Source organism: Scylla paramamosain, chromosome 35 (genome assembly GCF_035594125.1).
Source record: "Scylla paramamosain isolate STU-SP2022 chromosome 35, ASM3559412v1, whole genome shotgun sequence".
NCBI classification, from domain to species: domain Eukaryota; kingdom Metazoa; phylum Arthropoda; class Malacostraca; order Decapoda; family Portunidae; genus Scylla; species Scylla paramamosain.
Window position 1 is genome coordinate 2,634,445 of NC_087185.1, and position 71,444 is coordinate 2,705,888.

Sequence of the window (71,444 nt, forward strand, 5' to 3'; positions counted from 1 at the left end):
CTGGTGAGAGAGAGCCAAGTTAAGAGAGTGTCAGACTTTTCACCAAACATTCCACTATTTTCTAATTTCTGGATATTCTCTTTATAATATGCAATCTCTGCTTAATAAAATAAGCTCATTTTCTCTTTATAATCCTCCTGGAAGTAACACAAGAACATAAGAAAATAAGGGAAGCTGCAAGAAGCTGTTAGGCCTACACGTGGCAGCTCCTGTTAGTAACACGTCCTTGTAAAGTGAAATGAATAGTGTGGCTGTCCGTGTGGATGACAGCTGGGCCGCCTCACCTGCTGATCTCCTCCATGGCCACAGCATAGGCCAAATAGTCCATCCCGGTACCTCCATAGTCCTCAGGTGTCGCCAGGGCCATCAAGCCAAGCTCACCCATGGCTTTCACCTGCAACCCACATTCCTTGTTAGTTCACCTGCTAATGCACTGCTACCTAAATTGTAAGCAAGAAAATAATATGTGTAAGATCTACTGAAGAGATTCTGTTATGGTGGATAATTTGGAGTAATTCTTCAGTGTTTCAATCACATATTTTGAAAATAACTTTTCTTGATCACAGTTTGGCAAATAAGATACCAAGATTCCTCAGTTTGATATTTGATATTGAAATAGGTAAAATATGAAAACTCTTACTTTTCTTGACCATAGTTTGTCAAGTAAGATGGTATTTCTCTAGTTTGATATTCAAGAATATACATATGAAACACTAACTTTTCTTGATCAGTTTGGCATATAAAAGCACTTCAGTTAACCCTTTGACTGCCATTTGGTACACCTTTCCCTAATTACCAGTCACTCTGAGACATCTTTACTTGTTCTATAGCCACATCCAATCCTTCAACTGGTAAGAAATTTAAAAATATATTCTTTTTTCATCGTTGACTTTTTTGTAGAAGCTTATAAGACTTTACACATTGCTTCTGGAGCTGCTAATTGTGTCATATTACAGTGAAAGGGTCAACTAGGGAGAATACAGCAATGGAAACACATCAGGTACCGTCTCCTGTGGCACTCTGCCCTGCTTGTCAAACGCTGAGGCATGTGGCTGCAGCTCTGCCTCGGCAAAGTCCCTGCAGGTCTTTCGCAGCATCTCGTGTGTTTCCGGCAGCTCCACCAGACCCGAGACGTGGCGCACACTGCCCGGGGTGGTGGCTGACCCCTGTGGCAACACCCTCCATGCTGGGATAACCAAGGTAACCAGTATTCACAAAGATTAGACAAATCTATGGATAGGGATGATAGGTGGAAATAGGTAGATATGTTTACAGAAAATGCCATGTGTAGGCCTGATGGCTTCTTGCAGCTTCCCTTATGTTCTTATGCTCTCAGTCTTTCATCTCTTTCAGTGGTAAACTATGGAACTCCCTACTGCTCTTCACACACAAGCATGAAAACACATTCAAAGCAAACACAAATCATTGGATCTGTAATTTTCATGGAAGTCTAAGCTCAATACTGTGCTCAGAAAGTTTATAATGTTAAGATAAACTACAGCCACCTTTCCCTAACCTAACCTAATCTAGTCTAGCCTCTCCTTAATCTAACCTAATCTCACTGTCAATTATCATTAACTAACCTAACCTAACTAACTCACATCTAACCTTCTAAACACACTAATACATAATACTACTTAAAATCCACCAATTTCCTTCAGTTAAGTAACCGTAAGAGTGACGGTCACTTACACAACACTTCTATTAAGAGAACCAATTGATTAAAACACCTATTTCCTCCATGCACTTCATTACACTTCACCTGAATTTTAATTGGGTGAGTATCAACGCTACAGTACCTTTTGTTACGGAGGAAAGGCGGCATGAGGCCCGGGAGAAGCTGATCAGCTGACTGAGAGCCGCCATCTTGTCTGTTGTCCTGGTTATGATTGTAGTAATAGGCGGGTTATACCTTTGCAACGGATTCCCTTTCTTTCTTCGGTAGGTCTGTTTCTTTGATAGTGGTGATCTTGATCTTTATTTTGATGCTACAAGTGGCTCGGGATTACTTTTGGGCCAGGCCTTGTGATCGATAACTCCTGTAGAACAAACAAACAAGCAAAAAACGAACAGAATTCTTCAAATTAATTGTCCCTGCATGTAGCACACCACATTTTCTCCAGGTACTCCTTCACACCTTCAATCATCAATCACCCTTTCATTCGTCTCCCTACACAGTCCATTCCCTTCCTGTCCTCTCCACTCTTTCTTTCCTGCTATATCTTAACTTAGAATCATACTTCTCTCACACCTAACTCTGGAATTCATTGTTTTTCCACTCATTCAGTTCCTTGCAAACACCCTTAAACTTTCTCACGCCCCATCCTCTCACATTTATTCTACCTAGTTTCACACATGACCCTGCCTGCCTAATGCCTTTTTATCCTTGCTCCGGTGTTCTTCTATTCTTCATTCAGGCCAAAGCCACGCACACCACGGCCCTCGCACGCACCCACTCACGCAGCCGCTTGTACATCTTTTCGTTGCCAACCCCATTAAGATGCACTCCGTTTGGCAGGAAGTTCATACCCTCCCATATGGTAGCATCCAAGTCAATGAAGCTGATGGGGCCTTTTTTTTCCCTTCAGTCAGTCCAGCTTCATCCTCAGCACCTCTTCCTGGATCCTGCCGTTCGTCTGTCTTCTTGTCTTCTCGTACCGGTCTCTTTCTCTTGGTCGTTTGGTCAACCTCACCACTGCCATACTCACATTCTTTCCTTCAGTAGTTTTCACCGCCTCCATCACCTCCGTGTGTCTTCTGGGCCATTCATATATACGTCATACCCGCCACACTGATTATAAGTACTCCATTCTCAAAAGTTCCCAACACGGCTGATTGGGGACTCCTTCTGGATCTTCACTGCTAGTCTTCTCCCCTCTCCGTCTGCATGGCCTTGTCTTCCACGTCTTGCCGGGCGTGAACAACCTGTGTGTCCTTATCCTGTGTCTGTGTCCTTATCACCGTTAAAAGCCACTGTTGTTTTTGTTTCTTTGTTCACCATGTCCTCTCTGGTCCTCAGCCCCTCTTTCGCCACCTCCAGACACTCATCACACAAAAGCTTTTTTTTTTTTTTTTTTTTTTATATGGCTCAGTATCTTAGTGGTTTTGAGCCCTACACATATCACACTTCACACAACCACACCTGCTCGTCACACTCTCCTTGCACACCTTGCAGTCATCGACAGCCATCCTGATTCTTACTGTGGGAAATCTTTGAACAGCGTCTTGGAAAATGCAGGAGCGGCAGTGGCGTAGTAAGTCAAAAGCAACGCACCCTGACGTGGTCGGTGTAGTCACGTGGTGGTGGTGATGGTGGTGTTGTGCTTTCCGTCTTTCCATCGGTACCTCAAGATTGCTTCGTGGTGTCTGTTTTCTTGCTTGTTCTTTTGTTCTCTAACTCATGTGTTTTTGTAGTTCTGGCTTTCAGTTCCTTTTATTCTGTATGTGTTTTTTGTAGTCCTTGTTCTCTTTTGCTCCTGTTTCTTACTTTAGTTTCTTAATCTTGGTCTTCTTACCCTTATCAGTCACTGCTGCATCTTCACAATACACAAATAAGTCAATTGAAATCATACATACAGGAGACAATAATGCATAACAAAATATATGAGAGAATGAAGCCACGGGGAATACTTAGATAGTGTCTTGGTGATGTTGATTATTTGAAAGTGACATTAAATCGTTGATGGAAAGTTCCGTGGTGTGTGACGCGAAGGATGACGTGGTGTGTGTGTGATCAGGCATAAACACAGTCCCAGAGATACAGTAAGACACTTGTGCTATAATCACTCAGTCTACACCCCTACCTACATACAGACACTCATGTTCCACTCGTACCCCTTCACACTTTGTTTACCTACATACAGACAGACATGATGCTACCTGAGAAAATTACTATACAATTTACATCTTTACTGGTCACTGTTACGTTGCACTGTTACACTTGTCTGAGTTCCTTTGTTCTGGTTATTTTTTGTTTTATTCCTTATTAGTACAGCATCATTGTGAATCCATGTCCATGAAAACACCTTGGAAACCCCAGTAACTGATCTAAGTATGTTGAGAAGCTAAGATGAGACACTGTCACACTTGATATGCTGAGTTCTCATGAGTGTTTTGCTCGTTTCTAGGGTAAATTCATTCCTATTACCCTTGAAAATCCCCATTACCTTCCACCTGAGTATGTTGAGAAGCAGGTGATTAGATAAGGGAATGCTTGAAAATGCGATCTGAAGTGATATCTCTTACCATGAAAGCAACCTTTGAAACCCGTAGAAAAAAAAAAAGCAGGTGAGGAGACACGGGAATGCCTGAACATATGATGCGAGTGATGGCAGCAAGTTACGTGGCCAGGGTGGTGTAAGGCAGGGAACAATGAGGAGCAGTCAAAGCGTATCACATTTATTTAGACGAAGCTGACACGAGCGTTAGTGCGGTAACAACGAGACGCCAAGCACGCTGGCCGACTCTTGAAACCAAACACAACCAACGGAGCTTCAAACCTTTTAATAAATACCCCAAAAAAATCATATTATGCAACACCTATAAAATAAGATCATCTGTAAAACATATCACAACAATTCTTTCTTCCGTGAGAGAGAGAGACGAGAGTTCATACAACAGTGGTGAGGCGCAGAGCCATCTGGTGGTGCGTGGCTCTGAGGGAAGCAACAGGAGGTAATGAGAGATGAACGTCGCTTCCTGATCTTATGAGAGACTAAGAGAGGAAAGATACACAGACAGATGAAGAGAGAGGGGGACTTCAGATCTACAGGGTCTTCTTCATCATCCAATTTCCAAGCATCACAGTACTGGTCTTGTACAAAGGGATCTCATGGTGTGACTGAGCAGAGCGGACCTCCTGCAGGGTGTTGAGAGGCGCTGAGCGTGACACGTGCATGGCCAGGCGTCAGGCTTAGGCCGGTATTCAGAAACACTTTGTTCTCTCACCGCGACTATTTTACAAGGCCACATAAATGATTAGCCGGATTCTCAAGACTGTTTCTACTTTTAATAATACACAAATCTTCTGACCTGTCACTAAAACCGTAAAAACACCCTTAAAAACCCGTGTAGCTTCAACTAGAGCCTTTTGAAATAGTGGGGGTGTGACGTAGAAGTGTTTCAGAACATGGCCCTTAACGCTGCGGGTGCTTAAGGCCCAGGTAGCCGATCATCACATCGTAAGAGGACACCAGGTTGAAGTGGGGGACACTCTCGGGCCAGATGGAGCTCTCATGGGGGGGAACGCGGATGTCCTCAACTGGGAGGCGATAGGGGTGCTTCATCCACAGCGGGACACGCCTGGGCTCGTCATCGACTCGCAGCACCGCGTCCTGAAGGGAAGACCAGCACCGCGTTAGCCCTCCAGCCTCCCCCTACATGCTCGCCCGCCACGCTCCTCTCGCTATGCTCTCTACAGTCTAGAGCGCCGCACGTCAAGGGGATGTGACCTTGTGATCTCTGTAGGTTGGTGCGGCGTTGGGTTTCTGAAGGGAATAGGACCCCGTGTATTGGGTTGGTTTACCTCTATTCTGTCGCCCCCTTAATGTGTTGAAGGAAGGATGGTTGATGTGGCTAAGACTAGTGTGGTAGTACTGGTCGAGAGTTTCCTGTTCGCTGCCGGTGTCTGGAGTCGTCGGGCCATCAAGTTTAAAACGCGTAATAGTCGTCAAAGGAATAGATTTTCAAAGGTCGCACTCTCAGGAATTCCCGGATGAGTTTGACGTTGGTTCCCACGCCGAAGTGAGGGCGGGAGCGGTTCTCGTGAGGCGGAACCCACACGCAGTCCCAGTCCCAGTACCAAGGGTAGCGGTACCAGATGGAGTCGAGGGGCCTCCGCTGCCGACAGAACCAGACATTAGTCCTGGCCTGCCCCGCCCACAAAAATCAAAATAGTGAGCAAAAAAAGAAAAAATAAAGGAAAAATAAAGTTACCTGGTACGCATCTGTTTACTGCCTCCGGTTCGCCTGTCCGAAAACTTGCAAATAATGGAAGAAACGAAGCAGAGAGAAAGCAAAAGAAAAGTAGCTGATGCGCGTGTTTGAAATTAATTAATGTGACGTGCAGTGTGGTCAGCTTGAAGGCGCTTAGAGGCGTGGGGCACCAGCCTGTACCTGCACCTGCACCTGCACCTGTATCTGTACCTGTACCTGTGGCGGGAGCAACAAACAGAAGCTGAGCATTGACTGTAGTGAGTCATTCTGCTTCCTTGTTGAGCTGAGTCTGTTCCTGGTGTTAAGTCACTTGCAACATGAATCACGTTTTTCTCGAGGTGCCAGGTGAAGATGTGCCAGGTAAAGGTGTGCCAGGTAAAGGTGTGCCAGGTATGGTGCCAGCCTGCATCACGAGGGACCGTCAGGGGGAGTCACCTCCACCACCCATGCATCACTTCATCATCTTGTCACCAACAAATGGCATAAAACAATCTGGAATATATACGTTTTCTCTCTCTAATGAAGCGCTGGTGAGTCTTTTCTCATTCTCTGTTGTTTTTTTATGAGCTGGGTGGTGAGTGTCGTGACGGTCCCTCCGTGAGGCTCCTAGACGACCTGTGGAGAAGGAATGTCAAGGGTTTTATTTATTATTGATGAGGCAGTGACTTCCCGAAGTGATCGAAGGCCCGACGACTCTGCGGCGCTGCCTGCGTGTGCTGGTGTGGGGGTGTGGGGATGTGGGAGTGTGAGGGGTGTGGTGACGCCTAGCGGGGTTTGGCACACGGTGTGCTTACCAAGGATGAACAAGGGCACGGTACAAGGGACTCAGGGTTGGTTCTTATCACCGGCGGGAAGGGAACACGTGGCGGTACAAAGGCCTTGGTTCTCCAGTTTTTATTCGAGAGGAGCGACGGACGAGCGAGGCGTCGATGCCTTAGGCGTAATGTTCTTATGATCTAAACAACTTAACGTACTCGCACACGTGCAACACTTAACTGCCTTACCTGCCGGCCTTGTGAATGGCCGCCGCAACCATTAACCTTCCCGTGCTTACTAGTGAAGTATCTCTCAAGTAATCAGAAGGCAAATCGCCCCTCAGCCCCCGGGCACAGGGTCCCGCCAAGCAACAGAAGGCTCCCGCATCTCGTATCTTACCCCCGCCTCGTAACTGGACACGGGTCGGGTCCTCGTTATCCCTTCTGAAGATGAAGACTCGTCCTCGAACATCACCCTCGACTTAGTGGCCTTCCTGTATCTCACGGGGAGCAAGTCTCCGTCATCGTCAAACAAGAGGCTACGTGAAGGCGGGAGGCTGGAGGCCCGGGGCGAGCGGTAGACAGTGCCGTCCATCGCGTAGGTTTTCAGCCGCTGAAGGGGAGAGAGGCCGACACCCACTGAGAGGCTGCTTCGCTGTTAGTGGCTCGGGAAGAGTGAGGAGGAGGAGGAGAAGGAGCAGGAGGAAGAGGAGGAAGAGGAGGAGGAAGAGGAGGAGGAGGAGGAAGAAGAAGAGGAGGAGGAGGAGGAGGAGGAGGAGAAAGATGTACTGCAGAGCAGTGCAGTGCTGGCGATGGAAGAGAGGCGGAGCAGCAGATAAAGAAACGTGAGGCGGTGGTGGTGGTGGTGGTGGTGGGCTGCAGTGTGGAGGGGAGATGGACTGAAGTGTGGCTGTCAGTACCGCGTGTTGAGTGCCAGGCGGACCCATAGGGCGGGGTGTGGCGGTGCAACAGAGCGACGAGGACGGCGGGGAGTGACGGCAATGCTTGGATCTCATTGGACATACAGTATCTTGTTCTTACTAGCAATCAGCTGATGAGGACTTAGCATGAAATGAACGAGGCTCGCCTCACCCATCTTGACACTGTGAGGCTTGAGGAGATCAGCGTGCTGGTGGCGGCCTGAACTCTAGCCTCGACTTGCCTCCTGCATGTGCACCACTACAGACAAACCTCAGCCACATGCCACTGAGACAAAGAGGATCTACTCGTAGTGAACCAAGGCACATGCAGACTACTGCACTCGAAAGGGACACACGGGACACACTACAGGACACAGAACATAACGCCTCAGGGAAAGAGTGTCTTGTTCTTGATGCTTGTGTTTACTGACTTACTGATACACCGCGTGACGTGTTGGGGAAGGAGGTGGTCTGTTGCTCAAGCCTCGTGTACAGGGAGGAATGAAGGTATTATAAACTACAGGTGGATTTCTACAAGTGGTGTTAATTCCAAAACTACGTAATCAAAGAAACTCATGACTGAAATAATAATAATAATAATAATAATAATAATAATAATAATAATAATAATAATAATAATAATAATAATAGAATAAGGATACCAAACAAGGCACTAAGAAACCAATAAGTAACACTGTATTGCAAATTGTAAAGAAAAAGAAAGAAAAGTAAAGTCACATCTTTCATTCTAAGGGGAAAAAAAACACCTGACGGAAGCTGCTCATGCAAGAGGGAAAAAAGAGGAAAAGAAGAGAAAAAACATTAGAAACACTTAAGAATATTGACTCAAAACTCTGTCCATTGGGAAACATTGTAGTCTGTCTGTGTCTTCCCCCGCTCCCCCCACCTTTGTTTCCTTTCCTCATCTTAGTTCTTTTTTTTTTTCCCTTTAAGCTTCTGGCCATTTTTTTTCCCCAGGTCTATCTTGGTTTCTCTTTCTTTTTTTTTTCCCTTGTCTATTTCTAATTTGCGTTGCCCTTGATTCTTTGTTTCCCAGTTTCCTATGTGACTAATTGTTGTTCTTCGTCTTCTTTATTTATTCTAGTCTTTTAATATTTGTGGTCTTCCTGTTCCTCGTTTTTTTATTTATATATACTTTTTAGTGGGTGACTAATTCATTTTTATCAGTGACCAAATCGAGTTTTCTTCAGTTTATTTACTTGTTTAGATGTCTTTTCTAGTTATTTCTTTATTAATTAATTCATTCTTCAGTTTATTTGCTATTATTATTATTATTATTATTATTATTATTCTTGTTGTTATTTTATTCATTCATTTTGTATTCTTAAATTTTGTCTATGTCATCGTCTCTTCTGCCTAATACTGGATAAAAAACTAATTATATCATATTAACTACAATTACTATTAACTATTTCCTTTTACTATTTACTAACACTTCTTTATTCAATGTCCACATGCAAAACAGTTCACAGACTCAACATTTACGAACATTCGGCTATTAACTTTAACACTGTATACTATTTACTAAGATCATTCCTTATTTAACATATACATGCAGTGTTGGTCCTAGTCTCTCTCTCTCTCTCTCTCTCTCTCTCTCTCTCTCTCTCTCTGCTAACCTTATTTTCCCACACAATTTCTCTCCTCTTTTGCTTCTTTTCCCTTTTTTTTCTTCCCCATGTATGTTAAGCCTCTCCTCCTTACGCTCTCTCTCTCTCTCTCTCTCTCTCTCTCTCTCTCTCTCTCTCTCTCTCTCTCTCTCTCTCTCTCTCTCTCTCCTCTGCCAACCATATTTTCCAACATAACTTGCCTCTTTGTTTCTTTCCCTGTATATTTCTTTCCCTATGTGTATTAAACCCCTCCTCTTTAACCCCTGACTCTCTCTCTCTCTCTCTCTCTCTCTCTCTCTCTCTCTCTCTCTCTCTCTCTCTCTCTCTCTCTCTCTCTCTCTCTCTCTCTGTGCATGCCAGCCAGTGTTACCTCAGCCAAGGATTGGTGGCCGGGCTGCTCGCTTGGCGCCCTCTTCGCTTTCTCCGTCAACTGCACTTCCTTCTTCTTCTCAATGTAGTCCGTGAGCGGCTTGTAGTAATTGTTCATGTAGCGCGCGTTGTAGGCGTACTGCCTGTTCACGGGCTTCTGGTAGGCGTAGCGCGGCATGGCTGGGGGAGCTGGTCGTGGGCAGGGACGTCAGATATTTGCGGCGGGTCTGGGGAGGGAAGAAGGAGCTGTGATATAGAATGAGCTCGACCCGTATTCTGAAACAGTTCCGCGCCGGATCTTCACTACTTTCCAAAGGCTCTAGTTGAAGCTACACGGGTTTTTTAAGGGTGTTTTTTTTTTTTTTTTTTTGCGGTTAACACGATTATTGCATTAACAGAGGAAACATACTCACGGCGGGTCTGGGGAGAAGGGGAAGGCACTGTGATATAAAACTAGCTCTGGCCATATTCTGAAACATTTCCGCGCCGCATCTTCACTACTTTCCAAACACTCTAGTTGAAGCTACACGTGGGTTTTAAGGATATTTTTTTTTTACGGTTCTAGTGACAGATTAACACATTTTCTATATTATTATTATGAGAAACACCCTCAAGAACTGGCTAATCATATATGTGGCCTTTGAAAACTGTTGTGGTGAAAGAGCAAAGCGTTTCTTAATACTGGGCTGGTGAGGGTAAAGGAGAAATATACGTAGAAGACAGAACGTTGGTGCAGCAAAGGACTAGGTGATGAAGTAAAGGAAAAGTGCAATGAAGAGTAAAATGTTTAGAGGAGCAATTAGTTTTGAATCAATTTAAAGGGGATAAAAGGGGTTCTGAAGGAAAAAGACTGCTAGAGAAGGAATTTAGCTAAGTAAGAATAAGAAAATAATAAAAAGTTTTCACGTATCAGAAAAAGAACAAGATTGAGGGAAAACTGACACACGAAATGAGAGATTGTTGATACACACGTATAGAAATTGAGAACATCATAGAAAACGGGCTTACAGTAACAGGATACAGAAAATGAGGTGATGCCAACGAAACTGGGGAAGTAGCTCCTCCGTAAACACGAACCAAACAGAAAACGAAGAGGAAGAAAATAGAAAACGAAGGAAAAATCTAAAAAAAGGTAAGATTTACACTCCGTTCTCTTCCTGACTCTTCTTACACAAACAATAAAAAAAAAAACCGAGAGAAAAAGAAGAAAACACTATGAGAACTTTGGTGCATCGCTAAAATAAACCAGAGAGAGAGAGAGAGAGAGAGAGAGAGAGAGAGAGAGAGAGAGGGGCTGACAAAAGCTGACCAATACGGGCCTGGCTAACACTTCAAAACCTTCCTATGCAAAGAAAACGTAGGAAAAGAGAGAGAGAGAGAGAGAGAGAGAGAGAGAGAGAGAGAGAGAGAGAGAGAGAGAGAGAGAGAGAGAGAGAGAGAGAGAACTTGAGGTGAATATCAGCTAAAATTAAATCTGTGAGCGCGTATAGCAAGAGAGTGGGTGTCTTCCTCTCTCTCTCTCTCTCTCTCTCTCTCTCTCTCTCTCTTTCTCTCTCCCAGCCACGACAGACCCACGCGGCAGTTGGCACGGTGAAAACATTCCTCCGAGGCGCTACAGGGCCGTGTGAGGGTAACGGGTGATGGATGGACTGCCTGAACTCAACGTGGCGGCGCGGGAGGAGTACAACAACGAGGATGACGAGGAGGACGAGAAGACGAGGAGAATAAGGGTGGCAAGGACAAGGAGAATATGAGGGACGAGGACGAAGAGAAAAAGGAGAAATAAAGAAATGGGAAGTAAACGAAGATAAGGAGAAAGATGAGAGGAGGAAGAAAGAAGAGGAAAGCAAAGAGTAAAAAAAGACAGACAGGTAGACAGAAAGCCAATCTATCATTCAACCACCCAACCAATCAGCAGGACAGCCAGACAGCCAGACAGTCAACTAACCACTCAGCCAGCCAGCCAACCAGCCACTACTACAGACAGACATACCAACATACAGCTGAACAAACAGGAAGCTAACCAACCTAACAACCACCCACCCTCCCAACCATCCATCTAGCCAACCATCCAGCCAAACGGACAGACAGATCACCTATAGCATCAAAATTAAATCTTCACCCCAAGACCTCCTTTAATACACCCCCCCCCCCACCCATCCTGTGAGACCTAATACCTTGATAGCACCTTCTATCAGTGCCAATAATGAATGAGTGCCAAGTGGTGACCCCATTCCCGCTATCACTCCCTTGCCACCTGACACTGGAAGGGAGAGAGAGAGAGAGAGAGAGAGAGAGAGAGAGAGAGAGAGAGAGAGAGAGAGAGAGAGAGAGAGAGAGAGAGAGAGAGAGAGAGAGAGAGAGAGAGAGAGAGGGAAGGAGGAAAGAAAGAAGAGAGAAAGCTTTGATTGTATCGTTTTTCTTTTTTTCTTGTTTACTTGTCTTCATTTCGTTTTTCTTGTTTCCTTCGCCTTATTTCGTTTTTCTTGTTTTGTTTTATTCCATCTTTATTGAATTAAGGGTTACAACAAGATGAAGATACAATGATATTATTCAAAGAAGGTTTCAGATGAGACTTTTATTATCATCATTCATATTACTACTACTAATTCTCTTTACTAACACCTATGAGCTCCTGTCAGCACCAGTTTCCATCCTATCACCATCACTATCCTTGTTATTATGTCATCAATTCCTATCAACCCACATGGTCATCAGATTAGGTCACGTTAGGTTAGATTAGATGACCAAACTTGACCAAACTGATTTAAATTTCCCATTATCGGCATCATCTTTATAACGTCCAGTCATCACTGCTACCACCCATCACCGTCCTATCACCTCCCATTACTATAACTATCACTATCATCACCATGTCCTTCTCTATCAACTCCCTTTAACCCTACACTACGTATCACACCTTATCACTTGTCATCACCTCACCATCACTACCATATCCTTCATCACACGCATCACCATCACAAAACCACAAACCCACAATAAATAATGATAATGATAATAATACGACCTTTTAAAATCCACAGGTGATAATATAAATAACAGCAAGACCTTTCACAAACAAGAACCATTGGCACAGCTTTCCCTGACCTTCAAATAAACACTGGAAGGTCAACGAAGAAAACAGAATAGGAAGTCAATAATAATATCTTACAGAGGTTTATGTTTGGCCCTAATAAAGTATACGTGGCACAGTGCCTCTTAAAACTTCAGTGCCAACCAAGGCTGTAGGGAAGTGCCAAGGAGACAAGGACGTGAGGAGGCAGGTGGTATGTGCAAGGGAGGGTACGTGACGCTGGCAGGGTAGCAGTGGGTCTTAACTGGCAGGGGGAACAGGTGCAAGGAAGCTAGGGTTCATAATAGCTCAAGTCTTGATGTGCTGTTTAAAGGCTTGGCAGGGTGGCAAGGTTGGTTAGACAGTTCGCTGGCAGGGTAAGGAGGAGGGTAGTAGTTGGTGGCAGGGTGTTTCAGGGTGATAGAGTTAGTAGGGTAAGTTATTTGGCAGGGTGTTTTAGCAGTGGGCAGAGTAGGCAGGGTATGTTTCCTAGCAGGGGGCAGAGTAGGTGGCTGGCAGAGGGTAAGTCCCGGCAAGGTAGGAAAGAGACAAGAGGTCAGAACGAGGGTAAACTTTTGGCAGGGTAGCAAAGTAGAATGAATAAGTAACTGGCAGGGTGGAAATGAAGTAGGAAGCTGAAATACTCATAAGATACAACTCTTGGCAGGGTAGGAGCTGGAAGGGCGGCAGAGAGGGAAGACAGCTGGCAGGGTAAAGAAAGAAAAGAAAAAGAAAAAAAAAAGCAGGTGGTCGCAATAAGATGTAAAAAAAAAAGGTTCCGTGAGACATTTGGATTTTGCTGAACACGTGTCATATAAGGGGCGAGACATCTGAGGAGGCGAGATGCACCACAGTTGCCTTGGCCGCCACAACACTCCGGGTTAGGCAATGTTTACCCTGGTGGGGGCGGGGAGAGCCGGCCGCCAGCGCACAGGCCACCAAAACTGAACTGAGTGGTGATAATTAGGGTTTCTCATAGATTGTCTTCCTATTTTTCATATGGTCGTTTTGTTTCAGCAGGTTTTATTACAACAGAGAGGCAAACGAAATTTAAATAGAGTTTGATAATATTGATTTTTCACACTTTTTTTCCGATTTTCTGTCTTTTTTCCTGTTTTTATACATATTTTTATTACCAAACAAGATAAGCAACCAAAATTAAATTGATTAGATTATTATAATACAGAATTTTCACGCTTTTTTTTTCTTCCTTGTTATTAAACACACTTTTCAATATTCAATCTTGAACTATACAAAACAACAATTAAAACTTAACTAACAGTATTTGATTGATTTAGGCAATCTGCACTATTAATAATCTTTTTTTTATTAGTATATCTCATCACCACTTAATTAAGCAAACCCCCAAAGATTTATCACATGTCAGAGTTATAATTATACGTAAGCACTAATATGGCTGCCAACTCGTAAGTATTAATGGAGAGAGTTATGGCTTGGAAGAGTTAATGGAGAAGAAAACTTGAATTGAGTCATGGCGCTACAACAACATCATTTACCGCCAAAAAATTTAATGGCGGCCTAAATTTATCTGGTATGTATGCTCAAAGTAAGATTCAGCCGCCTACACCTGGATATTAAACCTTCAACTTCCAGCAGTGTCAAGATTGTGAGTTACTTCGTCTATTCGTCTTGCTCTTCTGTCACCATGAGTCTGCAATCACAACAAGTATATTTTATCACCATAAGTGTCATCATCATTATTATTACCTTCCTCATTATCACCTGACCTCATCACCATTATTATCCTCTTACCGTCACCATGAGTCTGTTGTCACCATTAGCATCTTAACAAGTATATTTCATCATCATCACTACAGTATCATCAACATTGTTATTATCTTCCCCATCATCACCTGACCTCATCACCATCATTACCCTCTTCCTTTCACTAAGAGTTTGTCATCACCATTATTACAAAAACAAGGATACTTCACCATCATCACTGCTATCACCATTACTGCCAAAACAAGTATCATCACCATTGCCACTACCATCCCCATCACCTGATCTCATACCCATCATTACTCTCACCATTACTGACATAACAGATATCATCACCACTGTTACGATCACCATCATGTGACCGTCTACCACCATCACTACCCTCTTTAACAAAATGATCCCCCTTCAGCACCTCCACGACCACCATCACGACCTCTCACCATCCCTATCACTATCATCAGAACTTAATACTATTACTACTATGTGCTACTATCATTGTCACCATCACCATTACTACTACTACTACTACTACTATTATCACCAGTAAGACACACACGACCACCACATGACTCCATCACATAATTCCACCACAATCACCACCACCACCACTACCAGTTCACTCAGAAAAAAATTATCCACATCTATCCACCAGCATCCACCATAAAAAAAAAACACCAGAATCCACTGAAATCCGGCAAAAATCTAGCAACATCCACAAGAATAAAAAAAAAATCCACAAATATCTAACGAAATCTGGCAGAAATCCACAAAAAATCCACCGAAATGAAGCAGATATCCACAAATATTCACCAGATCCAACAGCAATCCACAAAATCCACCAAGAATCCACTCCAGCACTTTTCCACCCTCACCACATCACACTTCACATCCCAGTAAATGACCTTGGCGCCGCTCCTCCGCTCCTCAACTCTCCCCTCACCTCTGCCTTGTCGCCGATGATACGCGTGTGAGTCGACGGGTTCCTGGCGACCAACTGCTTAGCTTCTCGTCTCGGTGTCTCCGCGGGGCACTCCGAGAGGGGGCGGGGCGGCTGCGGGGCGGATGGGTCGGGGTGGGAAGGGGGAAAGGAGACTTGGAGGGGACGCAAGGCCACAAAACGACCAGAATTTGTTGCCATCAGGCGTGAAGAAAAAAAAAAAATTAGGGAGGACAAAAGGAGCATGGAGGATAAACAAGGTGAACAGGAGGACAAATGATTAAATGAGGGAATGAAATGTGAGACGGCAAGGGTGAAAATGAGAGTAAAGAGAAGGATAATAGTGGTGAAATGAAAGAATAGACTAAAAAAAATACGAAAAAAATGTGAAAATGAGAGTGAGGAGGTGGAGAAAGATGATAAAATAAAGGAAAAACACTAGAAAATATATAAAAAAAACTGAAAATATTAATAAAAAGGCAAAATAAAGATAAACAAACGACGGGAGAGGACAAAGAGATAAAAAAAAAACATAAAAATAATGAAAGTGAGAAAGAGGACAAGTATTATACAAGAAAGAAATACTACCACTAGACTTCTTGACCCCCATTCACACTACACTATGCCTCGTCTCCACACGGCCTCACAACAGCCTCATTCTGAAACTACCTCACACTCACACTCACTCAAGACGAGAGGAACCGAAGCCAGCCTCTCATTCCGATACTGGGCGTCAAAATAAGCATTCAATCAACAAACCAATGAGAGGAAAGGGGAAAACTCAAGAAAACCATAACAAACTCTCGAGAAAAGTGCAAGTAATAACGCAACTGAGGAATGTCACGTCCACCAATCACAGGCTTTGTAGTCCAGCCGGCCAGCCAATCAGAGCATGGTGAGTCAACGCAGGAGGAAATAGCCACGCGAAGTAACTAGTTCAAACAGCATTCTAGCCGCCGCCGCGCCCCCACAGCTGACAGAGAGGCTAAAAGTGACGCTTTTTCGCACACGAGACTCCTGCATGCATTTCACACACCACCCAACAACCGGGAATGACAGAACAAATGCCGGGCGAGGTATACGATTTCAAGACATTGTAGAAACAGGTAGAGGCGAATCTTCGACGGGGAGCATTTACTGGGCTTTAAAGGGGCGTGGGGCAGCGGGAGACGATGCCAAGACGAACCATGTAGGCGTCTGCTCTGTACAACAAAAGGCCAGGAGACTTAAGGGGGCGGGAGGAGATTCGAAGCTTCTCCCCACATTAGTAAAAGTAACTACAGAAGAGGACTTGATACTCTGTAGAGAGGAATCCCACGTATATCAGGAATCAAATGCTGCTTTTTAACTATAACTTAGGAATAAAGAGGGAAAGGAAACTCACTTCTGTCTTGTTTGTAGGGAAGACTAAAGGGGCAGTAGCGAACGTAAATATAGATAAGAAAGGACTTGATGCTTTGTAGAGAGAAATTCCAGGTATATCACGAATGGAGTTGTGCTTTTTAACTATGAATTAGGAATAAAGACGGAAAGAAAGGCCAGTGCTCGTCTTGGTTGTGAGCAGATTAAAGAGGCGACAGGGAAAATTGCTATATACGAAAAAAAGCTTGATATTTATATATAGAAATTCCATGTACATCAAGAATCAAATGCAGCGTTTAACTGTAGCCTGCCCATTGAAGAAGGATGGAAAGTATATTTAGCATACGTCTAGCTTGCGGGAAGACTAAAGAGGCGGTAGAGATCGTAAATATTAATGAGAAAGGACTCGATACTGTGAGAAGAGAAACTGCACACGTCAAGAATCGAGTGCCACTTTTAACCATAACTTAGGAATAGACGAAAAGGAAACATAGCGAGAAGACTAAATAAATAAGAAAAAAAAATAACTTGATACTTTGAAGAGAGAGATATTCCCCACACATATTAATCGAATACTGCTTTGAGCTGGTTTATGAAGGCGGGAGGTAAACTTAGCATGTGTGTATTTGTCTGAAGGGAGGCAGAGAGTGGCTATAGATGAAGGACACGATGCCCTTCCCTCCAGACGCCGCAAGGACAGGAGGTGACAGCAGGTACAGACCACAAGCCCACAAGACAGCCTAGAGATGCAAGTGTGAATGTTTAAGAAGTATTGGTGATTACAATTGTTATTATATCACTATTAAACCTCTAAAATCCTCTGTTATTTAAATAGACTAACGACATCTCTATTAGTCATACCTTTAATTGCAATAGTCTATAAGTTTTGCAAGTCCTCAATATTTAAACACGCTCCAAAGTTATAAATGAGGTGTCGAAACTGAGTGACGAATCATTTAAAACTGCAGTCGTGTCAGCCAGATGTGTGCCGGGGAGGTGAGGCATTGTGCAGGGAGCGTCCGCGTGACAGGGATGACAGAGGCGTGACAGGGACATGTTGTGACGGTCCCCGGTGACGCTTGGCGGTAAATATAGGCACGCCACTTCCTCTTCCTTGGCACTGACGGGAAGGAAATGTGACGCAAGGATTCACTTTTATTTATACGTAGGCTTTGATAGTGACGGGGTGAACTATGAATATACCAAGGGGAAATATTGAAATTAGACACAAATTCAGTGAGAAAAGTACCAGAACACTCTAGATTGAAGTACGAGTCATTTATATCCTCTGTACTTTATATTCTCTTACACTATATATGCCCAGTAGATGCTCGTATTTATAAGGATAAAAATACAAGAAATTTATATTGGCTCATCAAATAATCTCTGATATAATTTGATGAAAGTAGAAAAGCACTGGGTCTTTAAAGGCTTGCCAATGAGATAAACAGATAAACACTATCTTTATAATGCAGGATATGAGAGGAGGGGCTTGAGATGTGTGTGTTTTGACTCCTCCTTTGAAATTTGTTTATATAAAAGAAAGGAGTCTTGATTGGACTGAGCGAGAAAGAAATACAAACACCTTCAAATATTTTCACGTGACGAAGATTGACAAGAGCCAACTAGACAGACGAAGAAAACGGACCAGTTGTCACTCAAATGGGAATAAAAATACGATTCTTCTTTTTTTATTTTCTCACTCTTGTTGTCATTGAAGAAACATGTGTGTGTGTGTGTGTGTGTGTGTGTGTGTGTGTGTGTGTGTGTGTGTGTGTGTGTGTGTGTGTGTGTGTGTGTGTGTGTGTGTGTGTGTGTGTGTGTGTGTGTGTGTGTGTGTGTGTGTGTGTGTGTGTGTGTGTGTGTAGGTGGGGCAGGTGAACCCCCCTCCCCCCCTGTTACTGAGTCAGCCCGGGCCATCACCAAGCCACCTGTGGGACATGTCAGAGAGATGAAAGCCCATCTCTCTCTCTCTCTCTCTCTCTCTCTCTCTCTCTCTCTCTCTCTCTCTCTCTCTCTCTCTCTCTCTCTCTCTCTCTCTCTCTCTCTCTCTCTACAGGTGACTAAATATGATTAACTCACCTATTTCTCACCTCAATTAACTACAAAACGATATCGAAGGTTAGAAAATTATAAAATAGCTTAATAACTATAATTTTATGAGAACTGAGGCAAAACTACGCTAATAAACTAAAGGAGGCGCCATTCACATCTCCTGGGGACCAAGTGAGTAAAGACAGTTGTTGGAAGAGCAGAGCCTACCCTCGTCATGGCTTATAAATGCAACTTCCCACATTCAGAAAAGAGGATGACGTTTACTTGAAGATATTTAACAAGGTCCGTGTTATTCTGAGAGCGCTACGAAGTGTTTATTTTGAGTATCTTGTTCACGTGAGGGTTTTCTTTCAAGGGATGTGGCTGTAAAAACATCCAGTGGGGTGTTTGTTGTGCTTAATGATGAGATACGACCAGGAAGGAATTTTTTTGTGTCAGAAACGTAGTAGGTGTTAGTAAGTACGCTCTTTCATGAATATTAAATTAAAGAAATATTTATAAGGATAGTGTTTTTATAGAAAGTGAATGGAAAATACTAATAAGGACATACTTTTATAGATAGATGAAAAATGTTAATAAGAACACTCAAAGACAGTAAATAAAAAAAAAAAAAATCAGCATCACTATGGAAAAAAAATGTACGATATAGGATTTTATGATACCTACTAAATCCCAAAGCAAGACACATGATTAAGCCACTAAATGACCAGAAAATAATGAATACCTTCAAACTAGTTACTCTCTTACACTGAAACCAGGTGTGTGATCACCGTAGAGTTACGAAAACTGACGCGCGGCCAACACAGCGCCCTCAACACACACCTTCCTTCTCGCACACACTTGCAGACCCAAATTTTACCCTTCACGTCCCGACTGTTTGTTTCAAGCTGCATATTTCTCTTTTTTCTATTCTCAGGAGCTCTAAATCCGACCAGCAAAACTTCCTACAGTCGCCGCCAATTTGGGAGATGTTCGTATGTAAACAATGTCTGTGAATTGGCCCCACGGCGTCTGTTTTACGTAATACTTGTTGGGAAAACATATCAACATCCTCACACTCGTCATAAAATTCACTGATGTCTTAAAAGTTGTGGGAGGTGAGAGGAAAACCGCATCTCAGCATCATCACAACTTTCATAAAACTCTGACGTGTTAAAACGAGTGGAAGGTAAGGGGGAAGCGTGGAAGGTAAGGGGGAAGCTGCATCAAGGGAGAGAAAGACGAGATCGAAATGCGCCATGATTTACTCGCAACTTTTATAAGATTAACTCATTAAAACTGGTGCGAGGTAAGAGGAAAACCGCACGTCAACACCACAGCCTTCATAAAATTCATTGATATATTAAAAGTGGTGATAAGTAAGAGGAAAAACTGCATTAAGGGACAGAAAGACAAGGTAGAAACACACCATGACCTGCTGATGAAATTAACTGATGAAAACTGGCGTAAAGTAAAAGAGAAACTCCACAAAGAGAAAGAAGAGGTAGGAATGCATCACGATCTTTTCACACCTACCGTAAAACTCACCATATTAAAATCAGTGGGCCGTAAAAGTAAAACTGCAATAGCCTACATAAAAGTACGTGTAGGAATGCACCTTGAGTTTCGTCCCCTTACCTCTGTTGATACCACTGAACACAGGAAGGCGCCACCAGAAACATAAATGTGTAATAACAAACCCACAGTCTGGTGTGCTGCTGGTGGCTACAGGAACCCAGTTAAGGGAACACACTTAACAAATACTAATACCTGACTGGCGTGGGAGTCTGTGTTGGCTTTCCTTGCCTAAAAAACGAGTGAAGATGGAAAAGGCAGGTGGTCCAAATAGAGACAGAAGGAAAAAGGTGTCCAAACAGATACAGTAGGAAAAAGTGTTAAACTAAAGACAGAGAAGGAAAAAAAGGTGCCAAACAGAGATAGAGGTGAAGAGAGGAGGATGTTCAAACAAATGCAAAGAAGGAAAAAGACATCCAAATAGACAAAGATAAAGGAAGTTGTCGAAAAAGAAGAAAAGAAGGAAAAGGTGTCTAAACAGAGGTAGAAGTAAAAAAAAAGTGTCAAACCAGAGAAAGATAAAAGTGTCTAGATAAAAACAGAGATAAAGGAAGATGTACAAAACAGAGAGGGAGAAGAAAAAATGTGTCTAAACAGAGATAGAGATAGGAAAACAAGTCCAAATAGAGATAGAAATAGAAAAAAAAGCATCAAAGCAAAAAAGAGAGAAAGATAAGTGTCTAAATAGAGATATATAAACCCAAAGAAAGTTATCAGTTAATGGATACAAAAAAAAAAACTTGAGAACCTTACTTAAATACTCAATAAGCCTAATTCTTAATCTAACTAAAAAAAAAAAATACCTGCAACCACTATACACATCCCGACACTTAAGACACAAAAGAAAACAACGACAACAGCAACCAAAAAAAAAGAAAAAAAACACTAAAGAAAACTCAAACTATAAGACCTAATGGAAAAAAAAATAAGAGAGAGAGAGAGAAAGAAAAACAGACGGTGAGGAGGAGAAAAGATAACACGTATAAGAAAAGGGGTGAAAAATGCGAGGCTGGAGGTGTTGGCAGAGGCGAGGCGGGGGAAGGAGAGCAATATATACACTGCTTTTGGCTCCTGAAGAGGCGAGAGTGGGAGGTGAGTCACGGCCCGGCGAGAATGGTCGAGCGGGAGGGGGCGAGAGGAGATGGGCGGGAGGAGGAGGAAGCGGGAGGAGACGGACGGGACGGGGCGGGCAGTAAGGCGGGAAGAGACGGGCGGGAGAAGGTGGGAGGAAGGTGAGAGGGGGCGGGAAGAGGAGGAGGAGGAGGAGGAGAAGGAGGGGATGGAGTGTGGATGGGAGGGACGTTCAGCTGACTTATTTGGGGTTGTGGTCTGGAAAATGCGCTCTCTCTCTCTCTCTCTCTCTCTCTCTCTCTCTCTCTCTCTCTGGAAACTTCACATATTCATATCACAATACTCACCTATGGACTAGTTTTCCTATTCACCATCACTACTACCACCATTATTATTACCTTCACCGTACTAATAAAAATTAAACTACATTCATGACTTGCCAACGTAAACTAAGTCAGTCGCCCCCTTAATTCCTGCCACGCTTACGTTTTCTTTGACTGCTTCTCATAACTCTTCCACAGATTTATGGGTTCTCCTTTGATATGGGAAGCAACCGTGAATGAGTTACCGCGCGCCTTATTGATCACACACCGTGGTACGCGTTGAGTCACGAGGGAAAGTTAATGAAATGTTATCAGAGGGAAACTTAGCGAATATTTTAACATGTATGCTTATTTTGTCCGGTATCTTTGTGTATTTAATAATTTTCTTCTATATTTTACGAGATGGGAGGGTAAACACTGATGGAATGCAATGTTATCAGAAGGAAACTTGGTAAAATTTTGATCTGTATGTTTACTTTGTCCGATATCGTTCTGTATTTCATCTTTTGTTTGATTATTTTACGCTTTTACGAGAAGGGAAGGTGCAAACTGGTGAAATGTTATCAGCACGACATTCACTGCAATTTTTAACATCAATGCTTGCTTCCTTCATCTTCCTTTTATCTTTATCCTTCTGTATTTCATCTTTTCCCTCTTTGCCTTCTTTACTTCACGAGATGGGAAGGTGAAAAGTGATGAAATGTTATTAGGAAGAACCTCAGTGAGTATTTCTCGCTATATTTATTTTGTATTATATCTGCTTACCTTATTCAATCTTCCTCTTCCTCTTGTTTAATTTACGGGAAATACAAAGACTGCCAAAGTGTTATTATAAGGAATATCAGTGAATATTTTTCTTCTATGCTTATTTTTCCCTATGTCTGGTTTTCCTACTTATCTTTCTTCTTTCTCTTCTTAATCTTCTTTCTTACACAGGTGCTTAGGCCATAACAGGCGTATCATGTCCATATCTTTTCTTATTGTGTGTTTTATCGCTCCAGGAAAAGCAATGGTGAATGTAAAGAGCAAAGAGAAAAGAAAGAGTAATTTTCTTGAATTAAATGAAAGCCACCAAATCCTGACACAGAGAGCTGACGAATTCAAAGCTTCTCTTCACAAAACTTGCAGCAAATCATGACACACCAAACTTGCTACACATCCTGCAACAAACACTGAAATATTGTAACTGAATCCGGGTTCTAGATTAACTTACGAAGCTCTGAAGACTTGAAATGTGAAGCGTTGACCAGGACGAGAAGATAACAATTGTACATTAACTTTAAGGAAAACCAAGAGGAAATGAGAGAAAATCAATAGTTAAACACAGGAATGAATGACGCAGTATAATATTAACTAATATGGCAACTAATAATTGAACAGGGTATCCGTAGTTCAAAATACACACAACACGACATTGTACTTTTATTTATTCTTTAAAATATACAATTAGTTAACAAGAGCAATGTTGCCAAGTCTGGTGACTGGCTCGAGTCGTCGGGGGGAACAATTTAGCTAGACTTACTAGAATTGCTTGAATATTGTGATGTACGGCACGAACAGTCTATGTGCTAGAGGCGCGGGGCGGGATGTGTGGGGGAGAACAAGACAAAAACCTCTATATTATGACGATACTGAAGCCTTAAAGTGTTAGTCCAATGATAGAGTTGATGACGTCACAGCAAGGTGAGATGTGATTGGATGATGCAAGGGATCGCTCGAGGACAGTATCCAATAGATCTACACGTTATTGATGACGTCACAGGAAGCTGCCTATGCGCGTCAAAACCGCTTACACGAGCACTGGTGGAAGGAGGAAGTCAGTCACAAAAATAAAAGTATTATGGGAAGCTTAAGCTATCTCAAAGTGTTCGAACGGGAGCGGGTGTCTGTAATTTTGGTCTGGGAAGGTTTCGTTGAGCCTCTTTCATCGTTTCTGCTCGGCGGGCGCGAGGCAGAGAATGGAACAGGAATCTCGCCACGCGGGAACCAATGGTGTGGGGGAGGGGGCGGATCACACCCGCCAGAGTCGATAGGGGTCAGTGGTGAGAGTTTACTTGGAGTAGCCGTAGGAAGAAGCGAATCTTGACCGGACGGAGCGGGTTCGGCGGGGCACGTCGGTGTTCCTGAGGGGGAAGGTGTCCAGCTCGCCCAGGCTGTGCTTCCTCATCTTGTCCAGCATCATGTTGATGTTGTTGGTGAGCTCCTCGGACTCCTTGGCGCGCCGCTCCACCGCCATCTTCCTCGCCGAGCTGAACTTGTCGTCACTGTCGCTCTTCAGACTGCTGCGCGAGGACAAGTTGAAGTCCGTGTCGTCACTCATGCTGACATGGCGCCGCCGGGCGCGTGGCTTCTCAGGGGCGGCGTCCTCCATGCTGAGCAGGCGCATGGGGCGCGGGGGGGCGCGGGGCGGCTTGGAGCTCTGGAATCTGCTGCTCTCCTGGTAGGAAGACTTGCGCACGTTGCTGCCTGTCTTGGGGTCGGTGAAGGACACGTTCTCCCTCTTGACGGACCTCTTGCCCGGGGCGTTCATCGCGTCGTTGTACACCACCTCCGTCCAGCTCTGGGAGCGCTTGCCGCCCGTGCCGCGGTCCAGCGTGTTTGCCTTGCGGAACTGCTTCTCCAGCTTCTTGATGTCCTCCCTGATGGCGTCGCTCAGCACGTTGGGGATCACCGTCTTGTCGTTGGCCGTGTTCTCCTTGCCCACCGAAGAGCGGAACCCGTAGTCTGAGTCCACGTACTTGCTGACGGGCGTCTTGAAGTCAAGACTGTCGGCAAGCGAGAACCTCCTCCTGGGCTGCGGCGGCGGCGCGAAGTCCTCGTCGTCATCGTCAAAGCTGAAGGAGAGTCGTCGGTTGCGGGGCGCCCTGTCACGGCCGCGGCCTGTCCTACCGAACAGTGGCTCGTCGTCAGGCTCGTTCCTGGAACCGCGACTGCCACTGGAGGAGCGCCTGGGGTGGGCCAGGGGCTGGTTGAGGGCAGCCTGGTGCTCCCCGTAGGGCAGGCCGTATTTGCCGTAGAAGGGGCGAGCCGCGAACCGCTCGGCGAAGGAAGCACACTCTGGCGGGTCAGACTTCTTGCACAAGTTGTCCCGCTCCTCGATGTAGGATGTCTGGGGGTTGTAGTAACTCTCGCCCACCTTGTAGTTATAGTCGTAGATGCGGTAAGGCAGCTTCCTCCTCCACTTCTCTTCCACACTGGCGGCTGTAACACAGGACAAGGCTAGGCGCGGCGCTCACACCTCACCCTCACACTCCCTCACACACACACAAATCAGTAGTGACACTATACTCCAGGCAAAGACTCAAAAATAGGATACTTTTCTTGACTTTAAGGTGCATCTCAAATCTGTACTGTTTGAAACTCACACAAATCAAGATAATCACCACCATTACAGTTAAAATGATCTAAGACTGAGAAAACTTTCAGCAAAAGAATCACACATGAAACAGATGAGACTTAAAAATAGTGAAATGAATCTGTGACTGAAGGTGAAAGATGATGAAAGATGAAAAGCAGTGACGGATGAAGAGAAAAAGGAGAAAGAGGTAGTAAGAGGCAGTGAAAGACAAACCACCACTAGGCAAACCTTAACCTACTCACCCATGCCAAAATATCCTTGATCCACAAAGGGGAAACATGACAGCTGAAGGAGTCAAATGGAAGAGACAGGTGCAAATGAAGGTGTCATGAGGGTGTCAGGTGTAAGGGGAAGATGAGGTGTGCTTATCCCTGACCTAAAAACTTGTCCTATTACTGGCCCTGTCATGTATAGAAGGCCAGTATTTGTAACCTGAGTGTGTGTGTGTGTGTGTGTGTGTGTGTATGTGGGTCGCTAGTTACAAGTTACAAGGAGGTCAAGCGGTCATGATAGAAAAGTTTGAGTGACCTGCTGGAGAGAGAGAGAGAGAGAGAGAGAGAGAGAGAGAGAGAGAGAGAGAGAGAGAGAGAGAGAGAGAGAGAGAGAGAGAGAGAGAGAGAGAGAGAGAGAGAGAGAGAGAGAGAGAGAGGGGGGGAAACTAAGGAATAAATAAAAGCATAGACAGAATAACAGAATCAATAAACAAGATAAAGGAAGGAATAAAATAAAAAAAAAAAAGTTAATTAGGAGAGGAAAAAAATCAAGATCACGAAGCAGAATGACAGATGATTAAAAGTTTCCTTGTCAAATATGTGAGTGTTTTATATAAGGGTGGCACTGGCATAGGCTCAAAAAAAGAAAGAACGAAAAATAAAAAGGCCTAATGAGGTGCCAGTCACTATAGAAAGGTTAAAAACGTAAATATTTGAATGTGTGAGTGTGCTTGAGTGTACATGTGTTTGTACGTTACTACCTCTCTCTCTCCCTCTCCCTCTCTCTTTCTCCTCATTTCTATGCACTTCCCATAATTAGTCTAGCCACGTGGCACTCTCCACCTGGGATACCAACAGTGCCTTCCTCATCTCCAGTCAGTGCCATTTATAAACACGACGATGATGGCTGGGAGGGAGCGAGGCGGCAGGGGCGTGGGGAAGATGATGGAGGATGAACAGGAGATGATGATGAGGGGAGAAGGAAAAAAAAGATGAAAGGGAATGTGGCCTAAGTGGAAAAAATGAAGCATGTGAAGCCAAGTATTTTTCTGATAAGGATGAAGGGAGGGAAATGAAGGAAAGGTGAATAATTTTCCATGTGTTTCTCTTTCTAAGGCTAGGATGAGTAATGATGATGATGATGATGATGATGATGATGATGAGTGGAAGATGAAAATATATGGGAGTGTGTGTGTGTGTGTGTGTGTGTGTGTGTGTGTGTGTGTGTGTGTTCTCTCTCTCTCTCTCTCTCTCTCTCTCTCTCTCTCTCTCTCTCTCTCTCTCTCTCTCTCTCTCTCTCTCTCTCTCTCTCTCTCTCTCTGTCTCAAGATGATTAGAATGATCCAGAGAGAAGAAAATAAAGGAAGAAGAGAGGAAGATGGGAGGAGAGAAAGGGGAGGTAGAGGAGGGGGGGAAGGGAGGCAGGAGAGGCGCCAACAGCCCACCTTATTAGGGAATGTTTGACAATGACCGAAATAGAGTGTGTAAAACCGCCCGGCCCTTGCACACACACACACATACACACACACACACACACACACACACACACACGTACACAGACATACTTACACACAGTAACATTTGCGTTCTTTGGCTTGAGTCTACATGTGTGTGTGTGTGTGTGTGTGTGTGTGTGTGTGTGTGTGTGTGTGTGTGTGTGTGTGTGTGTGTGTGACCGTATCGACCACTCCTTTGATGATCGGTGTTAACGTTCCCATCATCTCCTATCACTGATGATGCGAATGATCGTGACAGTGTGACGTGCCACTTAACACCTGCTGAAATGTGGCGGTGCTGGGGTGGTGGGAGGAGTGTGAGGGGTGAAGAGGTGAAGGGGTGAAGGGGTGAAGTGTACTAGCTGTGACCTACTGGAGGGCACGTCACCGGCAGGAGGCGAGGGAAGGGGCGACGGGGCGGGGTTGAAGGAACTTAAATGATTCGTCGGACTTTTGAGATGTGCAACGCGGAGAGTCCCAAGAGGCGCTGGGTGAGGGGCTTCTCTGGGATGTAGGGCACCTCCACTTCGTCCATCGGGGGATTGTAGGCCGGGCTGGACGGGGAAAAGTACTTCTCCTTCCTCGCCAGCTCGTACTCAGACCAAACGGTGGCGTTTCTTGAGTACACCCTGGGGGCTCCGGGGCGCTCGAAGTGCATACCCACAATGCACACGTTGGGAGATGCCATGGCTGCAACACACACACGCACGCACGCACACAGACACACACACACACACACACACACACATTCATGTTTCAGTTTCCTTCAGGTCTTTGCAGGGACTCTGTTGTCCTCGCGTTGCCCGCCTTGGGGAGGGTAAAAGGGGAGGGGTTTGGGAGGGGGTCTCATTCTCCTCGCCCACCGCCAGCATGGTTGAGATTCCTTACTTAAAAGTTCCCATAAACACCACTCACTTAAACAGTTAACATTTCCTCTTCGTAGTAAACACTTACAAGCGTCCGTCACTTATTACAAAAAGAGTTACTGCGTGTAAAAAAAGTGTCTTCACAAATAAATGTCAGCAGAAGTTATCACTGTTTTGGAATAGACGAAAGGTGGGAGTAGGGGGAGACGTTGGGGGAGAGAGTGGGGGCACAGAGGGGGTGGGGTTTGGCACTACAAGGAGGGGGGTACGAGGAGGGGAGACACTGAGAGGAAGTGACTTTCTCCTCATAATTGGCACTAAACTTTGAGAGGCGTCGACTGAGCCGCCTGCTCGTTCACAGGTTAACATTTCCCGCTGAAGAGTAAGCTTGGCCAGTCTGTTTTGTTCATCTTGCTGCTAATTCGGGAACGTGATCACAGGTGCTGCCAGACTCGCGGGTCAGATGAGCCTTTTTTTGCGTCTCCGGAGTGTCTGGCGCGTGGAGGCGACGTGAACTTGCTACTAAGGGGAGAGCGATGAAAATAGTCCAAGTATGTGAGGGTTCCGATATGATTTGACAGTTTTGCCTCAAGGTTCCTTTGTGGGGAGGCCCGTGCGTGCGCGGGCGTCCTGCGTGACCCATCCTGGCCGATGTTCCCTTGCCGCTGCACCTCATCAAAGTTTGGTGTCAATCATGTTCTGCAGTCAATCGTCAAGCTCCATTTTGCTGATTCTCTCGAGAATTTCCTGCGAGGACGGAAGCTTCTTCATCATGTCAGACACGTTGTCGTCGTCCAGCTCCTTGTCGTCCACCTTGCTGGAGGAGGCCAGGGACTTCTCCTTCGAGGCGGAGGCGGTGCTGGAGGACAGACTCGAGAACCTGTCTGTCTTTTTGTCAGTCGAGGACGAGAAGGAGTAGTCGTCCTTCTTGCGGTCAGTCTTGGGCAGGTCGAAGTCCACCGCCTTAGGCTTGTAGTCATCCGACTTCAGCTCGAATCGAGACTTGTAGTCGCTGCCGGAGTCCGCGCCACGCTCAGACCGCGGCTTGTATTCATAGGAATTCTGGTCTGCGCTACGCTCAGACTTGTATTTGTATTCATAAGAGTTCTGGTCACCTCCGCCCCTCTCAGACCTAGTCTTGTATTCATAAGTGTTCTGGTCACCTCCGCCCCGCTCAGACCTCGTCTTGTATTCATAAGTTTTCTGGTCACCGTCGCCTCCTCGGTTCAGCCTGGATCTGTACTCGTAAGTGCTGCTCTGTTCACCCGCCGCGGCCCGCTCAGACCTCGGCTTGTACTCCAGAGAGTTCTGGTCACCTGCCGCTCCTCGCTCAGACCTAAACTTGTACTCGCTCGTGCCCTGGTCACCACCACGCTTATAATCGCTCGTGCTGCTGCTCTCCGTCTTGTACCTGTAGCCTTCCGCACCGCCTCCCGCATTGCCGTTCATCTTGGCGGACCTGAAGCTGTATGAGGAGGCTTCCTCAGGACCACCTGAGGCCGCCACAGTTCGCGTGGTTCGCTCAGACATGTAGGAGTCCTTCTCGGCGCCATATCCTGCCGCGCCTCCCGCGCCGACACCTAGCGATCCGCTTCGCAGGGAGTTCAAGGCAGAGGACTCGGCACCCTCAGCGGGAAGGTTGAGCTCCTCCCGCAGCTTCCTGAGTTTCTGGTAGCGCTCCTCGATGCTGGCTGTGTCCCGCGGGTCAAAGTCAGCCAGGCCCTCCTGCTTCGCCGTGAAGCTTGTCTCGGGCACGCGGTGGTCTGGCTCCCACTTGCTCCTGGTGGCCTCCTCGAGGGCGGGGGGAAGGGGCGGAAGGTTGAGTTGACGGATCACATCGTCCCGCGCCTCCCGCTTGAAGGAACCGGCCAGCAGGTGAGGGTAGAACTCGGTGGCGCCCCTAGCGACATCCATGGACCGGGCCCGGCCGGCCCGCCGCGCTGCCTCCTCCTTCTCCGAGAGGTACTGCTTGTAGGAGTCCTGGTAAAAACGCTCGGCGTCCCTCACGTTACATTCGTACACCCGAGGCTTGGGACGCTTCCAGTAGCGATTCACTCTGGTAGGAGTGTAATTATCCATGGCGGTGGCGGAGGACAGAAGCGGAGCTGCAAGAGAGACGCGGGTTCAGAGCCGCTGCTGTCCGCACTGTGTCCCTGAGTGCTGCCACCACAGCCGAGGAACCTCACGCGCGCACACCACCGCCCACCAGCCCTCAGCTAGATGAGTGCCACGTCCTGAGTGGGCCACGCCGGCACCAGGGAGCGCGAGGGTAGCCAGGGGGCGCCACGCACCCGTTCTGCACGCCACCAAACCACCGGTGCCGCAGCTGCCAGCCGCCTGAGTCACCGTCAGGCAACAATGTGGACCATGTTGCGACTTCTCTGACACCTCACCTCAGGAAGTGGTCGGCGGTGCTTGCGGGAAGAGCAGGGCGGTGTGGCGGCATCTTCCGCATGACCCCATCACCTCGGCACCAGACGCTCACCTCGGCCGCCCGCCAACAGTGCCGTCAAATGTCATCCACCTCGAACCATCCAGACCAGCCGCCGCACTCCCCTGCCGGCACACCGCACCCTCGAACACCAATAAATAAATGGCACACTGTTCCCAATGGGCCGCCGCTCAGCCCGGGGCGAGACAATGGCCTGACACATTTCACCGTGACGCGTGGCCGGGATTCTCGCCGCGAGGGCACCGCCTCGCGGGGGATACGTACGATTCCATTTTCTTGAGTATTAGTTCACGTGGGGCGCCAGGCGAAAATAGACCAACGACAGCAGCTGGTGAGGAGAAAAGCGGGGGCGGGGCGGAGGCGGGGCAGGGGCGAAGATGAGGGCGATGGCACGGCGGAGGTTTCATATCCAAACCCGAGGAGGGAAAACCACAATCACTGTCTGGCGGAGTATTTCCGGTGGATGCAGTGATGGCGACAATTATAGCAGTGGCGGCGCTGCGTTGCCACCGAGGGGCTGCGTGCATGGCGGCACCATTACGTAAGGCAGGCGAGGGAAAGACCAGAACTCTGAGATGACCCCACGGCGCCTCATCACCCAGGCACTGCAGTACGGCGGCAAAATTCCAGTGTCGGGATTCATTGCTCGAATGAGGAACGGGAGATGGATGAAGGTACAGACTGGTGCAGTAGTGGTGGTGGTGGTTGTGGAGGAGGTGGTGGTGGTGGTGGTGGTGGTAGGGGTTCGGGGCCCACGTGGGGTGCTGGACTATATATAGAGCGAGGATTGGCTGCCACATTACAAACCTCTCCCGCAGACATCAACATTGCAAAGTAAGGAACCCGGAGAATGTGACGGGAATGCGTACCCGACAATAAAAATACGATAAAATAAACACAATTGGGAGTCAGAGGAGAGTTTCTCGCATACACTGAGGTAAGAAAAATGACACCGGTGAGTGCATTCAATCTAACCAGTTTTGGACATAAAGAGGTTTTACAGAGATCGTATTTCCTAATGAAGCCTAATAAGACGGTAACACGGACATCCACACTTTGTTCCTAGCAGTGCCCAGGCGCGCCCAGCTGTGCCAGTCGATCAGCGGCACCGTTAGCGGCACATGACACACCCACCCTGATATATTTTAAGCCGGAATAACAAGTGTGACTCAGGGCGCAGTGCCAACAAGGCCTCATCACGCTTCCTTGAGTCACCCCACTAATGCAGCTTCCCACACGTTTTCTGTTACACCTTCACCACCTGGTTTTCTTTCATTTCCCCATCCCCCCCCCCCCTTCTGCCTTCCGTTTTCTTTACGCTGGTATGTTTGAGTCACCCGTGAGGCTCATAAGGAAGTAGAAATTATGACGAGAAGTTTAAAATAGTTAGTGAATTAGCGAGCAGATTTGTAAGCTTGAGAAGTAAGGTGCAGATTCCATTAGAACTCTTCCTGTTACGTCACGTCAGCTTTTAAAGGGAAAGTATTGGGTCTTAGACTGTCAAAATAGTATTAGAGGCACAAGACTAATATGAAGCAAAGGAGGAAGAGACAGAAGATATATCAGGTCTATTATAAGAGGTAGAGATATAAAGCATTTAGGATCTTACAATGTGAAAACAGTATTAGAGGCACAAAGCTAACGTAAGGCAAAAAAGGAAGAGGTAGGAGAGATGTTAGCTGGTCTATTATAAGAGGAATATAAAGGAAAGATATAGTGAATTCTTTAATCATTATAGACATTAGAGTGAAAGATGGAGGAAATTTTACGAATTTTATTATAAGAGAGAATATATATATATATATATATATATATATATATATATATATATATATATATATATATATATATATATATAGTTAAATTCTTGAGTCATTACAGAGATTAATGTAAGCTTTATGCATTACGGCGAAAGGGATAGAAGAGAAATTAGGTTTATTATAATAGATATATATAGAAGATAAATAGATAGCTTATTTGATAATTATGAAGATAACCTAATACCCTCAATTAATTACGGGTTCCCATTATTCACACCCTCACTTAGACATGTTCATGTTTACAGGTCATCCCTACAGGGTCACCTGATGGCAACCCTCCCAGTCCCCAAATGAGTCACTTTTTCTGGTCCTGTCAAGTCATCAAGTTTCTCGCTCCTTCCTCAACACCTCACTGTCTTTTTTTGGTTTACTGACTGGCTCTGTCCTCACGTCATGTCACCTAGCGCGCCCCACTCACTCATCCTCGCTTCTCTCCACACGGTCTGGCTTACACACCACCTGTCCTCACCGTGTAATTAATGAACACAGCACCCATTAGTCTCTTCTCCACACCTGTCGCACCTGCTGGCCTACTGACCCTGCCCAGCCAAGACACCATGCGTTGCCATCAGTATCGTTTCTAAATCTGATGCTGGATCTGTCAGTGTGAATAACTGACTTGAGTTTCAGCGCACCTTTTAAGCACCGCATCCCGACAGACACACAGACAAGCAGGTAAAGGTAACAGTGAGTTGTGCCACTTAAACTCACACCTCTTCTTGGAGACAAAGATTATTTTTTCTTCCAAGCTGCGATAAGAAGACACATACCACACAAATCTTTAAGCAAATTTCAGAAACGAGAGGGGAAAAAGCACCAGCACCAGCAGTACCCGCAACAACAACTGTGTGGAAGGAGTCGCAGTGTCTTACTCATCACCAGCATGGCAGCACCAATACACCATCAGCAACAACAAATGGAGGAGCAGGAGTAAGAACATGGCAACATCAAAACACCATAATAAAAAACAACAACAAGAGGAGCAAGATAAATAACAACATTCCGTCGTCAAAACAACACCATCAAAGACAACACCAAAACAACAACAACAACAGGAGTAGGATTAATATCACGGCGACATAAAAACAACAAGAGGACCAGGAATAACATCACAACATGAAATCCCATAAAAACAACAACAACAACAAGAGGAGGAGCAAGAATAACACCACTGCGGCATCACCTTCACCTATTCACCTACGCGACGCCCGAAGATGGTGCGATAGGCGACACACGGGACGGATAAGATGGGCACTGATATTTTAACTCATGCCCCCCACCTGCGAGGCATCGAGGGAGCCAAGGGCCATACATCACGCCGGCACTACGGGGGAGGGTTACAGAGAAGAGAGGGAAGGAGGAGGAGAGCCATGCCAAGTGCCACACGCCAAGCTTTGACAGTCTAATCCTCGTCAAAGTATTGGTGATTGCTGATTGGTGGATTGGTCGCCAGGATTAGCAGTTTTATTTTCTGATTGGGCCTTTCTGATTCTTGTTGTATTTCCTTGTGATTTTTAGCTACCTTTTTTTTTATTTACTTTTTTTTTTTTGGCTTATTATTAAAAAATCACATCAACTTAAAAAAAAACCAGCGTATTGAATTCCTATAAAGAATGAATATACATGTTACAATTCTTTCTCTCTCCCTCTCTGTTCCCATCTCTATTTCTTAAGATATTTAATGAAATTTTTATGTAGGATTATATAAATGTCATGTTTTAGGTTTGACGTTGACGTAAAGTACTGAAGATTTTAACGTACCAAAGAAAACGTACCACTTTAAGTAATAATGACCATTTTAAGTGTGAAAAGAAGCCTTGAATCATATAAAAATAACTTCTAAGAGAGAGAGAGAGAGAGAGAGAGAGAGAGAGAGAGAGAGAGAGAGAGAGAGAGAGAGAGAGAGAGAGAGAGCAAAAGATTGGCGTGCTATTCATCTGTCAGGTAATAAAATAAAGAGGGTGATGTGAGCCATGCGGCAGCCATACAGTGTCAACAGGCGTTATGTGGAGGTCAGTGCCAGGAATAGCCGCCCTCACGAGTGCCAAGGTGCCGTGTGTGTGTGTGTGTGTGTGTGTGTTATACAGGTAAAACAAACTGATCCAATGACATCTATATACAGTTCTTATAGAAATAGCAAAGTATAAGCAGACTATTAAAGAAATTAAATAGTTTACGTTGAAATTACTTTAGATGTTTATAATTTCTATACATCATTTCAGGCCAGGGTCGGTGATTTTTTTAATACACTAATTAGATAAAGCACAAGATACACAGTGAATACAAAAAAACAAACACGAAATAAAAGAGACTAATAAAGAAATTAACTCATCTACAACGAGATTACTTTACTTATTTGCATTTCCTCCTCATAATTACACACCAGGACAGGTAACTTTTGACCTCACTAATTAACCTTATACTAGTACCTGTCACATCCTTTCTTAATTACTAACCACTCTGAAACCTTTCTTCTTCTACCTTACTCATTACACTGGCCAGGAATCGTGATATCTTTTTCAATCCCCTTTTTTTTTTCTCACCAACACCCATAAACATCCCATACATTGTTGTTTTTAGTGTTGTGATTGTTGCATGTCCCAGTGAAAGGGTTAAATGAAGCATAAACAGACACCTAACACAAGCAGAGATCAAAGCACCTATTAATATATTTCAAAACGTAATATCTTATGACAGTGACACGGTGCCATATTTCAGGAGTATGGCAGGGTACAGAGGGGGACGACAGGGTATGGAGAGGAGTGGCAAGGGAGGGGAAGGTGAGAGGAAGGGCAGGGAAGGGAGGATAGGAGTGAGTGAAGAGGCTCGTGGTGGGGTGTCTGTCGAGGGAAAGTGAAAGGGGAGAGTCAAGAAGATAAAGAAGGTCGTTTTAAAGGAGATGAGATAAGGGTATGAATAAACGGGTGAATAAAGATGAATAACGCTTGAAATGTAAAGTAAAGTAGCTGAAGTCATCGGGAAAGAAGTATAAAGAATGAAAAATAAATCTAAGTTAAAATAATGAATTGATAAAGTCATATAACGCTAGACACAGACTTGTAACTTCTAGGACCTGACCAATTCACTCTCCGCTGAAAAGTAAGCCAGTAAACTAAATAAGGTAAATGAATAAGAAAACCAATAAATAAAGAAATAAAATGAAGCAAAAATAATCCTTCAAATAAACCTATGCTTTACAGAAACATAACAATAATCTCTCCAAAAAATATTCGATTTCCATGTAAAACTCAACTTTCTTCCCTTACAACACATCACAACACAACACCAATAGCTTTACACAACACCAGCCACTGAACTAACAAGATTTGCCTCCACTATTATTCACCTTTCCCTTAACTAACCTTTAAATTATTCTTCCTCTCAAATCTCCTATTCTGAATCAGAGTTTTAATAAGTCACTAAGTTTTAATAAGGCACTAAACTAACAAAATTTACCACCACTATTATTCACCTTTGCTTTAATTAACCTCTAAATTATTCTTCCTCTCAAATCCCTATTCTAGATCACTGTTTTAATGAGTTTCTTTCTTTTTTTTTTCTATGTGTTTTGTTATTCTTTCATTTACTCCTTTGCTTTTTTTGTGTCTTATTTCATGCAGTCTTTCACATCTCACTCTTTAAATCACTTTCCCTTCACCTTTTTTTCGTGTTTACGTCCGGTTTCTTTAGTTTATCTGGGGTATGACGGCATTTGGGAACCCTTACTTCTCGTGGATGCCTTATCAACCCTCGGAATGTGGCCAGGATTCGAACCCGTGCGCTGAGAACCCAACAGCCCCCAGAGCGAGTGCGGTTCCTCTTTACCACGAAGGCCCCTACATCACTCTCCCTTCAAGACGTACTTAAAAACTCCTAAATTATCTTAAGGGACTCGTGTTATGTCTTCGTTGTACGTTTTCATGAGGCGAGGCGGAGTGACAGACGGCCTGAGGGGTTGGAGGGAAGAGCGGAGGGTTGGAGGAAAGAGTGGAGAGAAGGAGAGAAGGGAGGGAAAAGTGGTAAGGGTCTATCAAGCTTCCCTCTAAGAGTATTTTTGTCATTGGAATCTCTCTCTCTCTCTCTTTCTCTCTCTCTCTCTCTCTCTCTTGGATGGTGATCAGGTAGGATTATGAAGGTATTAAGATGTCAAAGAGAGACATGAGATGAAAGGAAGGGAGGAAGGAAGGAAGGAAGAAAGAAGAAAGTCTGTAGGAAAAGGAGATAAAAGGAAAAAGAGAAAGAAAGGATGAGAGACCAGAATGAAAGAAAAGAAAAAAAACTGGAAGAATAACAAGAATAAAGAAAGGAATGAAGGAAAATTTAATAAAGAAACATGAAAGCAAAACATGACAACACAAACGAAAATACAAAGCACATTTACAAACAAATACAAAAAAAAAACGAATACCAGAGGAGAGGGAGAGAGAGAGGAAGAGAGAGAGAGAGAAAAAAAAACGAGGAGGATAGAACCAGAAAGAGATAAAGTGAGACGAAAGAGAGAGAGAGAGAGAGAGAGAGAGAGAGAGAGAGAGAGAGAGAGAGAGAGAGAGAGAGAGAGAGAGAGAGAGAGAGAGAGAGAGAGAAGATCAGGCCACACCCCAAATAACTGAGCAGGTAAAAGACAGATAAGAGAGAGAGAGAGAGAGAGAGAGAGAGAGGGAAAAAAAAATAATTCTCTACGGTTAAATGTGAAACCCAAAACGCATTACCTGTCTAAACTTGGCACCGGTGTTCTTGCTGTTACTCAAAGGTGACACTGTGAATTTTCTTAGGCTCAGGAATGTTACGGGTAAAAATAGGGCGATTTTTATAAGATTCTGTGAAGTTATGAAAATGTAGGTAACGTTTAAATTAATGTGTGGTCTTATAAAGGGCAGCAAAGGGAGGAATGTCCTTAGGTTTTAATACTGGGGAGACTTTACACGATTCCCTTAATGGTGATGAAGATGTATGTCAGTTTAAGTGCAAGGGTTTGTGTCTGTTAGTAATGTTTTGTCTTATAAAGGGCAACAAAGGGAGGAATGTCTTAATGGTTCTATACCAGGGAGACTTTACACGATTCCCTTTAATAGTTATAGAATATTTGTTATTTAATTGCAAGGGTTTGTATCTCCATAAGAAAGCGACCTACTATACCTACAACCAGGTCTGTGTGTCAACTGTATGTACTCGTATCTTAAGGGTTAAATAGTACTAGGACACATTTACACGATTCCCTTAATGGTTATGAAAATGTACGTTATTTAAGTGCATGTGCCTGTATCTCTATATTAGTTGTGTCTCATCTTACAGAGACAAAAGGGAGAAAAGTCTTAAAAGTTAAAAAGAATGACAATTTTATATGATTTTCTTAATACATGCGGTATAAGAAATGTAGAAAAGATGAAGTATAAGAGTCACTGCTTATATTCTTGTCTTACAAAAGGATATAGCATCATATCTGTAGGCCCTCGCGAGGCTGTCTGTGGTCAGCTAAGTATGGTTGTTCTAAATATAACTTAAGAACAATTTCTCTAATACAAGGACTATAAATGTCACATGGTATTACCTGACATATGGTGATACGTAGCATTAAGAAGCTCAAATAAGTACAAGTAAACAATTACATTACAGTTCTCTATTCATTCTCTTGTTATCTTGAATTCTTATGTAGAGAGTGAAAAATAAGCCTTCTTGGACCTTTCTCGTATCCTAACACCAACTTCCCCAATAACCCCAATAGCTATAACCTTTTATTACCTTCATTCAATCACTATTCATTCTCTTGCTATCTTGAATTCTTATGTAGAGAGTGAAAAATAAACCTTCTTGGACCTTTCTCGTATCCCAACACCAGCTTCCTCAATAATCCCAATAATTATAACCTTTCATTTCTTTCCTCCAATATAGCAAGGAAAAGCCACGACGACCTCCCTTGAGAGTTCACAGTTTACCCAACGAAGCAACGAAGGGACAGAGGAAAGGGTCTTATTCTAATATCACCTTACTTCCTTTTCCCAGTTAAATAATACAATCTCTTGTCGGCCTTCATTGAGCGTCCCAAGAAAGTCAGGGAGGGACAGAAGTGGTCATAGTCTAACACCAGCTTAATTTTCCTTGTCCCAATTAACAAGTACAATCTCGCATTCCTTTCCTTAAATTGGAGTAATAAAAAACACTCATGCCGGGCTCCATTCAACGTCCCAGCCTTCACCCGTGTCTCAGGAAGCGAGGAAGGCACAGGGGAAGGCAAGGGAGGGCAAATGCATGGAAAAATTAAGAGTTCCAGTGAGAGATTCAGACTTAAAGAGTAAAACAAAGAATTCGGAACTGTTTGAAGCCTCAGAAAAGTAAGAAGATATATCAAGAGAAGTTCTGAAAAGTGAGGAATCTCTAATAAAAGTGAAAACCAAAGTAATTCAGACTAGAGGGTAAACAAACAAATCGGTACGGAGCAAAGAACCCGAAAATTCAAATAAATCGAGACAAATTCGGAAAAAAGTGAAGATTCTAGAAAAAAAAAAGAAAAAAAACATGAAAACTACGTAGCAACAGATTAAATTCCTACTGATGACAAGCAATTCAAACACGCAAACAATTCCATCAAGTAACGGAACACCAAAAACAAACACCACCAAGTCGCCTTAATTACCATGATGCTTCAACGGGATTCGAACCTTCACCGTTTAGCCACGCAAGGTCTTACCCACGACCCAGAGACCCCGACTACCACCAAGGATATCGGTAGGAGTCAAAAGAGGAAGGATCTAATGCCGAAGGATCTCAACCATGGCAGCAGGAGGATAGAACGGACAGTCACGCTGACGAAGGAACCTTGAGTGTCCTTCAGAGGGTCAGGAGGGGAGGGGCAAGGCAGGAACCCCGGCGGTATGGTGGACAACACTAAGGGTCCCTATTCTGAAACACCTCTGCGGCACACCTTCACTACTGTCCAAAGGCTCTAGTTGAAGTTACATTGGTTTTTAAGGGTGTCTATGATCCCAGTGACAGATTAACAAGATTTCTACATTATCAACAGGAGAAACACTCATGGGAACCCGGTTATTTATCTCTGTGGCCTTTGAAAGTAGTCATGGTGAGAGAGAGAGCATTCCAGAATACCGGCTACTTTACCTACAACCAAGTCTGTATGTCAACTTTATATGCACACTATAGCACTGTATAGCCACGAGGAGGTAAAGGGGGAGTGGGCTTGCCTGCTGAGGCGCTGAAGGCGGGCGAGGGGTCCTTGTGTCACACCACCGCAAGAGCTGGGCACGGTCTACCTGAGGGACCCGTGGCGCGGCGCTTAATACCCGACCAGCGGCCATGACTCACCCGAGGACGCCCAGGTGTGTGTGTGTGTGTGTACGTGTGTATGTGAGCAGGTGACATTGGCAGACGTATAGCCAGTCCCTTAGCCCCGTAATGTCGATGCAGAAGGTAAGGTGTCTGGCTGGCTGGCTGTTATATTCCCCTCGCCCTTGCCGGACTCTCAGACTATACCTCGTCTTTTCATTTCTCTTCCTTCTCCTTATTCTCTTTCTTTCTCGCTTTCTTTACATTCACACACACTATCGTTAAGCCGTTTCTCGTCCCTTCATTCTTCGGAGCCTTCTGCTATGCTGTCCTGTCTCTCTTCCCTGTAGTTAGTTAGAAGTAGTTACCAAACAGCCTTGCAAGGACCAAAAGATCTGTTGCTGTTTGGTTTTCCTTTGTATTCCTATGTATTCTCCTTCTCTTCCTATCGATAAGCCGTTTCTCGTCCTTTCATTCCTCGGAGTCTTCTACTGTGCTGTCCTGTCTCTCTTCCCTGTAGTTAGTTAGAAGTAGTTACCAAACAGCCTTGTAAGGACCAAAAGATCTGTTGCTGTTTGGTTTTCCTTTGTATTCTCCTTCTCTTCCCTTCTTGGTTCCTTTACAATTCACATATTCTATTCATCTACCTATTTCTCGTTCTTATATTCCTTCCAGACAGTCTCTTCCTCCTTCTTTTCCTCTCTTTTCTCCTTCTCTTCTTACATAAATCATCCCTATACTACTCATTTTTCTTCTTCTTCCCATTCGCTTCTTAAAAATTTACACATACTAATTATATATTCACATCTTGCTTCCAAAAACTCAAAAAAATCTCTTACTTCGTCCCATCGTCTTTCTCCTTCTCTTCTTCTCTTCTCTTCCTATTTTCTCTTCCTTTCAAAACCTTTCTTCCTTTTTTCCCATCCTTTATTTCCTTCTCGTCTTAAAAATTAACATAAATGATGCTGATAGTTCTTCTTCGTTGTCCTTCTCCGTCTTTCAAACTTCCTCTTCTTCCTCCTCCTCCTACTCCCCCTCCTCCTTCTCTTCATCCTCCTCCTACACTAACCTCTTCATAAAACAACAGAAAGAAAATCCAAACCAAGAAATACTAAAATAACACCGCATGATATCAAAATACAGGGAAATAATAAGAAAACAAAAATAACACCTTGTCCTTTCTTAAACCCTTTCCTTCACCTGCACAGGACCTGTCCTCACCTGTGTCACTTAATCAGTCAGAAAAAAGTGAGCTTTCAAAAACATCTCACCTGTCATTTTTTCTTCACCAACTCCCTCTGTCTCTCTCTCTCTCTCTCTCTCTCTCTCTCTCTCCTCTCTCCTCTCTCTCTCTCTCTCTCTCTCTCTCTCCTCTCTCTCTCTCTCTCTCTCTCTCTCTCTCTCTCTCTCTCTCTCTCTCTCTCTCTCTCTCTCTCCTCTCTCTCTCTCTCTCTCTCTCAAGGAAGAAGGGGAGGAGTGAATGCTAAGAAGGTGATAGAGGAGTGATGAAAGAGAAGTGGCAGAGAGTGAGAAAAGTGTGATAGCGCGCGGAGTGATGAGAGAGAGAGAGAGAGAGAGAGAGAGAGAGAGAGAGAGAGAGAGAGAGAGAGAGAGAGAGAGAGAGAGAGAGAGAGAGAGAGATCTTATACTTAGTTATCAAGCGAGAAAAATATTCAAGCAACACATGACAGCAACACCTTATCATCCTCCTCTTCCTCTTCCTCCTCCTCCTCCTCCTTCTCCTCCTCCCATAACAGATGACAGGCAGATGGCGTCATGCTTCAGCCTTGCTTGTGTATTAAAGAGAAATAGCTTGTTTTTTTTGGTGGGGTCATCAGTTTGCTTGCGAGATTAATGGGCTGTTGTTTATTGTTGTTCCTTCTTGTTTGTCTGGTTATTTTTACGTGTTATTGTTATTGTTTTGTTCTGTTTTGGCCTTTGTTTTGTTCTATTGTGTTTTACTTCGTTATTCTGTTTGTTATTTTATTTCGTTAGTCTTCGTAAGTTCAATGACATTCTATATCTGGATTTGTGTTGCTTCTCTCTTTATTTTCTCTTTCATTATTCTTTTTTTTTTTGTTATTCCATTCGTTGTCCTTAAATCAAATGACCTTTTATTTATTTTTTTTTATTTTATCTAGAAATTTTCTCTCATTTTCTGCCTTTCTTTTATTAATCTGACCTTTATATATCTATTTATCAACTAATATGCTTGTTATAAATCTTCTTTTGCTCTTTTTTTCATCTTCATAACACACACACACACAAACTCTTTCTCTCTCTCTCTCTCTCTCTCTCTCTCTCTCTCTCTCTCTCTCTCTCTCTCTCTCTCTCTCTCTCTCTCTCTCTCTCTCTCTCTAGTATCATAAGTATTCCTCCACGCACAGGTATCTGAAGGACCCGCTGCCTGGCTCCGAATTGGCACTCTCTTGGCACTCCTGTCCTCGTCCTTGCTTCTTCCTTTACTCTCTCTCTCTCTCTCTCTCTTATAACGACTCATATATCTATTTCCTTTTCATGTAGTGTAATTCATTTGACTTTATGCAATGTAATCTACAGTTATTTCTATGTAATGCTATAGTGTAGTCTATCTCGCAATGCATAAAGTTTGGTTTTTATTGTTTTTCATTGTAGTTTATGGTCTTTTATGCTGTAGCGCCTTAAATAAAGTCAAAGTTAATCTGTTCTTCTCTCTCACTGGTGCAGGCAGGGGCAAGATGTACAGGGTAAGGTAACAGAAGGTAAGTCCAACATTGCTGCTATATTTAAACAAGCACAAGGGGTGAGAAAGAGAAGAGGAATGTGTAAGCGAGTGCTGTAGGAAAGTTACCCCGCTCACTGACGGAAACATCGGGAGGGGAGACCAAGAAAAACAGGGAAGAGTAAGAATGTGATGAGAATAAATGTGAAGGAATACAAGCGTGAGCATTTTATGGAAGTTGAATTTTGAAACAGAGACAAAAGAAAGACAGGGAAGCGTAAAAATTTGAGAAGTTCGGAAGAATACACGCGAGAATATTGTATGTAAATTAACTGATGTGAGGCGACGGAAACTGACGGAGACAAGGAAAAGCAGAGAAGCATAAGAAATAAATAAGAAAAGTGGAGAGGAATAGATGTTTGATTAAATGGAAAATGACCGCTCACTAAGTAAATGAAACTCGCGGAGACAAAAGAAAGGCAGAAGAGCGCACAGTAAGATACAACACACGCTTCAGACACAAAACACGTATAATCTAGACAAATAGGTTGAATACACGAAGGTTAGGAAGGCTGGCACAAGATACACTACCATATCAGGAATGCTGGGAGCCTGACGAAGCGGTGACTCGCCACTGTTGCAAGAATACGAGAGACGAGGACAAGATTAGGCAACACAGACGAAACCCATCAGTGACTCAGTGTTTTCACGAAGTATACGTAATGGAAAGGACTCCACTGCAAGCTAAAAATAACGCAAAGCTACAGAAATACGTGTTGTCTCCCTATTGGTCACTTGCATCTTTCCCGAATCTGAGACTCGGCTTGTGATTGGCTGCTGACCATAACCTTAATTCTGACTCAGCCACGAAGTTTACGTAATGGACAGAATACCTCGACAAGGTAAAAATAACGCAAAGACACAGAAATACGTGCTATCTTCCTATTGGTCACTTGTATCTTTCCCAAATCTAAGACGTGTTCTGTGATTGGCTACTGACCATAATCTTATTTTTGATTGGTCTAGATATGCCCACGGTGACGGACGGTGGCTGGGAGTGGAGGCCGCGGTCCCTGGCTATCATGGCACTTTAATGGCCACGCCCTTGCCAACACAGGTGAGAGGCAAGGCTAAATTAACTACCTGCCAGCCGTCCTGTTGGCAACACTGGTAACTCCTCCCTGCAGGATTATATTTCATGTAATTATGGGAGTTTTTTACTATTTTTTTCAACTGATACTCTTAATAAACATCATTAATTAACCTTGCCTTGTATAATACTTCCGCATTACCTAATCTCTTTGGTTCTGAGTAATGGCGCCACTTGAGGTTCATAAGGGATCTTAACACGTGATGTGAACCTAATATAAAACATGTGGTGATGGAAAAAAAAAGAGTGAAAATGCAATATTGAGGTCACCAGACTTATGCAATACGGGAAAAAAGGGTTGAAATATTGCCGTATTAAAATGTTCCCTTGTGTAATGTATTTTGAAGTTTTCTCTCTCTCTCTCTCTCTCTCTCTCTCTCTCTCTCTCTCTCTCTCTCTCTCTCTCTCTCTCTCTCTCTCTCTCTCTCTCTTATTGCATTTTTTTTTCTTTTATATAAATTTCAGCTACAAAAGAAGGCTAGAAACGATTTTTATAGTTTGACGTATTTAAGTATCAATTATGTTTAATATTATGGTAAGCTTCTTTTTTTAATACATCCAAACTACAAAAGAAAGGTAGAAACAAGTTTTACTATCATTACTGCAACATTATACCAAACCGCAGCCGGCTCACCTACGCTAACTGGCTACCTCACCTGGCTACATCACCTGGCTCCTCACCTGACTACCTTCACCTGGCTACCTCACCTGACGACCTTCACCTGGCTACCTCACCTGACTACCTTCATCTGGCTACCTTGTCTGGCTACCTCACCTCGCTACCTTCACCTGCCTACCTTGTCTGGCTACCTTCACCTGGCTACCTTCACCTGGCTACCTCACCTGGCTACCTCACCTGGCTACCTTCACCTGACTACCTAACCTGACTACCTTCAACTGGCTACCTCACCTGGCTACCTCACCTGGCTACCTCACCTGACTACCTTCACCTGGCTACCTTGTCTGGCTACCTCACCTGGCTACCTAACCTGGCTACCTTCACCTGGCTACCTCACCTGGCTACCTCACCTGGCTACCTCACCTGGCTACCTCACCTGGCTACCTTCACCTGGCTACCTCACCTGGCTGCCTCACCTGGCTGCCTCACCCGTGCCTGAGCCTACCTCTAGATTTTCCTCGTTTTCCTCTTCATCTTAGGTTCCCCGCTCTGCTCGGATCAGTATCTTATAAATTATTTAGACGCTTTGGAATCTAAGAGTGCGTGGCTAAGCAGATTAATAAATAGATGAGTAAACAAGAGATAAACTAAGTACTGGATTGGTAAAAGAGAAAAAAAACTAAGGGAAATTGGTAAAGGAGAGAGAAACTAAGGTAAACTGATAAAGGAGAGAAAATAAGGACTAGATTTGTAAAGGAAAGGCAAACTAAGGATGAAACTGGTAAAGGAGAGAAATATAATCAAAACGAGACTCCCATGGAAGGAAAAAAGGTAAGAAGAAAGAAAAGAAAAAGAGAAAATAGGAACATTTCTACGGCCAACAATAAAGATGTAGTCGTCAGGAGAGGAAAGAGTAAAAAAAGAAATAAAAACATTAATAGACAAAAAAGGAAAGAAAAGGAAAGATAAAAGAACATTAATACAGACACTAATGACGACAGAAGTCCAAAATTAATATAGTCATCGGAAAAGGGATGAATAAAAAGAGAGAGAGAAAAAAAAGAGAAACAAAAAGAACATCTATACAGACACCAATAAAGACAAACCCAAAATTTATATACCCCACACCTGTCCCCTTCAATATACCTGATTTACCTGTGTTCTTAATTACCCTGACTCACCTGGCCTAGATAACCTTGCTCCGTACCCTTGTTTATCACACGTGACGCGAGGAACCATCGTTTGTTTTTACAGGATAACGTTCCCCACCGGAGGGTCACGGGACAGACAGCAGGTGAGTCAAGGAGTGCCAATTAAGATCACAAGGTCAGGTACGTCCCGGTAACAGGTGGAGCGCGGTTATATTAAGATGGAATTAAGTTCAAGGTACGTACGACCTTCTACAGGAGTCTTGTAACACTTGGCACCTGTATTTGGGGTGGAGCGGTCGTAAATGCTCTTAATGTTTCATCTGCGTCTCTGAATGTTGAATAAAAAGTGAGTGATATTGAATATGAATATCTTAAGACCGCGAACCGTGATTTTAAGAAGAATTATGGGAGTGTTCTTCGGTGTTTTTAATGTTGAATTTGTTACTCGGAATATTAAATAATAAAAAATAAAAAAGGTGAATGACTTTGAAGTTAGTCTGCATAATACTAAAGATTATTGGAGTACAGTTTGTAGATATTTTGTTTCTTTTGTCCAAATGTTGAATAATATAACTGAATGATACTGAATTTAACCCTTTCACTTCTATTCTGCACAGTTCCTTCATAAAAAAAAATTCATAAACATTTACTTTTGTTCTAGTCACACTTAAACATTGCACTAGCTAAAAATTTGAATATTTTCTCTTTTAATCACATTGTTCTTTCCTGTAAGTCCTTTTAAATGTTTTGTGCAGCGTTTCAAATACCGTGAGGTGTTGCATATCACAGTTTAATAGTTAACAGTTAAGAACATAAGAACATAAGAAATAAGGGAAGCTACAAGAAGCGGCCATGCTTACACGTGGCAGTCCCTGTATGAAATATACCTACGAGTACCTATTTCCACCTATCATCCCCATCCATAAACCCGCCCAATCTTCTCTTAAAGCTCCCTAATGTCTTAGCACTAACAACATGATTACTGAGTTACTAAGGGGGGTTTACACTATTGGAGGGGGAAGGAAGAGGTGGGACAGTGGAAGATAGAGGATAGATGTTGGTGAAAAACAGAAAGACAGTAGATGAAAAGCATAATGAAAGGGTTAATCTATATATCTGAGAACTCAATACCGTGATACAAAGATTACACAAGTGCAGTTCGTTTTAAATGTTTTGCGCAGCGTTTCTAATACAGTGAAGTGTTGCATGTCACAATGAAAGGGTTCATCTATATATCTGAGGACTCAATACCGTGATACAAAGAATTATACGAGTGCAGTTCGTTTCATTACTGGCTTTCCTATTCTGTTTTATTGCTAAGGTACTGTGCGCGCCTCCCTTTGTATTGTTACTGTTACTTTAAATGCTGAGTGCGGAAGGTGAATGACACTGAGTTCGGTCTACATACTGATGGATTATAAAGGTACAGTTCGTTTTACTGTTGACTTTCTTATTGTTGTTTATTGTTGTGGCATCGTGAGCGGCTTCCTTTGTTCTGTGATGGGCTGAGGGCAATGCGGCACGGAATGAGAGTAATGTCGGTGCTGTATCATTTTTTTTTATTATTATTATTATTGAGAGAAGACCGAATACTACCTTGTACAGTTCAAGAAGCGTAGAAGATAACTTTATTTTTCAGGAAAGACAGAGTATGAAGTTACGCAATTCAAGAAAGCATGCAACATAGGTAATGAATTTTCCACTAAAGCATTAAAAGCAGAACAAGGTATTAGATCCTCCAGAAAAAAAAAATATATGTATATAAATTTTGCTGTTTTGTTATCATAATGGTGTAGATAACAATCACATTTATTTTCCCACTAAAGGCACAGAAAAAAGAATCCTTGAGAAAAACATGAAATTTTCTTTTTTTTTTTTCACCCTCGTAATGGCGTAGACTATAACCAGACAACAGAAGAAAGGAGAAAGAGTGAGAAAAAAAAGACCACAAATCAACCCAAACAAACACACACAAAAAAAAAAAAAAAAGGAAAACGAGGCAAAAAAAAAAAAAAAAAAAAGAAGGAGCAAAAATCAGCTGATAAGGACATCGAAGCACTTCAGGTGAATCCCAGGCGGTGACTAACGCATCAGGTGACTCGGTGGAGGGGGAGGAGAGGGGGAGGAGAGGGGGGAGAGCGAGAGGGGGTGGGACAGAACCTGACGGAGAGGCTGCAGGGGAGTGATGGGAGATGACGGAGAAGTAATGGAGGGGATGAGAGGGGATTACAGAGGGGGAGAAGGGAAAGAGGGGAGGTGGTATATAGGTAGGTATTATGGGAAGGGGTTGATAGGGAAGGGGGAAGGAATGGGGTTTGGCAGGGGTTGTAGCGCCATCTCCTTCCCCAGTTTCCCTCTCCCCTCTCTTCCCCTTCCCTCTCCCCTCGTGTCACCTTCGGTTATAGCGGGAATATAACAATAACGCTATTTATAGTTAGACAAATATTCAGGAGATGCTGGGTTGTTGTTGTTGTTGTTGTTGTTGCTGTTGTTGTTAATAAAGACGCTTAATAAACCTTAATTAAATACAGGTACCTTATTTTTCATTCCTTCTCTTTCATCTCTTTTTTTCCTCCTCCTCCTCCTCCTCCTCCTCCTCCTCCTCCTCCTCCTTCTCTGCTCTCCTATATCTCCTTCACTCCTCTCTTTATCTCCTCTTCCTTCTCTTTCACCTTCGCTCGCCTCCTCCTTCTCCACCTCCTCCTCCTCCTCCTTCTCTTCCATCTTCTTTCCACTCTTTCTCCTTCTTCACCTTCTCTTTATCTTCTCCTCCCTCTCCTTCTGGTTCTCTTCCATCTTCTTTTTCCGCCTCTCCTCCTCCTGCTGACGCCACGCCCTTCAGTAAATCAGCAGGTACATCAGAGTTATGGCGCCCTTAGGAACTGCTTCATATTTTCCCCCAGGAGCACCTCGCCCACGCTGACACTTGCGATGGAGCGGGGAAGGAAGCATTACTCCACTAGACAGTAAGTGTGGTGATGACAATGAAATAACGCGGTGGTGGATGTTACAGTGATAATTATTTTGTTTTGTATATCATAGGTATTGAAGTGTTGGTTTTCTGTGGTCTTTGCTATATTTTTTTTATTATTATTTTTTCTTCTGTTGTGAGAAAAGTTTGCTTATCATAAGTATTGTTTGTGTTATGATCTTTGTTAATTTTCTATCCTTTTCTTATTTTCTTTTGATTTTTTTTCAGTATTTCTTTCTTTTCGTTGGTGAGGGTTATCAAAAATTATCTTCCTTTGTGTTTCTTTGTATTTTTCATCTTTGCTGATCTCCTTCCGTTACTCCTCTTCCTCCTTCTCCTCCACTCTCCTTTTATTCATCCATTTCTTTTCCTCTTCTTCGTCTTCTTTAATATTCTCAATCATGAAATACAGAAACTTGTCAGAAATACCTTCCTTTGTGTTCCTTCTCTTTACTAAACACATTCTGCTTCTCCTCTTCCTCCTCTTCCTCTATTTATCATACTCCTTTCTCTTCTACTTCGTCTTCTTCAATATTCTTTACCTTGAATTACAAAAACTTATAAAAAATACCTTCCTTTGTGTTCATTTGTATTCCCCTTTAACCTCCTCCTTCTTCCGTTTCGCTCTACGATTCTACGTAACAAAAAGGCTACATGAAAAGAAATAAAGAAATAAAAATCCCTAAGAAAAATATAACTAATTTTAATCCAATATATCTTCTTGTAGGTTACTGTAGCTTTTAAGTCAATAAGTACGATAATATTTGTTCCTCCCTTGTGTTTCCTTGTGTCCCTGCTACCATGTCCTGCCTGAGAGATCACCTGACGTGTGACTAAGTTATTAAAGATTTACGATGAGATCACGAGACTTAAATGTACAGACCCCCCTTGAAGAGAGAGAGAGAGAGAGAGAGAGAGAGAAAGAGAGAGTAGTAGTAGTAGTAGTAGTAGTAGTAGTAGTAGTAGTAGTAGTAGTATTAGCAGTACCCACTCACCCACACACACTACGCACTGTCCTAACCCCCTCCCCCCCACCCCGCACACTTAACACACTTTTCACGCCCACAAATAAATAAACATATAAACAAACCCCATTTTCTGACTGACTCTCAGCCGCGATGCAAGACAAAGAAAACGGAAGCCAAAGACGAACCGAGAGAAAGGAAGGGAGACTCTTGAAAAATATCACAGTGCGGGAATGAATCTTTACTTGGGTGAACGTCCTTTACCCTCAATTTGGCGCAGGTTCCGGGAAGCTGCGCCTGTATCGTAAACATGTGACGTCACGACCCAAAAGAGTGAGTTCCCGCATTCTCTGATTTATTCTCGAACCTCGGCAAGGAATGGATGGCGAAGGAGAGCAGGATAAAAAAATAATAAAATAAAAAATAAAATGATAATGATATGGATGATAATACAGTGAAATAATAGTAACAATAATAAGATAAGAATGATACTATAGTGTTAAAATCAAGATAGGATTAAAAGTGAAGGGTTTAAGTTTGGTAGATTTAAAGGATAGAGGACTAATGGTTCTCAAATTGATTGCTGGATGACTGGAATAGACTCATTAATCATGTTGTTAGTGCAGAGTTAATAGGGAGCTTTAAGGGAAGTGAATTTACTGATCGGGATGGTGGTGGATACAGGCAGGTAGCTTCAATAAAGGGACTGTTACATGTAGACAACACTTCTTGCGTTTTGTCTTTTCTTACGTGCATATGAAAATGAACAAGTTACTTAAAATAATCAAGTAACTTATATTCTGCACATGCAAATAAAGTTTTACAATGCTCCGAATATCAGCCATACCAGATGAAAGATTAAATAACGAGTTTTCTGGAGATAGATCACAAAGGACACAAGTTTCAATAAAGAATGAATACCCAGCACATTTTATTAGCGAGCCACTGGGAATGTACCCTCACGTGGCCTGGGTACTCAGGGGCCAACACCTCCCGCGGCCTGCCACCACCACGCCTGCAGCAGCACAGCACGAGGTCTTATCTGAAGGCGCTGTCATCGAGAATAAGTCACTGAGGTACGAAAAATGTCTAATATCAATGGGAACACTGAACAGGGGTGCCAACACTTCCGAAAGAGCTCCAATATATACAAGTCTACCACTAACTATTCCATTATCTAAATATATAAACTATACCAGCGTATATTTAAAGAGACACCAACATGAATATAAAGAAGTCCAAAAGGAGTCACTTTAATGCATAAATACACAGATTATAACACTATTTTTAAACGGAGATGCCTAAATATATAGAATTTCACAGCATATACTTTAACAGGGATGCCAAAGTTTCCCAAAGACCCCGAATATATGAAAAAACAACACTAGTTATTCCAGTACCTAAATATATAGACCATTATAACATACATTCAGGCAGGGAAGCTTAAATATATGAACTTTCAAATCATATATTAAAACAGGAATGCCGATACTTCAAAAAGATCCCGACTATATGAAAATCCAATTCTAGTTATTCAAATACCTAAATATATAGACAATTACAGCCTATACCATCCAGACTTGCCGCTCACAACACCACAACACCACAACACCACCACAAAGGCCGCACAGTATAATACAGACACTAACAGATCCCAAAGCGTCAGAATTCAATTGAGTTTATCAGTACCTATTTCACACCCCCAAAATACATAGACAAATACGCAATACACATTACAAGACACCCACCCATCTATACACAGTGAATTCCCCTTGTATTTCTATTGGGTTATTGCAGTTTACCTTATACTCTCATGCTTTTATCTACCTGCCAAGACTCCACCTGCATTACACCTGTGGCTTCTCATTAACAAGTGGGGGGAAAGGTAGTGAAGGTAAGAGAACATTGATTTGTGAGCTAATGTTGAAAAAAAAGTTAGTAGTTTGAGCAGAGAGAGAGAGAGAGAGAGAGAGAGAGAGAGAGGAAATGAGGGCGGGAGTGATCTATTAAAGACGGGGAGACAAATGAAGAAGAGGAGGAGGAGGAGGAGGAGGAGGAGAAAGAGAAGGAGGAGGAAGAGGAGTGCGTCTTTGTGTTGCGCCTTAAATAACTACTGAGAGCTAAAGGGTCACATGAAACACAGCTTCTGCCTCACTCAAGCAACACTCTCTCTCTCTCTCTCTCTCTCTCTCTCTCTCTCTCTCTCTCTCTCTCTCTCTCTCTCTCTCTCTCCCTACGAAATTAGCCGTTTCCTTTTCTCTCCTTTTCTTCCTCTTCTCTTCTCTATCATCTATTCCTTCGTTTCTTTCTATTTATTTATCTTTATACCTTTCCTCCTCCTTCTTAATACCCTCACCTGCCTTGCCTACCTGCCTCACCTGTTTCCCTTGCCTCATTAACCTGCCTTGTATTTAATGGGGCGGGACTTAACAAGACTCGTATCAAGACTGCCATCATTATTTTTTTTTTTTTTCAGTTCTATATATTTTTTTCACATTATTTTTACTTTTATTTTTTTTCTTTGTTTTTGATCGAGGGCACGGAAGATAAGGTTCATTTCAAGTGTGACAGACAGTGACGCGTTCATAACATCCTGTCACTCTTCTTTATTCATTTGATTCATACGGTCATTGCTCTCTCTGTGTGTCCTTCCCACCCCCCCCCCCCCCCCTTCTCTGCCTATCCATCCCCAACCTCTCTCTGCCTCTCTTCTAAACTAAACACTTTCCCTCAAACACTCTATTATTATTCTAGCTTGCATATTTAACCAAGTCGCGTGGGGTGCTTCCTCTGAGCTAAGCGTTGTTACAAATAATCTCTTTGTTCTCCCTAGCAAGTGTTAAGCATTATTAAGTTTATAATTATCTTTTATTTTGAGTCCCAAGGGAGTTACTAAGGGAGCGATTTTAGAGAGCATAGGAGAATAAGGAAGGCAGACAGGAAAAAATAAAAAGCATTAATAAGAATTTATATAATATGAAACTTTGTGTCTAAAAGTGCATTGGATTGTGTAAAGGTTTGGAAATAACGTAGAAGGAAGAGAAGGAAGAGTGGGATAGAAGTGATAAAGGGAGGGGAATGAACAACAACAACAACAACAACAACAACAACAACAGCAGGTAGTGGAAAGTAGAAGGTGTAGTGAAAGGGTTTAGTTGTGGATAAGAAGCAGGTGGATAGAGAAGGCAAGGAGTGGCAGGGAGGCAGGGAGATGGGGGGGGAGAGACTGGCAGGGTAAGAGAGGGAGAAAGGAAGGGAAAGAAAACAAAAAAAGATCTAAGTGAGACGAGGAAAGAGGAAGAGGAAGACGTAAGAAGAAATAGGAGGAAAAGGAAGTTTAGAGAGGGAAAAAGAAACAAAGAAAGTGAGAGAAAGAGGATGGTAAAAGAGGGGAAAAAAAGGAAGAGGAAAATACATGAAAAATAAGACGAAGAAGAGGCATAATGAGGAAAAAAAGGAAGAAAAAGTAAAAGGGAAATACAGAGACACACAGAAGGAAAGAAAAAGAAGAATCAAGACACAAGACAAAACAAACACACAAGAAAGAGTTGGCAGAGTAAGAGGAGGAAAAAGAGGAAGAGGAAGGCACGGAGAGACGCAGTAGGAAAATCTAGAGATGAAAGAGGAGCAGGAAGAGGGGAGAGAGTGAAGAGGAGGGGAGAAAGGAGAGGTGGAGGGAGGAACTGGCGCCAGGAGACGAGCACAGGTGGTGGTGACTGTACCTACACGTGTCTCGCTGACCTTGAAATGTGTCCTCATCTTGGGAAAAATTAATAAAGATTGTGAGTTTCCTTTATTTATTTTATCTATTTATTTATCTTTTTTTTTTTTTTTGTCCCTAAATAATGATGATAGTGAAGTTTCTGGTAGCGGTAGAATGGAAAGAATAAAAGTTTGAATCTCTCTCTCTCTCTCTCTCTCTCTCTCCTTTAGTTAAGTGACACCTACATCCTCGTTTTCTTTCAGTGCCAGAGTGTCACAGTGCCAACAGAAAACGGGATCCAGAAATAGATTTATGATGATATTAAGGGTGACTAAAGAATATGGTGAAATTGTGAACCAAAATAGCATATGTTGATAAAAGTTAAGTTTGATGTGTCACTTTTAGCATATTCGTATTATTATTATTATTTTTATTATTATGTATGTATTTGAATTGATCGAGCTGCAATAATGAAAGACAAAATGCAATAATGAACTACAACAATGAAACGTGAAATGCAACAATGAAATAAAAGAATGAAACAAAAGATGCAATAATGAAAAACAACAATGAAAAGAGAAAACAAAAACAAGTGAAAGGAACCAAAGTGCATAATTTCGGAGACACACCAGAACAAAATAGTCCGTCATAACATTACCATTTTCTCTCATGACAAATAGAGAAATCAGAATAGAAAACAATACTTTTTAGGGGTATCTTAAACAAAACTCAATCATTACTCTGCATTCCATACTTATCAAATTATTTTCCTCACATATGTACGATAAATAAGTTAGATTATTCAGCCATAAATCCTTCCATCTATCCATCTATCCTCAGTCTATCCCTCCATATAATCTTTCATCATCCATTTATCTCCTATCCATCTCTCTTCCTCATTTATTATCATTGCTTTCTTCATGCATCACTTTCTTTCCTGAGACCAATATATAAGTGAGATGGAAGACTTGATGTAACGGGAGGAGGAGGAGGAGAAGGAGAAGGAGGAGGAAGAAGAGGAGGAGGAGATGTAGAATGAATAGAACAAAAACAGGAGGAGAAGAAGGAAAAGTAGAATGAGAAGAACAAAAACAGAAGGAGGAGGAGGAGGAGGAGGAGGAGGAGGAGGAGGAGGAGGAGGAAGAGAAGAAGTAGAGTGAGTAGAATAAAAATAAAATAACCATAATAATAATAATAATAATAATAATAATAATAATAATAATAATAATAATAATAATAATAATAATAATAATAGTCTCTCTCCTTGCACTATATTTAACCACTATCTTCCCTCAGTACTTGGCAAGACAGAGATCGACCTTAGTGAGACAGGAGCTAAGGATCAAAGTCACGCAAAATAAGACACCTGTCGCCACTCCGCCTCGTAAAGTCAATTTAGCGCACCTTAGTAACCGCCAGGTGAGAGAGAGAGAGAGAGAGAGAGAGAGAGAGAGAGAGAGAGAGAGAGAGAGAGAGAGAGAGAGAGAGAGAGAGAGAGAGAGAGAGAGAGAGGTCCTTTAGCGATTGTTTATTTCTATCTAAGCAAGACATCAACATTCCTTTTTTTTCTGTGTGTGTGTGTGTGTGTGTGTGTGTGCATGAGAAATGTATGTAAACACCTCCACCACCACCACAACCCTCACGAACAACAACAACAACAACAACAACAACAAAACCATAATAATAATAATAATAATAATAATAATAATAATAATAATAATAATAATAATAATAATAACAAAAAACAAAAATAAACCCAATTAAGATAATTTATTCCCCACACGTGTCGAAACTGAAAGAAAAACATCTGTCTCCCTCCCTTAATTCCCTCCCTCCCTTCCCTCCCTCCCTTCCCTCCCTCTGCTCCCAATTCGCAAGGTGCCAGCCCTCCCCTTCCTGGTGCCAAGGTCAAAGGCACCACCACGCCAAGTGTCACCGTACAGCTGTGCCACGGTTTTTGGGCCAATCACTATATACCTTCACTATTTATCGACCAGCACCGCCTGAATTATCACGCCTTTCACTAAAATCGACCAAAGATTCTGCTTAGTATTGAAGTATCTGTTCTTATGTCCTAGATTACTCGTATTTGATCAGTTTTCTCTATTTGTTTCTTTGTTTTGGTTCAAGAATGTGGTTGATATCAAAACTGTATCCAAATTATCTTGTTCTTAAGTGAAATGGATCGAATACTTTAATAGATATTGAAGTAACTTTTCTTCTGGCCTAGGTTACTTATATTTCATTGTTTTCCTTAAGTTTACGTCTCTATAAGTGTGGTTGATGTAAAAATTGAATCAAATATTATTACACTGTTAAGAAATATCTGCCGAAAACGTTACCGGATATTGAAGTAACTGTTTTTCTGGTGATTAATAATATTTCATCACTTTTCTTTATGCTTTTCTTTGTTTTGTTTCCAAGAATGTAGTTAATATCAAAACAGTATCCACGTTATTTTCTTCTCACATAAAAGCGATCAAAAACTGTAACACGCATTAAAGAAACTATTTTTTTAGCTTCAGATTACTAATATTTGATTACGTTGCGCTCATTTTTACTTTCTTGTATCCTAAAAACGTAAATATGATCGAAATTCCATCCAAAACCACGTCCTTCTTGAATAAAACCCACAGCAAACTTTTAATTCCCTGTTCATCACCAGATAATTCTTACATTTTATCATCATTATTACTTTTACTTATGTGTCCAGTGTGAGAGTGCAGCTGAAACAGTTAATAGTTAATTTAATGCCGCACTTCGCCAAGTCTACTCCGTGTTTACAAGAATGTTTTACTCTGCATTATATTTACACTATAATTGCTTCTTGTGCTGCATTTGGCTGAGCATAGACATTTGTTGTTCTCGTTCAGTCATGAGTCACTGCAAATGGCACTGAGAGAGAGAGAGAGAGAGAGAGAGAGAGAGAGAGAGAGAGAGAGAGAGAGAGATTCAGTCGTAAACAAGTCAAACCTCTCTACGTTTTCTTTCCCACCTCCATTCAAGGCTAAGGAAGTCAAGATGTCATATTATGTGTGTGTGTGTGTGTGTGTGTGTGTGTGTGTGGCGGAATGTTCCATTTACGGAAGCGGTACTGGGTGGGGTGGTGTGGAATGAGACATGGGGCGGGGCGTGGCGGGGCGGGGTCGGATGTTTCTCGCCCGCCTACATGAACAGGTGCAGTGTCTACTTAAGGCTCCGCGAGACACATTAAGGCCAGGTGAGATTATGAAGCGCTTCGAACCCCAGACGCTGAGTTTTGCTTCAGGTATTCTGGCGATTTTCTTTCTTTCTTTTTTTTTTCACAATTTTAGAACAGGAAAGTAAGGGAAACTGCATGAAACTACAATATCTACAGGTGGGCGTCCCTGCATGAAACATATACTCTTTTCTTCACCACAAAGGAGTGAAAATATAAAAAGATTCTTGGTTATACAGACAGGAATAGATAGATGAATGGGTAATTGGAGGAACTGAAGGTTACAGAAAGGAAGTTAGAGGAAAGTTAAGAGGAATGATGCAAGAATGACAGTAATATAGGACATGTACTTAAAAATCATGCTTAAGATTGTTTATTTCGATAGCTACCTTGTTCTTTGTGTTTATTCTTGTGTCTCCCCACTCTCTCTCACTCACACACACACACACACACACACACACACCCCGACAACGTAACATATACAAACAACTATAAGACCTAGAAAACCCCAAAAAAGACCCATAAAAAATACCTTCAAATTACGCGTCACTCCCTCAGACCATGTGCCTTGATGTGCCTGTCTAAATACATTACCACCACCACCACCATCACCACCAGCGACCTCCAGCATAGCCATCGCAGTCACTTACATCACCACCACCATCACCACATCACTTCCCCTTCCTCCATTGATCTGTTTATCTATGGAATCGAGCTTAAAGAGTTGCATTTGAGGGAGACTTCCTTGTGGAGTGGGTGTGGAGTGGGTGTGGAGGGGTGTGTCCTTGCCAGCTGTGGGTTTGACAGGTGGTGACAGGACGCTAGCCAGTCACTAACCAGCTGATAGTGTTATTAGTATACCACCCACAACTCTTTCTCTATCACACTACTTAAACTGTGACACTTTGTAGAGAGAGAGATGAGGAGGAGGGAGAGAGAGAGAGAGAGAGAGAGAGGGGGAGAGAGAGGCTAATATTCTAAAACGTTTTGTTCCTTCACTATGACTCTTTTCAAACCCCACGGAGATGGTTAGTCGGGTTCTCAAGAGCGTTTCTCCTGCCCATGATGTAGAAATCTTGTCACTCTGCCGCTAGAACCATGAAAGCATCCTTAAAAACACGTGTAACTTCAACTAGAGCCTTTTGAAAGTACTGGAGGTGATGCCAGAAATGTTTCAGAATACGATTCACAGACAGGAGTGACTAATGAGAGAGAGAGAGAGAGAGAGAGAGAGAGAGAGAGAGAGAGAGAGAGAGAGAGAGAGAGAGAGAGAGAGAGAGAGAGAGAGAGAGAGAGAGAAAGGAGAATAATAAATCAGGGTGAAGGACAAGGAATAGAAAACGAAGTGTGTGTGTGTGTGTGTGTGTGTGTGTGTGTGTGTGTGTGTGTGGTGGCGTGTGGGTGTAACTTTTTTTTCCATCTCCATCTCGACCTTGCCAAGTATTTTCCGGGAAACTTCGAGGGCGTGGGAGGAAGTAAAAGGGACTGACTGCCAGGGAGGAAGTGGGAGAGAGAGGGAAGCTGAAACGGGGAGGATTAGACCAAAGGAAACGACAGCTGTGGAGAGAGAGAGAGAGAGAGAGAGAGAGAGAGAGAGAGAGAGAGAGAGAGAGAAGAGGCAAGGAAGTTAGATTATGTCGAAAGATTTTTTGACCATGAACCGCAAACCTGTCTCGAATAATTTACGAAGCTCCGAGACAAAGATACGAGTCATTTTACGAACATTTGAGCCTATAGAGACTACAAGTAAACATCTATAAAATAAAATAAACAAACGACATGACTTAATGAATCTTAAGATCATAAACTCCAACCAGTATTTAACCACAACCAAATTTATGAGTGTGTTCCTTAAGTTTTTTTTTCTATCATCATTTCATTCAGATTTTCATTTAAACAGCAATGTAGTTTTCGTTCTTGCGTTTCCTTACACGTGCGAGGAAAGAGAGGGCTGAAAGGAATGGCTAGTGAATTTGTGTTTGTGTGTGTGTGTCTGTGTGTGTGTGCCAGCATGTTTGTTTACGCGTCAGTGCTGTGAGAGATGGACGAGTGCGTGAGAGTGCATGAGTGTGCATGAGACAGATGAGGGTGATGACAAGTTCTTCCCTGCCATAAGATGAGACATATTTCCTCACAGCCCAAGACCTGAGTATATAAGGAATTTAGGTCACGGGGCTCCACATGTCACACAAATGGTCCCCTCATGAGTGTATTTTTATCCATTAGGGGAACGAGTCTCCTGAAGGTGAATAAGGAGGAGGTGCTCGTGGTCCTAGGCTCTCAGGTGTTGGGCTCTGAGTCTCCCCCCTGGACGCCGCCTCCACGCCGCCTCCACGCCCTCGCCACTGCCGCCCTGACGCCACCCTGACTCCTGCGCGGTCCCTTCCACCTCAGCGATCTTGGCGTCTCCACTTGGACAACGCAGCGCATCTTTCTCGCCTTGCGTCACCACCGTCACACAGACATTCCACCGCCTTTGGTCTCCACTCATCTCACTGCTTCCACCTGTCACTGTGCAGGCATTTCATCCACTTATATCCGTTCAGGGCCACTGGGGAAGCTTGACATGCCTGCGTTCTCCATCCACCACGTCACAGTCTCTCTGTTGTGGTTTTTCCCGCGTCACTTTAAGGGGCGAACACTCCTGCGTGGCCATTGTGAATACCCTGCTTACTTTCCTTCAAGTCACGTCCTTCATGTCACTGCCAGTCATGTCAACGTCACTGCACAACGTCGCTGGTGCCTGTCATCTGGAACCAGCGAGGCACCTCCTTAAAGAACCGAAGACTGGAATGGCGGGAACAGAAGCGTTGAAATTCACAGGATGGAGAGTGTGTGGAGTGGGCGGGGAGTGGATCATGGAGTGGTGATGGGCGAGGTGGGCGTTTCCAGCAGGGCGTGAGTGGCTGGGCTGGGCGGCTGGGCGGGTGGGCGGGCATGAGGCGGCTTCCAGGACAAAGGCGTGATGGCTGGATGGATAAAGACTCACGGGAAGGTTCCAGTGTTCTGCTGTGCCGGTGCATGGTGGCGGTGGTGCGGGCGCTGCGTGGCTCTCAGCGGCGGGGGGCGATGTCAGGAGCTGGCAGGCACTCGACTCTCTCTCAAACGCCTTAGCCTCTGCCGTCACCTAGATCCTCCACCTGCGCCCTCACCCCCATCCCCCTTTCCACCCTGCCTCAGTACCTCCAAATAGCACCACATCTCACCCCGTGGAACACCGCCAGGAAACCCCTCCCACCTCCACCTGCTCCTCCTCCTCCTCTTTGACTCCCCTTCTTCCTACTCCTCACTATCTCTCGCCTCGTCTCTCCTCTCCTCTCCCCAATCACCTTCATTATCACCCGCCTCCCTTAGTTTCATCTTCACGATCACTAGACGAGACAAAAACCTGTCGCGCTTTCGTGGTCTAATGTCACACGCGCTCACAAACACGCGCCCACACACACACACACACACACACACACACACACACACACACACACACACACACGCCAGGTACTGATATTAAAGCCACAATGACCTACTAAACTTGAGATATGTTGCGTTGATGGACTAAATCATATATAAAAAAGGAAGGGGGAAAAAAGGAGAGAGACTACAGCCACCACCGCCATTACAACTATCTTTACCGCCATCCATCACCATCACCTCCGAAGTTCAGCCCGTCACCACAACGCCAACAACCACAATCACAACTTTTTTTTTCTCTCTACTGAAGTTCCCGTCAATCTTGGCTACAAAATTATGATAGACGTTTTGTTAACCATAATATTAAGGAAATCAGTAACGGACTTTACTACTACTACTACTACTACTACTACTACTATTAATTTTGCTTACCAAACTAACACAGCCTCACAGACAAACAGACATACAAACAAACAGACAGACAGGCGAACAGACAGACCAAACACGTGGGCAGACAGAAAAATAGAAGATAAAACAGGAAGAAGGTGAAGATAAATGGAGAATGAGAGGAGGAAAGGGAGAAAGGGAGAGAGAGGGGGGGAGGGAAAAACCATATCCCATCTTACACCCTCTCTCTCTCTCTCTCTCTCTCTCTCTCTCTCTCTCTCTCTCTCTCTCTCTCTCTCTCTCTCTCTCTCTCTCTCTCTCTCTCTCTCTCTCGTCTTTCATCTATACCCATCTCTCCTTCTTCTCTCTTCCTTCTTTCATCTCCCTCTTCCCTCGCTTCTCTCGACAAGATCTTTCGTCTAATGGAACTTTGAAAGGCACAATAAAAAAATAAAAAAAATGAAGCTTGCAAGTAACAAAATAACGAAGCAATTTGAAACAGTTTCGTTCACTCTTACAAGTGTTGAAATGCAGAGAGAGAGAGAGAGAGATACGAGAGTGTAATGGAGATACAGAAATAGAGAAAGAGAGGAACTATTAGTACAGATGTAGGGAAAATAAACGAGAGAGAGAGAGAGAGAGAGAGAGAGAGAGAGAGAGAGAGAGAGAGAGAGAGAGAGAGAGAGAGAGAGAGAGAGAGAGAGAGAGAGATAAAAATGCAATGATGAAACAGAAAAGGATACATAAATAGAATAGAAACCAGTAGTAAAGGGGAAGAGGAAATAAGAGGAAATAAAGAGTGACAAGCGGGAAGAGGGAAGCAGGAAATATAATAAACAACATGGAAGGAAGAAAAAAAAGACAAGTTATTTCAAAATGGCAGAAAAGGAATTTGTGCATAATAAGACAAGGAAAGTATTTGATTATATTTAGTTAATTTATAGGAAAATGACGTGATAATTGTAGAGGTGAATGGAAAGGAATAGAAAATCAATTATAAGTAGTAATAAAAGAGGATTGATTTAGATAAGGGAAGTGAGAAAAGTGAAAGAAAGTAAGAATGACAATAAGAAAAAGAATAGGAAAAATAATGACGGTAAACACACACACACACACACACACACACACACACACACACACACACAGAAAAGAAAGAAAAAAGAAAGGAAGAAAAAGAAAAAAGATAAAAAAGAAGGAAGAAGGAAAGGAAGAAATGAAGAGGAAGAAATGAAGGAAGAAAAAGAAAGAAAAAATGAAAGAAAGAAAAAGAGAAAAAAAATTAAGTAAGAAAAGAAATTAAGAACATAAAACTGAGATAAAAAAAAAGAAAGAAGGAAAGAAAGAAAGACAGAAAAACAAAGAAAAACAAAGAAACACAAAGAAAAACAAAGAAAAAAAAACAGACAGCAAAAGGCACAAGCCAAAAACTCCCAAAAGAAGTAGTTCATTTTTTTTTCTTTTTTTCACCTGCTTACTTCACTCACTTCTACTTTACTAACATTACTTTATCACCCACTCCCTCCCTGCCATCACCTACTCTACACCAGAAATACACACAACTCTAAACATTTCCCTATTTTTTTTTTTTTTTTTGTGTGTGTGTGTGTGTGTGTGTGTGTGTGTGTGTGTGCTTTTTGCTTTTTTTTTAATCTTCAAATTCTAATAGATCATCTCTCTCCTCTCTCCTCTCTGCTCTCTGCTCTCTCTCTCTCTCTCTCTCTCTCTCTCTCTCTCTCTCTCTCTCTCTCTCTCTCTCTCTCTCTCTCTCTCTCTCTCTCTGTAAACACCAGCAAAAAGGTTCCCCCAAGAAATGAAGCCACTCACGTCACCTGCTGGTAAATTAGTCGCGAACACCTGCAGGAAACACGTGTTTAATTAAAGGTAAGTTCCACCTGTCCTTTTTCAGTCTGGCCAGGTCGATGACTTTCTCTGCTACTGACGATGATACAAGGAAAAAAATGGAGAGGAAAATGGAAAAGTTAAATAAATACACGTTTTGAAATTTGTCTCTGTTCAGTTTATCATTTTTTTTTTTTTCAGTCATGGCAGGACGATGACTTAGTTTGCTAGTGACGATGATACAAAAAATGAGTAAATAAATAAATAAAAAGGAAAGGAAAAAAAAAAAAGGAACAGTTAAGGAAAAAATATACGTTTTGAAATTTGTCTCTTTGCTTACTTTATCTCTGCATTATTTTTTCTTTTTTTCAGTCATGGCAGGACGATGACTTTACCACTGACAATGACCACAAAGAAAACGGGAAAAAGGAAGACTAAAAACAAACCATCTTAAAATTCGTCTCTATATCTACTTTCTCTCTACATTCTAAAGGATTAACCCTCCCCTTTAGTTCCTTCATCCTCCCTTCCCTAAGTATATTTACTGGCGGGCGAGAGAGATGAATAAGACACCCATTTGTTCCTTGTCTAGTTGTGTGTGAGGGGCGTGAGGTACGTTAATTTTCACTCTAGCGTACGATGACGTCAGTGCCTCATTATCACACCATGGTCTTTTTCCCCACTGACCTTGCGTGTTTCCGACGGCTCAGCTCTCTCAAAACAACGCTCCTTTTCCTCAGCTCTCACTTTCCTTTACTCCTGCCTCCCTCATTGACGCCCGAGCATTTCCTGTTTGTATGGGTATATTTAGCACTGACTTAAGTAATGTGGCTTGATTTGCTCAGGTGAAGACGTTGCTCTATATTGATTACGTTTAGGGAGATGTTGTGAGATATGCGTGTTGAATGTAGATATTGTCGTTTTAGGCAGAGTATCAGTGGAGCTTTTACGTACATTTAGGATATGGTTAGCTTGCTTTAATCATGAAATATCTAACAATGCAAATTTCATTCCTCTATAATTTACACTTTATATGAGCAGTCAACTTAAAAACCTCAATTCATAATTTTAAACCACTGAAACTTTAATAAATTGACGGAAAAATAGTTAAAGATCCATCATTTTCATTCCACAAGTATAAACAACACGAACGCATCGATTCGTAACCCAAGAACACATAAAAACCTCGAAAATTTTGGAATAAGATCAAACAAAAAATATCGAAGGACAAATATAAAGGTTTACATAATTGAATACCCATTGACTTCGAACCTTACAATACCTAAAAACCTAAAAAAAAAAATAACAATAATAATAACAATTAGTGACGATAAACATAAGAGAAACTGTCAAGCGAGAGAGGGAGAGAGAAAAAAGAAAGAAAAAAACAAACGAGTGAATCAAAAGGTGACGATCGTGGTACCTAAGCCTTACACAGGTGAAGACACTACCCAGGGCGGCGTCGTGGGGGCAGATCAGCACGTCAGTACCGATATAGCTTCGTGAGTCACGGTGGGATGAAGCGCCCGACCTCACCTCCCACCTACCTGCTCCCTACCTGCTTCCTCATTAGGCGAGACGCGCACACCTGACACACAAACACACCTGCACGCGTTAAGGAAGGCATGCAGGTGGTTCGTCAGGTATGGCAAGGTGTATCAAAACAGAGATAAGAATAGATTAGTGAGTGTTAATTAAGTTTGGTTAAGTTCAGGCTGTGAGGTGAAATATTTAGGTTGTTCATGTGTTAGTTTCATAAATAAGGGAATAAAAAAAGGACAAATGGGTTTAGTTAAGGCAATGTGAGTTGATTAGTTTGATAAATAAGGAAAGTCTGAGATAAGAATAGATTAGTGTGTGTTAAGGTAGGCTCGTGTAGGTGAATAATTGCTAATATGTGAATAGTTGCTAATATGTTAGTTTTGTAAATAAAGGAGTTAGTTCAAATATGTTTAGTTAAGGCAATGTGAGTTGACTAGTTGGGTAAATAAAGTTTGATCAAATATAGTTAAAAAGTTAAATCTATTGACAAATTAGTTACCTTTATCAAACGTGTCTTTAATAATATACTGGATAAAATATACATGAAATAATATTAGTTCTATAATAAGGTGCTGTTTTCAATATTCCTAATAACAGAACGCTTTACAACACTGAAAAAAGACTAAATATACAGATGCAATAGATAAATGTAGGCTAATCTTCCTCTCTTCCTCCTCCCTTTCCTTCTCCTGAGGTTGTTGAAGCGACATATAGGCAAAAGAGAGAGAAAAACATTCTTCTTCCTTCTCTCCCTCTTTCCCTCCCTTCCTTCCTCTTGTTCAGCCAAAACAAGGTCGCGATTCACAGGCAAGGAAAGAATGTTAATGTTTTCTTCTCCTCCTCCTCCTCCTTCTCCTCTTTCGTCTTCTTCTTCTTCTTCTTCTTCTTCTTTTTCTTCTTCTTCTTCTTCTTATTATTATTATTATTATTATTATTATTATTATTATTATTATTATTATTCCTCTTTCTTTTCTTTTCCTTGTTTTTATTTCTGTTCTTGATCTTCTATTCCTTCTTCTCTTTTTTTTTCTTTCTCCTCTTCCACCTTCTCCTCCTGTTCTTGTTTTTGTTCACCTTGTTGTTGTTGTTGTTGTTGTTGTTGTTGTTGTTGTTGTTGTTGTTCTTCTTCTTCTTCTTCTTCTTCTTCTTCTTTCTTTCTGTCTTTTCCTTCTTCTTCTTCTTCTTCTTTTCTTCTTCCTCCTCTTCTTCCTCCTCATTCTCCTTCTCCTCCTCTTTTTCCTCCGCTTTTTCTTCTGCTTCATCACCACCACCACCACCACCACCACCACCACGACCACCACACACCACCACCACCACCACCACCTCAGCCAAAACAAGGCCAGTGAGCCAAAGAGTCTCGTGCTTGTCTTCTCAACCAGTAATCCTGACAGACGTGTATGGGTGCACTGAGGGGAGTCGTGGAGGACGCGAGCTCCTTTTCATGTGTGTTTTTTGCCCTAAATATGCTCCGTTAATCTCCCTTGGTGATGATAATGATGGTGGCGGTGGTGGTGGTGGTGGTGGTGGTGATAAAAATATGGTTTGGAATATTTATGATTAGTGGTTTTGGTGTTAATTATAGGTAATGTTTATAAATGGTGGTGGTAGTAGTGGTGGTGGTGGTGGTGGTGGTGGTCGGTGGTGGTGGTAGTAGTAGTGGTGGTGGTGGTAAAAATATGGTCTTTAACACTGTATACCTTGGAATATTTAGCAATGATGGTGTTTATAATCAGTGGCTTTGGTGTTAATTATAGGTAATGTTTATAAATGGTAATAGTGGTGGTGGTGGTGGTGGTGGTGGTTAATAGAGGAAGCCACGAACACAGTTTATATAAATCCCAGTGGTTATGAAATGGCCGTGGGCGTGGTGGTGGGCAAGTGGGTGGGCGGGTGGGCGTACGTAACATTTGCTGCCAATACGGATGTCTAAATATACTTGTTGTTGTACCAGTGGTGGTGGTGCTGGTGGTGGTGGTGGTGGGCAGAGGAAACCTTTTGCTACTTTCAAATCTCTTCAATATTTTCTAAACTTTAATGTTTTCATACAACAAATGAGGTTAAATAGTGTCAGAATTTTTCATCAATTTTCAATATATATATATATATATATATATATATATATTTTTTATATTAAGCGTCCAGTCTTTATCTTTCATTTCTCACGTAGCTTTTTTTTCTGCATTTTCACCTCAAATCATCCAATTACGCATTTTAAAAAGATCCAAAAACAAAACATGAATACAAACTTTAATTATGAATGGGATTAAATAGTATACAAAATCCTATAACCTATTTTTTTGTCACATTTTAAAAATTCCATTGATATCACATTCACTAAAAACTCTAATAACAATCCCATATTTAATACAATAACTAAACAACGCATAACTCTACGTAATAATAATAATCAGTTCCTGTCGAGAATAGAGAACTTACACTATTTCCTGTTTCAACCAGTAAGGTGCTTTTCATTAAATTATTATCTTCGCTTAATACTCTAGTTCCTCTATTTATTCCTTCTTATGCATGGTGGAGGTCTTGCGTATTGTTGTCTCTAATACTACTACTACTACTGCTAAGCTAGTTCTCGTTAAATTATCATCTGAGTTCAATATTCAAATTTAACTACTAGTGCTCTAAGCTAACCTACTTTTTACTCTCTCTATGCATGGTGATCTTCAAGTATTTTCTCTTTCTACTAAGCTACTTCTCATCAAATTACCAGCTAACTAATATCCAAACTTCACTGACACTCTATTTTAACTAATAACTCTCTAACCTAACCCACTCATTACTCCCGTGCATAGTGGAGGTCTTCTGGTATCTCCTCTCTCTACTACCAAGGTGCTCTTCATTTAATCCACGCTCCTTGAAGCCACGACAGCTGCATAAAACACTTCGCTACCCCTTTGGCATCTCCCTCCCTCCCTCCCTCCCTTCCTCCCTCACTCTTTCCCTCCTGTCTCCCGATCTCTCTTTCCCTTTCCTCGTCTCGCTCCTCTCACCTTCCATCTCATTCCTCCTGCCCTCCCACTCTCTCTCTCTCTCTCTCTCTCTCTCTCTCTCTCTCTCTCTCTCTCTCTCTCTCTCTCCTCTCTCTCTCTCTCTCTCTCTCTCTCTCTCTCTCACATTCTAGCTGCTTTCGTGGAAGTGAAGCGAGGAAAGGAAGAGAGAGAGAGAGAGAGAGAGAGAGAGAGAGAGAGAGAGAGAGAGAGAGAGAGAGAGAGAGAGAGAGAGAGAGAGAGAGAGAGAGAGAGAGAGATTAATTAACACAGGTAATCTGATTTCGTGACGTTACAACACCTGTGCCCTCAATACAATTGCATTTTTTATTCATTCTAAATATCACGGAAAAAAAAAAGAAAAGAGAAAAATGAAAGTACTAATAATTTTTCTTCTCTTTCCTGTCACTAATATTTTTCTGGATTCAGCTGGAGCTTGTACACTTGTGGGCTTCATTTCAGAGCTTCTTGTGTAAATGTGTTACTCGGATTATGCATTTTTACTCCTTCATAGACAAAAATCCAGACATTAAAAATCTCAGGAAAATTTAGATCTTTAAAACTTTGAACACAAGAAAATAATATGAAAACTTTAAAAAATCTTAAGAAAATTTTGACCATTAAAAATCTGAGCTCAAGAAAATTCAGGTCTTTAATAAATCTCAGGAGTATTTTTGATCTTTTAGAAATTTGAACTAAAGACAACATGGATCTTTAAAAATCGCAAGAAAATTTAGGCCTTTAAAAATCTGAACTAAAGGAAATTCAGACCTTTAAAACTTTGAACGGAAAAAAAATCTAGACCTTTAAATATCTAAACTCACGAAAATTTAGACCTATAAAAATCAGAACTCAAGAAAATTTAGACCTTTAAAAATCAGAACTCAAGAAAATTTAGACCTTTAAAAATCAGAACTCAGGAAGATTCAGACCTTTAAAAATCGGAACTACGGAAAATTTAGACATTTAAAAAACCAAGTCAAGAAAATTTAAACCTTTAAAAATCAGAACTCAGGAAAACTTAGACCTTTAAAAATCAGAACTCGGGACAATTTAGACCATTAAAAAAATCAGAACTACGGAAAATTTAGACCTTTAAAATTCTCGACTCACGGATAATTAAACCCTAAAAATCTCAACTCACAACAAAAAAAAAATAAATAAATAAATAAACACACTAATCATTTACAAAGTACAAAATATCATACCCTAGACAACAAAAAAATACAAAAACTCAAGAAAAATATTAACCGAGAGGAAAAAAAAAGTAAAAAAACTGAAAAAATAAAGAAAACACGCTGCAAAATCACTTAGATGTTTATAGATGATGCCCGGAGCCCTGAATTTAAGAGGAGAAGAATGAAGCGGTAACTAAAGAGGAGAGAAACGATAAATAAAGAGAACAAAGAGGCCGAGGAACAGTGAAGATACACGACTATTAAAGAAAAAAGATAAATGAGATGAAATAAACAAAAGAAAAAGAGATGAAAAGAGGAAAATTACAAATAGAGAAACAAAAAAGTTATCAAGATAAATAGAGATGAAAGAAAATGTAATAAGAGATGGAATGATAAAGAAGAGACAAGATAAACTGAAGAAAACGAGGAAAAATAGATAAAAACAAGGGAAAGCCACAAAATCAAACAAAAAGAAGTTACAGAAATGAATAGAAACGAAAGAAAATGTAAAAGGAGACAGGACAGTAAAGGAGAGGGATGAAATAGAAAGGAGAGACGAAATGAACCGAAAAAAAAACGAAAAATAAGACAAAAAACAAAGGAAAAGGAGAAGAGAAGAAACAAAAAAAGTTAAAAAAAGATTAATGAACACAAAAAGAACGTGAGCAGGAAACAGACACGAGGAATGAAATAAAAAAAAAAAAAAAGAAGCACAAGATGAAGAAAGAGAGGGAAGGAAGGGAAGGGAGGGAAGAGAGAAAGAGAGAGAGAAATAAATGAAAGAGGAGGAAGGGACTTGGAGGGAGAAAGAGGAGATGTGATAAATCCTGACTAAAAATAAACTTTCAAGGACAAGACAAGGCGGGAGAGGAAGGAGACAAATAAACACAAGGAAGGATAAGAAGAAAAATGCGAAGATAAGCCATTCATTTCTCTCTCTCTCTCTCTCTCTCTCTCTCTCTCTCTCTCTCTCTCTCTCTCTCTCTCTCTCTCTCTCTCTCATTGTATCTTCTAAAAATAATGTGACGTAGGATGAAAGAACTGTAGTAATGTTGTTGTTGTTGTTGTTGTTGTTGTTGTTGTTGTTGATGTCGTTGGTTTGGTAGAAGTGAATGTGATGGTGAAGAGGAAAAGGAAGAAAAGGACAAGGACGAAAAAGAAGACGAGGAGGAGGAGGAGGAGGAGGAGGAGGAGGAGGAGGAGGAGGAGGAGGAGAAGGAGGAGGAGGAGGAAGAAAAGGAGGAGGAGGAGGAGGAGGAGGAGGAGGAGGAGGAGGAGGAAGCGATTTGTTTTCCTTGCTAATGCCTTCGCTTTCACCAATATATTATTTTCCTTCTCCTCCTCCTCCTCCTCCTCCTCCTCCTCTTCCTCCTCCTCCTCCTCCTCCTCCTCCTCCTCCTCTTCCTCCTCCTGCTCCTCCTGGTTCACGTCATCATTATCATTATCATCGCCACTCTCGACTGCTCATTTATCTCAAGTTTCTAATTTCTCTCTTCCTACTCCTCCACTCTCTCTCTCTCTCTCTCTCTCTCTCTCTCTCTCTCTCTCTCTCTCTCTCTCTCTCTCTCTCTCTCTCTCTCTCTCTCTCTCTCTCTCTCATTCTTTCATTTCTCCTCTCTTTTCATTATGTTCCTTCCTCGCATCTTCCTCTTCCCCTCTGTTCATTCTCTCCCTCTCTTCTCCTATTTCCTATTGCCTTTTCTTTCTTCACTTGTTCACTCTCCCTTAGTATAATTAGGGAGATATAAAATTAGTGGATATAAATTAATTAGACGTAAATAAACTTAGAGGGTGGGAATAATAAGGAAAATTTTATGAATAGACAAAAAAACAACTACAATTATTTTTTGCAAAAGGATGACAAGGAAAAAGAAGATAAATTTAAGGCACAGTCTTGGAAGATAAAGTATAGATGTAGTAGAAGTAAATTAACATAGAGAGAATAATGATGAAGGGAAGTTGCATAGTCGTCACTGGGGAACAATGAAAACAACTGTAAAAAATAAGATCACTTCAAGGCATGATTGGAAAAAAAATATTGAGGATGTGGGCATAAATATGAAGGCAAAATAAACCTAGGTGGAAATAATGAAAGGGTGGATATATTTGCCTCGTTATCTAAAGGGACAGTGAAAACAACTGCAATGATTTTAGTCTAGGGAAAAGATAAGTTCAGAGCACAATTAGGAAGATAGCAGACGAGTGTATAAATAGCATGAACGTAAACAAACTCAGGTATAAATAATAAATGGGATATATTTTCTTTACTATCAAAGGGAAACTCCAATTATTGCAGTTAAAGATAAAAGAAAATTGAACCACCTCAAAACACACATGGGGAGGTGAAAATAAAGGCAATAAGTGGCTGGAAAGAAGACAATTTTACAGAAAACAAAAGAAAGTTAAAGAGAAAACAGAAATCACTCAAAGCACACAAGGGAAGGCAAAAAATATAATTAATAAGATAAAGGAAGATAATTCATTTGTCACTTTGTCATCCAGCAACGCACACAATTGAACATCTTTGTGGGTACAGACTCCAAAGTAAGAAGAAACACAGAATACAGTATAATTTATATTAGAGATGAACATAATTAATTAAAAACACCAATCACATAAAAAAAACATACATATTTTCATACATCACACATAAGACATGGTTCCTATGAATAAAAATGATCGAAAAATTATTAAAAATGGGTGAGGAACGAGACAATTTTACATCAAACAAAATCAAGAAGGTTAGAGATAAGCCAAGACTAAAATAACTCAAAACACAAGGTAAGATGAAAATAAAGTTGATAAATGGGTAAGGAAAGGCGGGAATTTTACAACAAAGGAAGCAAGAAGGTCAGGAGAGCTGCACACTGCCTTAGTCACAGCGAGGGCCACCAAGGGAAGGAGAAATGTACAGGCAGTGAATGAGGGTGTTTTAAAAAGAGATTACAAATTTAGAAAGGTAAAATGAAGGCCTTGGGAAATATTTGTTTGCCGCCTCGGGTTCTGGTGCAGGTAGGGAGAGTGAGGTAAAGGTACGTGAATATATTAAATGCTGCTTGAAGAGACGAAGCAAAGGTTGACTGAGAATTAGAGAACCACGATGAGAGAAATATGTGTAAGTAACTAATATTGTATGGAATTAAACATAGACTTTGTAATTTAGGTAAAAAGGTGATAAAAAAAAAAAAAAGATGGTCGAGAATTAGGGAAACGACTCGGGGAATGCAAAGGAGTGACTGATATGATATGAAATTAAAATATAGACTTAGCTTCTCTTAAATGAAAAAAAAATATATATTACAAGATGAAAAGGTGATAAAAAATGAAAAGGGAAATGTGAATAAGGTTATAGAATGAAACATAACTAAATATCTTGATAAATAAAGGAAAAATTGACAAGGCAACAGAAAATGGAGTTGTGGATTAAGAAACAGAAAATGAAAGGAGAAAATGGATTGTAGGATGAATAAAAATTAACAAGAATAGAAATAAATGAAGAAAAGAGAGGTGGAAGAAACACAGGTGGATAAATGAAAGGAAGGTGGATCGACAGACTGAATGTGGATTATCAAAATGGTGAAAGGCAAGGAAAATAAATGAACTGAAGGATACAGGAAATAAAGAGAGGAAATAAAGAAAATATGTTTCCTTGAGTCTCCCATTCAGTGCTGTAAAGATTATTTCGTCTTATCATTCTTTAAAGAGACATGTGGATAGGTAATCCCCCCCCCCCCCTCTCTCTCTCTCTCTCTCTCTCTCTCTCTCTCTCTCTCTCTCTCTCTCTCTCTCTCTCTCTCTCTCTCTCTCGGCCTACATTCCGATATGCGGGGGGCCTCTCTCTCTCTCTCTCTCTCTCTCTCTCTCTCTCTCTCTCTCTCTCTCTCTCTCTCTCTCTCTCTCTCTCTCTCAAGCGTCAACTCAGAAACCTAACTGAAATACACCTATTATTTTTTTTTTTCGCGTCTCCAAAATGCACGCGCGCACACACACACACACACACACACACACACACACACACACACACACACACACACACACACACACACACACACACACACACACCTGTCTTTTCCTATTTCAGTGTCACGAAATGTAGTATCAAGCCGTGAAATTGAGAAATGGGTGTGGGTGCATGCGTGTAAGAGAGAGAGAGAGAGAGAGAGAGAGAGAGAGAGAGAGAGAGAGAGAGAGAGAGAGAGAGAGAGAGAGAGAGAGAGAGAGCACCCCTTTGTCCATCCTTTTATCTTGAATCTTTTTGTTAATGTTCCACTGAATCACTACTAAATTAAGTAAACAAACCTTAAAGTTTATATTGTCGTATAATAGGATGTGACGAAGAGGCGGAAAATGTCTTCAAAGTACTCTCTCTCTCTCTCTCTCTGAATACTTCTTGTCAAACACCTTTTAGTTTTTATAACAT

The 71,444-nt window shown here is 42.4% G+C and overlaps 4 protein-coding genes across 7 annotated transcripts in view; all 4 read right to left on the reverse strand.

The window, feature by feature from the left end:
- LOC135090549 (short-chain specific acyl-CoA dehydrogenase, mitochondrial-like) overlaps positions 1-3,361 on the reverse strand; it is an 8,065-nt gene extending 4,704 nt beyond the window's left edge. Inside the window, exons 1-4 of one of the 2 annotated variants that reach the window (XM_063987395.1) lie at positions 3,202-3,361; positions 1,800-2,039; positions 1,005-1,186; positions 285-394 (exon numbers count right to left, since the gene is read on the reverse strand). In XM_063987395.1, the coding sequence (XP_063843465.1) occupies positions 285-394; positions 1,005-1,186; positions 1,800-1,866 (359 nt within the window). In that variant the 5' untranslated portion in view covers positions 1,867-2,039; positions 3,202-3,361. Of the gene's footprint in view, positions 1-284; positions 395-1,004; positions 1,187-1,799; positions 2,040-2,708; positions 3,131-3,201 lie in introns of those variants that run through there. The other variant, XM_063987396.1, reaches the window with a different exon arrangement.
- Positions 3,362-4,384: 1,023 nt separating this feature from the next.
- On the reverse strand, positions 4,385-15,519 carry LOC135090552 (uncharacterized). Of its 3 annotated transcripts, none has more exons than XM_063987400.1 (4): positions 15,366-15,519; positions 9,611-9,836; positions 7,090-7,302; positions 4,385-5,333 (listed from the first exon to the last, which is right to left on the reverse strand). In XM_063987400.1, the coding sequence occupies exons 2-4, from the start codon at positions 9,785-9,787 to the stop codon at positions 5,136-5,138; spliced, it is 588 nt and encodes a 195-aa protein (XP_063843470.1). In that variant the 5' UTR covers positions 9,788-9,836; positions 15,366-15,519; the 3' UTR covers positions 4,385-5,135. The 3 variants fall into 3 exon arrangements, with proteins under 3 accessions (XP_063843470.1, XP_063843472.1, XP_063843471.1); XM_063987402.1 differs by having other exon boundaries at positions 4,385-5,838; XM_063987401.1 differs by lacking the exon at positions 15,366-15,519 and adding an exon at positions 15,298-15,318.
- Positions 15,520-23,136: 7,617 nt separating this feature from the next.
- On the reverse strand, positions 23,137-58,817 carry LOC135090556 (uncharacterized). Its single transcript, XM_063987408.1, has 2 exons — positions 58,658-58,817; positions 23,137-24,928 (listed from the first exon to the last, which is right to left on the reverse strand). Exons 1-2 carry the CDS (start codon positions 58,689-58,691, stop codon positions 23,778-23,780), a joined length of 1,185 nt encoding a protein of 394 aa, XP_063843478.1. The 5' UTR covers positions 58,692-58,817; the 3' UTR covers positions 23,137-23,777.
- Positions 27,173-30,247, reverse strand: LOC135090555 (uncharacterized). Its single transcript, XM_063987407.1, has one exon. It carries the CDS (start codon positions 29,736-29,738, stop codon positions 28,365-28,367), a length of 1,374 nt encoding a protein of 457 aa, XP_063843477.1. The 5' UTR covers positions 29,739-30,247; the 3' UTR covers positions 27,173-28,364.
- Positions 58,818-71,444: the final 12,627 nt, after the last annotated feature.

What these genes read in the sequence shown, in the direction of transcription:
- LOC135090552 (XM_063987400.1), bottom strand. Translation starts at nt 9,787, where the DNA reads ATGCCGCGCTACGCCTACCAGAAGCCCGTGAACAGGCAGTACGCCTAC. An exon ending in GCCACCAATCCTTGGCTGAG is followed by an intron (nt 7,303 to 9,610) that starts GTAACACTGGCT and finishes TCTCCCCTTCAG; the next exon opens with CGGCTGAAAACCTACGCGAT. An exon ending in TGTCCAGTTACGAGGCGGGG is followed by an intron (nt 5,334 to 7,089) that starts GTAAGATACGAG and finishes TCTTCCCTTCAG; the next exon opens with GACGCGGTGCTGCGAGTCGA.
- LOC135090555 (XM_063987407.1), bottom strand. Translation starts at nt 29,738, where the DNA reads ATGGATAATTACACTCCTACCAGAGTGAATCGCTACTGGAAGCGTCCC.
- LOC135090556 (XM_063987408.1), bottom strand. Translation starts at nt 58,691, where the DNA reads ATGCACCGGCACAGCAGAACACTGGAACCTTCCC. An exon ending in CAGAACACTGGAACCTTCCC is followed by an intron (nt 24,929 to 58,657) that starts GTGAGTCTTTAT and finishes CCTGTGTTACAG; the next exon opens with CCGCCAGTGTGGAAGAGAAG.